The sequence below is a fragment of the Protopterus annectens genome, chromosome 5.part0, assembly GCF_019279795.1.
Source record: "Protopterus annectens isolate FY-2018-M chromosome 5.part0, PAN1.0, whole genome shotgun sequence".
Lineage (NCBI taxonomy): Eukaryota > Metazoa > Chordata > Ceratodontiformes > Protopteridae > Protopterus > Protopterus annectens.
The window spans coordinates 655,484,732-655,556,820 of NC_056735.1; positions in this window are offsets into that span (position 1 = coordinate 655,484,732).

The following is a 72,089-nucleotide window of genomic DNA, read 5'->3' on the forward strand; positions in this document are numbered from 1 at the left end:
CTGAGAGTAGTTCTGACATTCCCATTGGAAATGCTCCCTTAAAGTATGTAGGGTTTTCCCAAAGGAAAAGTTCTCAGGTGGAGAGGCTGAAGGGAAGGATTCTTCTGCATCAGAACTCTCATAAGCAGAGAGAGGTTGCATATCCTCATATTCAGATGCATCAGTCATCGGACTCTTGTTCAGATAAAACTGCTGGAGACAAGTCTCTTTTTCTTTTGGAAGGGGTAGCCTGGTTTCCTCTTATAAGCATTATATGGTCTTCTGCCATTTTAAGCATTTGAGATTAAGGCAAGGAAGCAGGTGCCTGAGCTTGGGTCGTCAGTTTTTTGGGTGTGGTTCGTACCCTGGACCTTAGAAACTCGAAAGAAGTCGTTGGTCTGTGTCAAGTATCGGTAGTGCGAAGTACTTCCTCAGAAGCCGATGCCTGCTCAGCGGCTATGGACCCATCCAAGGTAGAGACATCCGCAGGATCCTTAGTCGAATTAGAGTCTCGTGGCATACCAGACTCCGAAAGTGTCTCAGTAGCGGCCTGCGGATCCACAAAAGCAGGCATCAGGGGCTGCGAAAGCACCTCACTGAGGACCGGAGAACTGATAACTAGCTTATCGGAAGCATTGTCAGCAGTCTTGGACCTGTGCAGTCTGTCTCTGTCTTTATCCTTACATTTTTTTGGAAGATCAGTTGTCAGTTGGCTTACTGAAGCCATATCGGAATTCGAGGTCTGAGCAAAAATATCTAGCTACAATAAGGGCCTGATGAAGTATAGTTCTGGCATTGAACAAAGCACAAACATAGTGGTCTGGGCCTAAACAAGTGACGCAGTAAGAATGAAAGTCTCAATCTGGTATTTGCTTTCCACAGGTGAGACAATTGTTAACTTTTTCTGACATCGGTTAGAGCAAGAATACCCCAATGGGGTACTTAGCTTTAGAAGACTTCAACTTCAATTCGGAAATGAAAAACTCAGGTAGCAGCCGAACGGCACTCGTGTGAACTGCTTCTGCTTCAGACTCCTCGACAATATATATATATATATATATATATATATATATATATATATACACAAGTGGAACACATGAAGTCACAGCAAGTTGAATATTACAGAATACAGTCATACTGCCACTGACATAAATAAAGATGTATACCCATGGGAGTCAATCAAGCAAAAACTAAAGCTGTTGAAATTTACATCCTTACTACCCTGCTTATATTCTGTAAATCTCAAGCCTTTGCTGAAAGGAAATTGGTTAAAGCAAGAAAATTACGCTAGGACCCAGAACCAGTGGGACTGTTACATGCTCTAAGGAACTTGTTTGGAGTTTTTTCTAGTCTTATGATCCAGTGATAGTCTAAACAACATTACTGGAAAGAAAAGAAATTCAAGAAATAAGTTTTGCTCAAAGTTTAATGTTCAAAGCTGACATGACACCACCCTATATCCTGAGAAGGCAACAGCTTGAAAACACAAAAAACATATCTGTGAATGCAGGCTGCCTCCCTACCCTCCCACAAAATGAAAACAAACACTTTATGTATAGCCCTATGCTGTTACATGCTGAAAAAACAAATGAAGACACTCAGGTTTGATTGTGGAAAATGTCAAAGAAAATTACCACACCATTCTCAGCCCCCTTGTAAGCTAGTGTAAGTGATCTCATGTGCACATATATGAGTAGTGCTGGTTTCTGACTATGTTGGGTACTGGGCATTAGTTGGGGATGGAGTCCCTCTACTAAGCCTGTTTTAAGCTTTCACTGTAGAGAATAACTTACTGCCAAGCTCTATGCATATTTAAATAGTTCCATATACACATCTTTCCCAATCAGAAATAAATGCAAAATACAGTTGTGTACCTACCATAAATGTAGATGTTCGAGTGTATTCACTGTTGCAGTCATTACTTTTGGGTTATCCTGCTGGCAGGCTACCCTCAGTCGGCCAGAATTCCAAAGTCTAGGTCCGGCGTCGGTTGCTGTCGCCTCTTCCCTAACATCAGTGCGCCATGGGTATAAAAGATGCAGCCAACGCCATTTTCTTCAGTTTTTCTTGCCCCAGATGTCAGGTGCCCCCAAACTGGTAGGCTGAAAAATATGCCAATAAAAATGCATGCACAAAAATAACATTTCCTTCATCTACAAGCAAATACACCAAATAGGTTGTATAGGATAGAGAAGTGCAGATAAGTCCCAGCAAAGAACAGGGGGATGGTGGGTGGGTAACCTGGACTGCAACAGTGAATACACTTGAACATCTACATTTATGGTAGGTACACAACTGTACTATGTTCATCATGTTTCACTGTTGCAGTCATTACTCTTGGGTTGAATCCCAAAGCTGAGGAAGGGTGGCTGGGCTAAATAGGGTTAGGAGAGGCTATGAGGCCCTGCAGAACTGCAGTGGCAAAGCCTGCTCTGGACTTAGAGTAAAGAGGTAAGTGGTAGTGCTTTGTGAAGGTGTGCACTGAACTCCAAGTTGCAGCCTCTAAGATATCTTTGGTTAGTACTCCTCTGAGGAAGGCTGCTGAAGTGGCTGCTGCTCTGGTGGAATGAGGCCTAATGCCCTTTGGCACTGATTTGCCATGTTGAAAATAGCAGAAACGGATGCAATGGCCTATCCATTTAGAAATAGTCTGTTTTGAGATAGCCTTTCCTTGTGATCCTGCAGCATATGACACTAAAAGTTGCTCAGTCTTTCTGAAAGATTTAGTTCTGTCCAAGTAGAAGCGTAACTGCCTGTGTATGTCCAAAGAATGCAGAATTTTCTCACCCTTGTTCTGTGGATTAGGATAAAAGGTAGGCAAGTGAATGGTTTGGTTAAGGGCGACACTGGGCACCACCTTAGGCATAAATGTAGGGTTTGTCCTCAGAGAAACCCTGTCTGGATGAAAAATGATGAAAGGTTCCACAGCCATGAGTGCTTGTAACTCCGAGACTCGCCTTGCAGAGGTTATTGCTAGGAGCAGAGCTGTTTTCCAGGATAAGAATTTTATATCTGCTGTTGATGCTGGCTCGAAAGGAGGCAGTGGGAGTTTTTAAAAAACATAATTGAGGTCCCAGGCCAGAATTGGTGCTCTCCTTGGAGGTCTAATGTTTTTGGCCCCTCTGAGGTACTGCCTTATTAAAGGATGAGAAAAGATAGGTGGTTCCATATTGTAATGGGCTGAAATGGCAGAGGCATGAATCTTAATTGATGAGAAAGAAAGGCCTTTGTTCAGCATCTCAGTTAGGTATTGTAAAATCTGAGGGATATTTGGCACACACGTGTCACTTGTTCCTGGTTCCAAGCACAGAATCTCTTCCATTTTTCTGCATAAGATTTTCTGGTACTGGGCCTCCTGGCCTCCAAGATAACATCCATAACAGCTTTTGAAAGAGGAGTGTTCTGAATGGCTACATTATCCGCCATGCTGCCAGATTTAAGGTCCTGAGTTGGCTGTGCAGGATCTGATTGTTTTGTTGGGTCAGTAAGTGAGAAGTTTGAGGCAATATCCATGCTGGACCTTGAGACAAGCTCTTTAGGATTGGGTACCAGTGCTGGCGTGGCCAGTCTGGTGCAATCAGTATAATTTTTGGCTTCTCTTGTCTGACCTTTAGGAGTACCCTGGGAAGGAGAGGCAGTGGGGGAAAAGCATATACCATTAGATTTTTCCAGCTGAAGGATAGGGCGTCCACTTTCCATGCTTGCTTGTGTTAAATCCTTGTGCAAAATCTCTGCAATTGGCAGTTGTGAGGGGAGGCAAATAGATCTATGTCTGGGCATCCCCATTTCCTTATTATCATGCTGAAGACTTGTGGATCCAGTTTCCATTCGTGGGGATCCATGAGGTTTCTGCTTAGTTCGTCTGCAGAGTATTTGTTTTTCCTGGCAGGAATTGTGCTTGCAGGTGAACTTGAAAAGCCAGTGCTGTGTCCCATAAGGTCACTGCTTGTCTGCAGAGGGGGTAGGAATGTGTACCTCCCTGCTTGTTTATGTACCACATGAACATAGTGTTGTCTGTCTTTATCAGTAACTGTCCTGGATGAAGCAGGTCCTTGAAAGCTGTCAGGGCATTGTGAACAGCTAGCATCTCTTTTTGATTAATGTGAAGATGCATCTGGTTTGCAGGCCATGTGCCCTGAATACATTTTCCTGCCATATGGGCCCCCCCAGGCAAAATCTGATGCATCCATTGTCAGTGCCTGTCTGGCTGTGGGTAATCTGAATGGCAGACCCTTGTTGTGGTGACAGGCTTCTTCCCACCATAGAAACTCCTGTAGCAGGCAGGGAATGAGTGCAATTACTGTCTCCAGGCTGTGGCAATGCGGAGTCCAAACACTTTTTAGATACCATTGTAGTTTCCTCATATGCAGTCTGGCATATGGAATTACTAGAATGCAAGATGCCATGAAACTCAAGGCCTGCAGGATTTTCCTTGCAGATAAGTGGGTTTTTGTTGCCAATTTCTTGAAGTAAGTAGTCAGTTGCTTTTATTTGTCTGGCATGAGATAAGCCATCTGGGCAGTTGTATTTAAGCTTGCACCTAGGAATATTATCTCTTGAGAGGGCACTAGTTTTGATTTATTTTCGTTTACTGTGTACCCTAGGCCAATTAGTAATATTTTTAGAAACGCCAGATGCTTCAGAAGAATGTCTTTGTTCTCTGCTTGAATTAGGCAGTCGTCCAAGTAGGGATATATTTGAATTCCTTTTTGCCTGCAAAACGCAATTACTGGTGCCAGGCATTTTGTGAAGACCCTGGGCGCTGTAGATAAGCCAAAGGGCAGTGCAGAGAATTGGTAATGCATTGAGCCAGCTATGAATCTGAGGTATCTTCTGCAAGATTGTCTGATTGGGACATGCAATTATGCCTCTTTTAGGTCCAAAGTTACGAGCCAAGCCTTCTTGCCCAGCATGGGCAGTAGCTGCTGTAGAGTCAACATCTTGAATTTTGGAACTTCCAGAAACGTATTTAGTATAGACAGGTCCAGTATTGGTCTCTAGGTTCAGTATTGGTCTCCAGGTTTTGTCCTTTCTGGGTACTAGAAAGAGTCTGGAGTAAAATCCTTGCCCCTGCTCTTGTTGTGGTACTTGCTGAATGGCCCTCATGTCCATGAAGGCTGTAATTTGTTTTTGTGCCTCTGCCCATTGATTGTGTGGCAGGTCTGGCATACCTTTTGACCTTGGTAGGGTGTGAAAATGGAACCTGTAGCCTTGGGACACTATGTTCAGGACCCATTTGTCTTGGGTAACCATTTGCCAATGTGATGAAAAAAGTGCTAGTTTTGCCCCTAAGGGGGCTGCCAAAAGAAAAGTGCTTGGATCTGGTAGAGGAAAGTCATTGGGACTGTTTTCTGTAAGGTTGTGATTTGTCTTCTCCGCTTTTGGAGGTAGGAGCACCCCATTGTTTAGGCCTGTATGAGCCTTGGGGCTGAGATCTGCCTCTGGGATACCTGTATATGCCTCTTTGTGGTCTGTCTGACACTGGAACGGACCAATTTTTAGAGGGCCAGTTCCTGCTAAACCTGGGTGGCTGTACCTGTAAGAAATCCTTGACTGTCTGCATGGATTTTTCTTTATCCTCCATTTTTTTCAACACCTCTTCTGCTTTAGTACAAAACAAAGTATCATGCTGTAATGGTGCATCTAATAATTTTGCTTTAACATGATCAGGCAGATTCTGTTCCTTTAACCAAGCATGCCTCCTAATAACAGAACCTGTAACAGCGGCCCTGCAAGAGGCCTCCAGTGAATCATAACCACATTGCAAAGTATGCTTTCCCACTTGTTCAGCTGCATGCAATAAATCCTGCAATTCCTTGTTCTCTGAACATTCAGTATTTGTCAACATTTTCTGTTTAAGCAGTGACATTAAATATTGCTGATATTTAAGCATATGAAACTGACAATTTAAAGCCCTTACAGTCAGGGTAGCAGAAGTGTAGACTTTTTTCCTCCATCTCTGTAGAGCCCTAGAATCCCTATCAGAGGGGACAGGGTTTTTTGCAGTGGAAGCTTTAACCCCTTTGGGACCCTGAGATATAGTTTCTGGGTCAGCAGCGGGGTTTTTATATAGGAATTGATGAGAATCCGGGACCCTGTAGTATCTGTCTGGCTTAGCAGGTGCAGGGGGTAAAGAGTCAGGGGACAGGCCGGACTCTGAAAATACATCATCTACAATGTCCAGAACAGGTGCAATAGCAAGGGGTCTGTGCTGAGGAAGTAGCAGAAAGTCGCTGAGCCTTTTCTTAGATTCAGAATAATGTTGGCTCTCCCAGTGGAAATGCTCCCTCATGGTATGCAGGGTTTCCCCAAAAGAATAATCCTCAGGAGGAGAGGCTGAAGGAATGGATTCTTCAGCATCAGAATCCTCATAGGGAAGCATGGAGTAATCCTGTTCAGAAGAGGAATCAGAGGAAATAGAAACCTGATCAGAAAAATCATACTCTGTCTCTTGCCTAGGCCTCTTATCAGGAGGGGGATGGGAGCCCCTGATCAAACTAATTAGGTCTTCGGCCATTTTTGGCATCTGTTTTTTGGCATGGAAGTCTGAGAAGGAGAATGCTGTACTTGTTTCTTTGTCTTTAGAGCTGCTTTAGTCTTTGTCTTTGAAGCTGAAGATTGCTTAATATATAGTTGTGTAGGTCTGAAGACATCCTCAGAAGCCGATGCCTGCTCAGCGGCTCTGGACCCATCTGAGGGAATGATTTCCGAGTGTCCAATACCTTGAGTTTCCAGAGGCCCAGTAGGCTCCATGTGGGAGTCGGAAGCGGCCTGTGGCTCTGAGGTAGCGGGCACCAGGGGCTGCGAAAGCACCTCACTGAGAACCGGCGACTGGCCTAGCAGAGGCTTCGTCGTCGGTTTTGCACCTCGGATGCCTATCCTTTTCCTTGTTCTTGCATTTTTTGTAAACTCCGGTTGTCGGCTGGTCCAAAGGCATTATATAATTAAATCTTTGACCAAAGTAATCAAATGCAAAATCGAACCGACGCTTGATAGTGCGTTGGTTAAATCTAGCACAAAACCGACAGCTAGCAACGTTGTGATCAGGGCCTAGGCAAGGAATACAGTAAGAGTGAAAATCCTTATGAGGTATTTGCTTCCCACAAGAAATACAATTGTTAACTTTTTTCTGACATCAGTCTGGAGCAAGAAATAATTTTCCTCAATGGGGTACTTAGCTTTAATGAAGACTTTGGTTCTGAAATTCAGATTTGAAAATCTCAAGACTCAGCCGACCGGCACTTGCGAACTGCTTTTGCTTCAGGCACCGCGCGGCCAGAAAAACTGAAGAAAATGGCGTCGGCTGCATTTTTTATACCCCTGGCGTACTGACGTCAGGGAAGAGGTGACAGCAACCGACGTCGGACCTAGACTTTGGAATTATGGCCGACTGAGGGTAGCCTGCCAGCAGGATAACCCAAGAGTAATGACTGCAACAGTGAAACACAATGAACATCACCAAATTCAAAAATAAAGTCTTATGGGCAGCATAATCAAAGAAAAAATACTCACTGCATGTAAAAATAAATGCAACTCAGAAAGCTAAAAACACTCTCGCTAAACTAAAACTAGGAACTCGGGACTGTGATCAAATCAACCAAAGCCTGATATGAGGAAAAAATATAAACCCAGGTGAAAGATAAACCACAAAGTATTTTTTTTTTAACTGTGCTAGAAATCTCAAACAATGACTGGCACTACAGTGAGCTTATAACAAATGATATCACATACTTGGACCAGATGATATGGCCAATCCACTGGCCAACTAATTCAGATTGAACTTCATCCCACCAATCTTCCAATATTCTCACATCATATACCTGCATCTATAACCCCCTCAAATATCTCAACAATTTCTGAAGTTAGTACCCAAGGCCAAGAAGATAATGTCTATTGCGAATGGATAACATAGTAAACTGCCTACTTGTTAGTCTGAAACCTGACATGTCGAACCCTCTACAAAGGCTATTCAATACTAATCTCAAAACAGGTTTTGTGCTTGATGAATGAAAGACTGCAACAGACATGCCCTTGCATGAAGGTGGGACTTCAAAGGGCCCAACATACTCACTACTGTAGGGAAATCCTTTTTCATTGTACAGCTTATATCTAAAGATATATCATCCAGATCCAGGCATATAATTATTCCCCACTACTTGGCACTCACTAGGCCAATCACTGAGTGATTATAATGCCCCTTTTGGTATGTACCGTTCCAAACACTTGTCACAAATGAATGCCATCTAACCCTCAAACATTTAGGAGTTATTCCAAAGCAAACCTTGTACTAATGACTTAAACCATGCTAAAATTTCCATCCCCCAAAAAGATGTGAACTCTGCTACCACTATGCAAATTGTTTACAGAAACCCTATACCATCATGTAAGCAGCTGCAGTGAGGCAGCTGTACCCACAAGGAATAAGCAGAGAACCAACTCAAATAACAAGCCACCCTGGTGGAATCCCGATATCAACAAGTTGTATAACAAAAGGAGGAAAAACATGGCCAAAACTAGGAAGTGCAATACCCAGAAAGGTATGAGACCCCTCAACTAAATAAGCAACTTGGAAATCTTATCAAGCACATCAAAGCAAATTTGAGGCAGAAATATCCTCAAAGACAAAGGATAACCACAAGGCCTTCATCAGCTTTGTTCATAACCTCAAAGGTAACACGACGGTGTGCTGAACAAATTGTAAATGGAACCACTTAAAGAATCAGAGGATATAGCAAACCTATTGGCTGATGAATTTAATTCCAGTTTCACCCCCCTTTTCCCCTCAATACCTCTCAGGAGACACCTCCTACCATAACTCTTCTGACTATCACTAGCAAATAGGTCTTCAATGTATTGTCCAAGGCAAAGAATACCATCTCAGTGGGCCCTGATAATATCCTGGGATACCTCTTGGATAGCATGAAACATGAGCTATCAAGCACTCTAAAATCACCGTCCAACATTAGCCTACTAATTGGCTTCATCCTTAGTGAATGGAGGACTGCAGCAGTTAATCCTTATCACAAGGTTTGGCCTTCTACTGACCTGGATAACCACAGACCATAAGTCTGACTGGTCTTGTATGTAAAGCCATGGAAAGAATTATCATAGATATTTTAAATAAAAATGTAGGGAACGCATTTTCTTATTTACTTCTACAATGATTACAAATATTAAAATAAAATATCACTAACACTGATAGCCATTTGCTAAACAATACAGGCTCACAATGAAAACACTGCCCTTGAAACTCACATTCTCTGAAATGGCATGAAACCCACATTAAAAGAAAATGCATCTAACAGTGGAGGATCAAGTTTAGCTTTGAACTGTTTTTAAACGATAGGCTCCTTGCACACATTTATAGGGTCATGCGCACATGTATGTGTTCTTTGATTCACCCTCATTATAAATTATATTCCTTGTACAATACATCACAATTTGTTAGAATGGTGTTTTAAATTTGTACTTATTAATATTCTTCTAGAAAGCAATGAAACAATAATGATAAAACTACCCATTTCAGAAAATGTCAACCATAAAATGCCACTAAAACTTCCGTCATTACAATCCACCAATATTATTCAAAAAGCACAATCTTTGCAGAAGTAAAAGTTGTCTAGATAATTCTACATTAAAGAGATCCGTAACTAATGAAGATGTTGCTACTGGCAAACAACTTTGCATTTCAGGTGTTTCATCTACAAATTCAGTGCCTGCTACCTTTGAAAAATTAATTGCCTATGTTACATTAAAAAAATGGTAAGCTGGTAATATTGCAATAGGGAATGACTGACAAACCAACAAGAAGTTCATAGTTACTAGGCATCTTATACAAAGAAGGACACACTCAGGAGTGTAGAATCCCTATACCCCCTTAAAATGCACCAAATAATCCACAATTAAAATGGCACTGCAATACCAGCACTCCGTCCAAATAGTGTGGGAGAAGAATCCACAGCCTTCTGCACCAAATGCAATTATGCTACTAAAAATTCTGCAACACAAACAGTGACGGCCATTTGATAAACAAAACAGTTAGTGGCACACTGAAAACAGACTTAGCATGAGCAACAGTAAATTTATCTTCTCTTGAAGCTCACAATTCCATGAAAATGAAATGAAACTCAGTCCCTTGAAAATGCACTGAAACTCATAATGCCCTGAAAATGTACTGAAACTCAAACTCACAATTCCGTCGGCAGTCTGGTAGTCAGGCTCTTGTCTTCATTGGAGCTCACAGTTCCTTCAGCAGTCCGGTAGTTGGTATGGAGAATTCAGGCTCTGTCTCCAGTAACCAAATTACAGGGTCAAGCCTGATCAAGTTAAGTGACTAACCTGCCCTCCGCCTTAACTAGAGCATTATACACCATACCTTCATACCTCTCAACCTGTTAGCATAAGATATCTGGGCAAAGCCTAAAACAAGGACAGATTTTAAATATTGCTCTTACAGACTTAGAAGATTACTAGAACAACAGAATTTGTCTTAGCATGCATTTTCTAAAGGAAATGAAGTCCAGCTCAGCTGTATGACATTTATTTCAATTTTCAGTGATTTGCCAGAAAACCACAAATATTGAGGAACAGGCCAAAAATATGAGGCAAAAATCAGGGAATTCTGTAAAAATCTGAACAGTTGAGAGGTGCGCATATCTCTCACTCTCTTAGTGCAAGAAATCTGGACAAAGCCTGAAATAATGGAGATACAATGGCCCAAAATATGGATCATGCCTCTCAACCTGTTCAAGCAAGAAATCTGGACAAAGCCAGTAGTTATGGGGGGACAAAGGCCTAAAAATAGGAAAACTTTTTAAATATTGCCCTTACAGGCTTAGAAAGTTGATATAAATCCAGGTTTTACATTAGCATGAATTTTCTGTAGCATGTGGAGTTTGAAACTCAAATGCCTGCCATTATTTTCACACTTCAGTCCTCAATGGTTAGCCAGTAATTTGCAAGAAAAGCACCAATTGTAGGAGAAACGGAACAGAAATATGATGCAAAAATCTGGACATTCTGTGAAAATCTGGACAGTTGAGAGGTATGATAGGGATAGATTTTAAATATTGCTCTTTTTAACTAAGAAAGCTGCTAGAATAACAGGATTTGAGCTAGAATGTACTTTCGGAAGAATATACTAACTTCAGTCCTCTGTGATTTGCCAGAAACCCACAAATTTTAAGAGAAACAGATCAAAACTATGAGGCTAAATCTGGACAGTTAAGAGGTATGTTAAACACACACACATATGCACTTTCTCTCTCATTCACACAGAACGGCTAGTTCAAATTACACACACACACACACACACACAAACTTTCTCACTCTTACAAAAACAAATAGAACCTCCAGAATAAATAATATAATTGTACACACACACACACACACACACACACACACACACACACACACACACACACACACACACACACACACACACACCTACTCTCTCACACAGTAACTAACACACATGCACTTTATCTCTCATTTAAACAGAATGGCTAGTTCAGCTTACATGCATACACAGACACACACACACACGCACACACACGCACGCGCACACACACGCACGCGCACACACACGCACGCACACACACACACTTTCTCACTCACACAGAAATGAATGGAACCTCTAGAAATGAATAAATAACATAAGCGCACACAGACACACACACCCACCATTCATTTTACATACTTACCTTCTGTCTCAACGAAACGACTATTTTAAATTGCGCACGAGTGAAAAATAAGCTTAGAACAGCGTTAGTGTGCATACAATGCACACATGACCTTCCTTAAAGGAGAAGACGCTGTTTTAGCTTTTTTCCTAGATCCTAGTGCCTGCCTTGTGCTACCCCCTCCATGCAAACACTGTACTGAAATGCGTACAGTGAGTATGCCTCCTGATGTCCCTGCATGCCCCTAACCCTAACAACACAGCTTACTTACCTTAAAAAAAGCCCGTTCTATAATAATACCACTAAACCATACAGCTTGAACACTCACCATGCGCACACACACGCACACTCTCACACACACACACACACACACGCACACATTAAATCTACCCCTTTTCCTAAACCTTACCCTAACCCTAAAACACAGACACACAGACACACAGACACACAGACACACACACACACACACACACACACACACACACACACACACACACACACACACAGATACAAAGAAACTCTCAGCTCAACCACCTACCTTTGTCAACCAAGCATAAATAACTCAAAACAGAGATTGCACAAACAGCCCTTCTCACAAAACATTAAGCAGTTCACCATGGCACAAGTAAGTCTCAACCAAGTGAAGTACAACCATATATAGATATAAAACATATATACATATATATATATATATACAGACACACACATATGTATAGTATGTATATACACACACACACACACACACACACACACACACACACACACACATTTTCATATAAAAGAAGAAGAAGAAATACACATTTCATCATTACTTCTCGGAGGTCAGGGCTACTGTTAGGGGTTTATGGTTAACCAAATTTGCATATGACTGTAAACTTGGTGTCATTATAAACTCTCCAGAAGACACCAAGATCCTCCAAGGCAGTTTTTTGCAAACCAATAGCTGGTGTCAAAACCATGGACTAAAACTGAATGCAAAGAAATATGTAATAGTATCTTTTGACAAGCAATAAATCCCTTGCAACTATTACATTAACAATACACCCCTGAAAATTTATCAAGGAGTTAGACACCAGGGGAATTTATGTAGACAATGAAATGTCCTTATATCATCACATATCCACTATTGTAAGAAAGTACTTTTTCATTGCAGAGCTTATTACTAAGAGAATAGCATCCAGGGCCAGGGTTGTAATCATTATACTGTATTATGCACTCATCAGGCCAGTCATTAAGTACAATGCTTGTTTAAATATTTGACACAACCTGAAAGCACCCACTGTTTTCTTACTAAGAAAATCAAAGGCACAAATCAGAAAAACTATGCAGACCATCGCAAAGCTTTGTCCCTCTTCTCAGCGTCATACAGGCTACTGAGGGGCTATCTCTGCCTTGTGTATAAAGTCTCAACAGACCCGATCCTGTCAGACCTACTACACATTCGCAAGTCCAGTGGTAGAGTCAATACATGTTCAAGGGATTTCAATCTCTTTTGCAACAAAAATAGAACATGTTAGAGAGACTTTTTTTCAAGTGCATTAAACAGCAGACAGTTCTGAAGAGTTTAAAATGATATACATTTCGTAAAGGAACAGTTGAAGGGTTTCCTTTGAAATTGGAAATAACAGCATTCTTCAATAAGACTGATTTACATTTTTTGGAAATTTTAATCAAACTTAATAGCAAACAAACAAAATCACTGCACAAGGATCTGGAAGCATTAAGCAAGGAGATTCTTAATGATTTAGTGTTTTCAGTATACAAAGATAAATATGACTCCATTTTACTAAACTAAATGACTATGATGCCGCTATGAAAAGTCACAAGTTAAAAAAAAAAATCTAGTGAGTGATAAAGAGCAATATGCCAAAAGCTGTGCTTACCCAATTCAGATGACTGGTCATACTATATCATCTGCCATACCTTTTGTTATGGATGACAACAATAAAATAAGAAAAGAGCATATTAAGAGATGACAGCAAAAGGCATTGCTGGATACATTAGGTCAGTTTGGGAAGGAGATTATTTATGACACAACAAATAATGTTTTTTTTTTAGAACACGCCCCACCATCAGAGCAGATAGCCAGGTAGAAACAGAAGGGACAATATTCTTAACAGTTGTTGTTGTTGTCTTTCGGCTTTTCCCGGTTAAGGGTCGCCACAGCAGAACTCCGGTCCGCTAATGACTGTCTGTAGATTTTCACGGTGCCGAGTTGCCAGCTCAACGCCCAACCTTCAACGAAGACACACCTATTCACGCATGTCTTTCGGAACGCCACTCGATCCACGTGGAGGACATGCAGACTCCACACAGAAGGCACTCCCCACACACTAGCTGAGAATCGAACGGGAGAACCTCTTGCTGTGAGGCAACAACGCTACCGCTGCACCACCGCGGTATTCTTAACAGTCCTAATCAGAAAAGCACATGGAAGAGATGTTACCTATATCACTGACTTTGTGAGAGGTTGTGTTTCCACTCACACAAAGACTGTTTAAATATGTGCAGTCCCTCAAAGAATATTGATACACACAGTGAGATTTATAATTTTAGTGGTATAAAGATTACTGATGTTCATGATGAATTATTTTGTGAAGGTTTCACTTTTTTACAAGCTTCTAGAGCAAAAGGCTGTAGATATTTTGACTGAAATCAAAGTATTTACTAGGAAGTTGAATTTATGTTTGATGTTCACGGGAAAAAGAAACATTTATAATTTGAAGTATGTACAACCCTCCATCACTCTCTATGTTAAAATATTCAGTATGTTATGTAATGAAGAATTTTATGTCACTGTTTCTAGAAATTCAGTTTATTTAGCCTACAGGAATATTTACATTACTTTAAAAGACTTATTAATGGTTCAACAAACTAAAAATGATATATTTTCCTTTTTGCAAGTTCATTCACCTGTTATTCCATATATGTTTGGGATTCCAGAAATTCATAAAAATTCTCAGGATCTAATGAAGTCAGAACAAAGACTATAGCTGTAAGCCACCTACCCATACATGAATTGGTTGAGCAATATCCACATTTATGGGGACCTGATAAAATGAAGTATTTAGGAGTATGGGTTATGTGAGAAGAGACTAAAAAGATAATACAACAACTGAGAAACTGGAAGCTCCTGCTTATGGATATGGATAATAAGATATGAGCAGTGAAAATTTTTTTTTCGGGGGGTCCCTATAGTTTTTTTATACAGATCCAGTGTATTTTTCTCGACAAGAGAAGAAGTTGTGGACGGTAACTATAAAGAGTTGAAAGATTTTATTTGGTAGAGGAAGTAGGTGAGGGTCAAATGGGATAAGCTGACCCTTCCAATCGAACAAGGTGGTTTAGGATTACCTGATTTGAAGAGATATTTTAGAGCTACATAGTTAAAGCTCATATACAGTGGATATAAAAAGTGTACATACCCCTGTTAAAATGCCAGGTTTTTGTAATATAAAAAATGAGACCACAATAAACCATTTCAAAACTTTTCCTACCTTTAATGCGACCTATAACCTGTACAATCCAATCTAACAACAAACAAATCTGTTAGGGGAAAAATATAAAAAATACAAAACGTACAATAAGCTGGTTGCACAAGTGTGCACACCCTTAAACTAATACTTTGTTGAAGCACCTTTTGATTTAATTACAGTATTTAGTCTTCTCGGGTACACACCTGTCATCAATTAAAGAGACTCTGATTAACCCCAAATAAAGTTCAGCTGTCCTAGTAGGATTTTCCTGACATTTACTCAGTTGCCTGCTACAGCAAAGGCCATGATTCACAGAGAGCTTACAAAGCATCAAAGGACTCTCATTGTTGAAAGGCATCAGTCAAGAGAACGGTACAAAAATATTTCCACAGCATTGGATATACCATGGAACACAATGAAGACAGTCATCAAAAAGTGAAGAAAATATGGGACAACAGTGATGCTGCAAAGAACTGGACATCCCTCCAAAATTGATGAAAAGACAAGATGAAAACTGGTCAGGGAGGCTGCCAAGAGACCTACAGCAACACTGAAGGAGCTGCAGAAATTTCTGGCAAGTACTGGTTGTGTACTACATGTGACAACAATCTCCCATATTTCTCCATAAGTCTGGATTGTGGGGTAGGATTGCAAGATGGAAGCTTTTTCTTACACAGAAAAACATCCAGGGCCAGCTAAAATTTTCAAAACAATACATCAGATCTCCCAAAAACATGTGGGAAAAAGTGTTATGGTCTGATGAGACCAAGGTTGAACTTTCTGGCCACAATTCCAAAAGGTACGTTTGGCACAAAAACATTTTGCATCACCAAAAGAACACCATCCCCATGGTGAAGCATGGTGGTGGCAGTATCATGCTTTGGGGTTGCTTTTCTTCAGCTGGAACTGGGGCTTTAGTCAAGGTGGAGGGAATTATGAACAGTTTGCAAAACCAGTCACTTCAGGCCCAAAACCATCAGGCATCTGCTAGAAAGATGAAGAGGAATTTCACCTTTCAAAATGACAAATACCCCAAGCCATACATCCAAATTAACAAAAGAATAACTTCACCAGAAGAAAATTAAAGTTATGGAATGGCCCAGCCAGATTCCAGACCTAAATCCAATAGAAAATCTGTGGGGGGACCTGAAGAGGGCCATGCACAAGAGATGCCCTCACAATCTGACAAATATGGAGCACTTTTGCAAGGAAGAGTGGGCAAATATTGCCAAGTCATGATGTGTCATGCTGATAGACTCCTACCCAAGAAAACTTAATGTTGTAATTAAATCAAAAGGTGTTTCAACAAAGTATTAGTTTAAGGATGTGCACACACAACAAAGTATAAGTTTAAGGCTGTGCACACTTATGCAACCAGCGTATTGTACGTTTTTTTATTTTTTACATTTTTCCCCTAACAGATTTATTTGTTTTTCAATTGAATTGTACAGGTTATAGGTCACATTAAAGGTTGGAAAAGTTTTGAAATGATTTATTGTGGTCTCATTTTTTTATATCACAAAAACCTGGCATTTTAACAGGGGTGTGTACACTTTTTATATCCACTGTACATACCACAAGGAGAAAGCTATAATTCAAAGTGTAAAGGGATGATGATGAAGTAGGGGGAAATTCAAGAAATAATGAGAGAGTGGGATTTTAGATGCGTATGTAAGCCACGGTAGTGCAGCAGTAGCATTGTCGCCTCACAGCAAGAGGTTCTTCCATTCGATTCTCGGCTGGAGCACCTTCTGTGTGGAGTCTGCATGTCCTCCCCACGGTAGAGTGGCATTCGAAAGACATGCGTGAATGGGCGTGCCTTCATTGAAGGTTGGGCGTCGAGCTGGCACTTCGGCACCATAAAGATCTACTGCCACTCTTTAGAGACCGGAGTTCCGCTGTGGCGACCCCTAACTGAGAAAAGCCGAAAGAAGAAGAAGATCCTTAAGGAGAATAACAACAGCAATACACAATATTACACATATAAAGTAGCAGAAAGTATTCTAAGAACTCAGCCAAATCAAGAGTGGAGAAAGGAGATTCTGTCAATATGGATGATTGAAATTATGAGTACAAAGAATAGGCAAGAGGGGGCTAGAGTTTGCTGGAGGAAACTGGCAAAGGAACCAAGGTAATGGGATTAAATAACTAGAGAGAAAGGTAACAGAGTGGAAAGAGGCAAATAAGACATTTGGACTGTAGGCTACAGACTGCCTTCCCTATCAGGGATTGATATCAGAGTACAGGCAAAAAGAAAGGGATAGTGGAATCCTAAATGAAAGACCTACTCTGGTATGTTTTAGTTAAATCTAGAACAGAAGTTGTTGTTAAAAAAGAGATAAATAGTAGGGAATATAAAATATTTTGAATGATGACTTTAGGAATCGATCAGAGGAGATTAGAAAAGATTGAGAAGAGACAGACTGCATACACAATTCACAAATATGCACCAAAGTCTAGAAGAATCTGGATTTTTGCTTAGAAGTGTGCATACATATTTTTATACCCCAAGCAGACTCCAAAGAATTTTTCCTCAGGTAGATGGCAAATGTTGGGGGTGTGATGGGGAAGAAAGAGGTAACTGGGAATATATGTTTTAGGAGTGTAATGAGCTGGCAGACTTTAAAAATTCCTTACAGGATACTCTGTCAGAAATATTTGGTGAACAAATGGGTGTAACTAAGGAAATTATTTTGTGAGCTGGGATACAGAATCTGAATTCTCTAGACATAGAAAGGCCTTGTTAAGTTTAATTTTGGTGGCTGCCAAAAATGCAGTTACAAGAAAATCAAAATCAAAATCTAAACCAACTGTATTTGAAACATTGAATACTATAACAGACAAACTGGCAGTAGGAGCTTTAGAAAAGGGTAGGAGCAAACTGCATAGAAAAATGGAAACTCTGGAAGAATACATGCAGAATAATGTTTTGGATGAGGAGTGAGGTTTAAGGGAAGACAGGAAATGAGCAACTTATGTAATGCTGGAGTGAATGATATTTGTTATACAGAAAGATATATATATATATATATATATATATATATATATATATATATATATACATATATAGTACAATGTACACAAATGAAAAACATTTTTTTCTATTCAATTATGTGTGCCTAACTAATTTAATAAAGGTGTTTAAAAATTGTGTGTCCTCTTGCAGTCACAGAGTAAATCTACAGCAGTGTACCTTGAACTGGAGTTATTTTAGATTTTACAAAGAGTAAATAGGAAACTGGCAATAATGTGCTTTGCGAAGTTTGAAAAATGTCAGTGTCATGGCCTAGTAAACAATGAAAACCAAAAGTAATCCAAAATATGGTATTGACCAAGAATGAGGTGATAATGACCCGAGGTGCAGCTATGATCTGCGAGTGCAAAATATGCATTAAAGCAATTAAATCCATCTCCAGATGACCTCAGAATGCAGCTTGAAAAAAAAAAAACTAAAAAACACAGAGTTGGAAACTAGACACTCTGAAACAGCCAGAGATGACAACAAACTTATCTCTTGCCTATTTTTAGACCTCTCAAAAGCTTTTGATACAGTCTCTCACCATCTTCTACTGAACAAACTGACCAACCTTAACTTCTCCACTGCTACTGTTGCATGGTTTGACAGCTTCCTCACTGACTGACTTCAATCAGTGAGATGGCACTCTGCACTCTCCCCTCCTCTCCTGGTTAAAATGGGTGTTCCTCAGGGTTCTGTCCTTGGTCCATTACTTTTCAACATCTTTACTAATCTTCTCTATACTTCTTGTCCTCAGTCATCTCTGGTACAATACGTAGATGACTTTACAGTCATCACTATTGCTGACTCTCCCTCTGAATGCATCTCAGCTACACAGACATCCTTTAACTCAGTAGAAACCTGGCTCTCCGAAAACCAGCTTATCCTTAATCCCCCCCCCAAAAAAAAAAGGTATTACTTTTTCTTCCTAAAACATTAACCACATTAAATCCACCTTCTCAATACTGTCTCTTAATAACACTCCCATTGAGGTGGAATCCAGCACAAAACTCTTAGGCATTATCATCGATGACCAACTTAAGTTTGACTTACACATAAATAATTGTATCAGGAAAACTCATCAGACACTAGGGCTCTTTTACCAAAGCAAAAAGTTTTTCACCAGTGAAGCAAAAGTAACTCTCTGTCATGCTTCCCTCCTACCGAGTCTATTGTATAGCTCTCAAATTCTTACAAATCTCAACTCTTCAATCCTAGCCAAATTAGAATCCACCTACAACAAGATCGCAAGATTTGCTGCCCATCAAACGTATAAATCCCATCACTATCTCTCACTAAAACACCGAAACTGGCTTGAATTACTCCATCTGCTTCTCCTCTCTCAGCTCCACATTAGTCACTCCATCATTTACCAGCCTTCCTACTGTCCTACTCTTTCATCTCTCATCTCCCACTATTCACCTGCTAGACCTCTCTGGAGTTCTAACCAAGACCTGTTACTAATCTATAAACCTAAGACGAAATTTGGGTGCAACCTCTATAGTTATAATTCCACCACGACCTGAAACAGGCTCCGACTAGAAGTCAGGACCCTTAAGCAATGTAAACAATGCAAGGCAGCCAACAAAGAATACTTAAAAAGCCACTGGTCTTGCCACTGTACTCACCCTCTGTAAACATCCTTTCAACTCTAACAACAACCTACTATTTTCCTTCCACTTATTCACTACCTAAGATCTCTCTAGCATACTAGATCTAGTCACTCATCTGCCTTTTTAAATCTTAACTGTAAGCACCTTACTTAAATATTCTATTGAATGATGCATGTTTTTACTTCTTATGCCAAAACTACATTTTTATGATATTTTACTGCTTCCATTTAAATGTTTTGTATAAATTATGTACTTTTGCTGTTGACTGTTTCTTGTAAATGATAACCGTACTTGTGGAGCTTTTCTCCCTGGGCCTCCACTAAAAAAGAGCTGCTCAGCTCAGTTGGACAAACCCAGACAACAAATGTAAAATAAATAAATAAATAAAACATGAACGAGAATAATACCTGAGTGAAAGTGAGCAAAAACAGAGAGAACAACAGTGAAAACAGAGCAGCAGAGTCAAAGCCTCACAATAGGAAAACAAATACCACCATGAAAATCGGAATGACACAAGCAGTACAAAGCACTGACAGAGATACTGGCCCTTTATTAAAGACACATGAACAAAATGCATGCAATAAGATGACTGATACAACTTGCTGGGTTTACAGTAAAGTAAACAGAACATTTTTGTTCAAATGTTTTAAACTCCCTCCTGAATTTTATACAAAAGGTTTAAAGAATACATCAGAAAACCAGAAAAAAGATACCACTGAATGACTGTATCCACATTTTGAAAACCTTGAAAGAAAACTTGTGTAAAATCTTACCATACCCATAGATGTCCTTCTCTTCCATGTTGCAGTAGCCATTACATATGGGATTTCAGTCATTGTAGGGTGCGTGGGACATCTGACGTGGCTAGGAGAATGTGGGTCTTAAAAGTGACCTCTGCACGCACCAGCCCTCAGAACTGTAAGCCCCAGTCAAAACCAGTCCTATTAAGGGTAATGCCAGCCCTGTGCCATCCAGAAAGGGAAATGCTGTATAACAGGTGGGGTAGGTGGGAGGGAAGGAATACTGCAACATGGAAGACAGGGACATCTATGGTTATGGTAAGATTTTACAAAACTTTTCTGTGTCCTTCTATTCCAATGCTGCAGTATTCAAAACATATGGATGAGTGCCAAAGCTCACCGTGAAGAAGGGTGAGGTGGCCTAGTAGAGGTCTTCAGGAATCCATGGAGGATAGCCCTGGCAAACACCGCTCTAGCCCTAGAAATGTGGTCTAACTTGTAATATTTGGTGAAGGTATGCACCAAGGACCAAGTGGCTGCATCCAGTATGGAGGAGGTATCCAAATCCCTGAAGAAGGCCCCTGAGGAGGCCATTGCCTTAGTGGAGTGTGCTTTGACAGTACCTTACAAGGATTTCTCATGGTGCAAAATGTAATAGCTTTGGAAATCCAAGTTGAAATTGTTTGTTGCTCAGCTTGTCTGATGGACTTGGTTTTGTGCAGATAAAATCTGAGTTGTCTGCACACATCCAGGGAATGGAGTACTCTCTCACTGTCTCCCTGTGGGTTAGGAAAAAAGGATGGCAGGTGGATGGCCTGATTAAGAAAAAGGTGATTCACCATCGTGGGCATGAAGGAGGTGTTAGTTGTAAGAGTAACCCTATCAGTGTGTAATACTAGGAAGGGTAGGGTAACCATGAGGGCCTGCAACTCTGACACACTACTGGCTGAGGTCAAGGCCATGAGGAGGACAATTTTCCATGTACAATGTCTGAGGGAAGCTTTATCCACTGGCTCAAATGGGGGAAGCATGAGCTTCTCTAAAACATAATTGAGGTCCCATGGGGGTGGAGTGGGTTTCCTGGGTGGTCTGAGGTGAAGGAGCCCTTTAAGGAATAACTGAGCTTACAGTCTGGAAGCTAGAGGGAGATCTAGGGGAAGACATGCAGAAATGGCAGATAAGTGGGCTTTAATGGATGAGTAGGCCAACCATGTCTGCAGTAATTCATACAAGTAAGACAGTACTACACGGGTCTCGCTTTCCAGTGGGTTCAACTGCCTTTTGAGACACCAAACTGAAAATCTCTTCCACTTTGACAGGTAGAAGGATTTTCTTGTATTTGGTTTCCTGGCCTCCTGTAGGACAGTGAGCACGTCCTCAATGAAAATGTGTCTGAAAGGGATCAGAATCCTATCACCCACAGGGACAGGTGCATTGAAAGCCACTGTGGGTGTATCTGGGATCCCTTGTGCTGTGTGAGAAAGTCCACTCTGAGGGGAAACTTGTGGTGATTGCCCTTGGAAAGCTGTATGAGGAAGGGGAACCAACGCTGTCTTGGCCAATAGGGAGTCACCAGCAAGAGTTTTGGTCTGTCCTGCCGATCTTCAGCAGGACCTTCTGTACAAGGGGGAAAGGTGGAACACATACAGAAACATCCCTTCCAGGATATTGAGAAGGCATCTGTTGTCATAGCTTTAAGGTGAGGCAGTCTGGTGCAGAAGTAAGGAAGTTGCCTATTGGTGGAGGAGGCAAACAGGTCTATTTGAGGTGTACCCCATTGGTGGACCAGGCCCAGGAAGACATCCCTGTGAAGCATCCATTTGTGGTTGTTAATTATAGATCTGCTGAGGGAGTCTGCCTGAGAATTCTGTTGTGAAGGTATGTAAAATTCAAAACCAAAAAAGGCCAGCACTCCAGTGAGAGGTTATAACTGACTTTTATTAAGTCAAAAGGTAGCCCACAGACCGGTTTCTGCCCTAACCCTTTTTCAATGCATAACACAGGAACAAAAATGTATCACATGTATATAGAAAAAAGTCATAATCAGTAGGTACATACCATCCAATCAATTAACAGCATTATAAGTGTTCATCTAGCTCAGGTGAAAAAAGACCACCCCCCCCCAGTCTGACAATCCATGTTTTTTTCATTTTTATTCAAAATGTTGTGTCAACCAGCTTTGAAATTTTAAAAAGTAAAAAACAACTATCACTGAAATAAAAAACATTTTTTGTAAGAATGTGCTCAGCTAGACAAAGGAGAAAAGTATTAAAACCAGGGCTGTATAACAGGATCTTCTGCAACCAATATTCCAAATTGGTAAGACCTGCCCAATGAGGAATACTCATATACAGAGATGTAACATCTCCAGACTAGTAGGGAGGTAGAATCTTTACATAGAGCTGACTTATTAAAATATCAATCTAATAGAGGTGGAACAGACAACACCATTAGACTAACCACTAGTTATGGACGCAACACTTTTTGTTTTATGGACCTTGTGTAACAACATTGGGACATCTTATTAGATGATGAAGAGCTCAGTAATCTTTTGGGTGCCAGATGTCGTTTTTCCTTCAGGAGAGGCAAAACATTTGGGGGATGTTTTAATCATTACAAACACAAAACACCATCTGCAAACACCACTCAGGGTACTTTGGATGTTGGACTATTGGTGGGATGTTTTCCATGTGGTCATTGCTCATTTTGTAGGCATATGTGCCAAATGAAGGAATTTACTAGTAAAAATATGTCCCATACATTCAATATCAATATATTTGCCAAATGCAGTACAGACTGGGTGGTGTATTTAGCTGTATGTATGTATGTGTTCAGCATTTTATGTAGCTCAGACTTCAAGACCTATTAGATTACGTATTTCTGAACATTTTAGTAATATTAGAACTAAATGTTCTACTAATGCTTTATATACGCATACTATCAAACACCCTATTGCTCAATTTAAATTTATTGTTATTGGTAAGTTTTTTTTGGCAACAGGAATTTCAAAGCTGGTTGGCACAACATTTTGAATAAACTGGGGGGTCTTTTTTCCCTTGGGCTAAATGAACACTTACAATGCTGTTAATTGATTGGATGGTATCTACCTGCTGACTATGACTTTTTTCAATATAAATGTGATTTATTTTGAGTTCATGTGTTATGCATCGAAAAAACGTAGGGCCAAAACCGGTCTGTGGACTACCTTTTGACTTAATAAAAGTCAGTTATAACCTCTTACTGGAGTGCTGGCCTTTTTTGGTTTTGAGGTTTGTGTTGGATTAGGCCACTGCACTTGCCATATGTGCAGAAGCTGTGTTGCTGCTGTGAAAGTATGTAAACCACTTGTAGGGTAACTCCCTGTGTGGTGGACAGTTCCCACACCAGGAGAACTAGTCTGCACAGCAAATAAGATTTGGTCCCCCCCTGACTTTTGAGATACCACAGCACTGTCGTACTGTCTGTAAAGAATTTCAGTGGTCCCTGCTGCAGCTTGGATTGGAAGGCTCACAGGGCCAATACTACTGCCCTCATCTCTTGGATATTGATGTGTTCTTTCCTGTGTGGCCTTGACCAGAGCCCTTGCACTCTCAGGTGCCCCAGAGTTGCTCCCCAGCCCAAGTCTGAGGCATCTGTGTGCATGATCCGCTTGGGTTGAGGTGGTTGGAGAGGAAGATCTGGGTTGAGGTTCACCTGCTTCAACCACCAATGGATTTCTTGTTTGAGGCAGGGCAGGAGGGGTACCCTGTACTCTAGGGTGTGTAAGTGCTGGGTCCAAACTGACCTGATGTACCACTGCAATTTCCTCATATGGAGTCTTGCTAATGGTAACATGGGGATAGTGGATGCCATGTAGCCCAGGAGCCTGAGATACTGCCTTGCGGTTAGTTCTGCTGCCTGGAGAACCAGAAGTAGGTGTTCTGTCAAGCTTTCCACCTTTTTTTTGGGAGGCAGGCTTTCATGATGTCTGCAGGAATAGTGCACCCCAAGAAGACAATGTCTTGAGTAGCTTCCAGGTGGGATTTTGGGAAGTTGATCTGAAACCCCAGAGACTGTAGGAGGGTAATGGCAACTTGTAAGTGTTGCTAAAGGCCCTGTCTGCTGTCTGCCTGAATGAGCAAGTTGTCCAGGTAAGGGAATATCTAGATTCCGTTGGTCCTGCAGAAGGCAATGACTGGAGCCAGACATTTGGTGAAGACTCTGGATGGCGTGGAAAGTCCAAAGGGCAAGGCAGAGAACTGAGTCTTCAGGTATTTCCTGAAACTGGGGCTTACAGGGATGTGAAGGTAGGCATCCTTGATATCTAAGGTGGCCATGAACCCTTGTGGAAGTAGGAGTGGAAAAAGAGTTGGTAAGGTCAACATCCTGAAGGTTGGAATGAAGGAAGAAGTTGAGTAGAGAGAGGTCCAGAATTGGCCTCCAGAGGACATCTTTCCTTGGAACCAGGAAAATCCTGGAATAGAAACCTCTTCCTTTTGCAGACAGAGGGATTGTTTGAATGGGGCCTTGAGCCATCAGGTTGTTTAGCACTGGATGCAATAGGGGGGGGTGTTCTTTTGGAGGCTGTGGGACGCCCCTTCTTTTTGGAGGCACAAAATGGGTATTTTATGACCTGGATTATATTATTGAAAGGACCCACTTGTCTGAGGTGATAGGGGTCCACACTTGGAGACAGTGAGAGAGACGCACCGAGAGAGGGATAGAGGGAGAAAGTGGAGGTTTTGAGGTTGGCAGGTAGTCAGACACTACCTGCTCTGTCTTGAAAGGGCAGCCTCTGGCTAGAAGAAGTGGAAGATCTAGTAGGAGTGGGTTGCTTCCTGGATGTTTTCCTAGGCCTTGTGGGGGCAGCAGGATGAGAGTGCTTTCTAATAAACTGAGTTTTTGCTGGGTAATTCCTCAGGAACTTTGGAATAGCAAGTGTTTTAAATCCTGTATCTCTTTCATTTTTTTTGCAATGACTTAAATAAGTCAGCCACTTTAGTTCCAAATAGGGCTGAATTGTCTAAAGGAGCATCAACCAGCTTGGCTCAAGTCATCAGGTACAGAGGTAGCCAGGAGTATCTTCTCAAGGCAGATGCTGCTGACCTGACTGAGTCAGCAGCATAGTAGCTGCACTTTATAGAGTGCCTGGTGACCTGAGAAATGAGGGCCACTAGGGAGGACAGTGAAGCTTTGGCAGCAAAATCTTTTGAGTCAGACAATTCCTTAGAGATTTTCTCCAAAAGGGATAAGGTATATTTAGCCATGTGTGTCTGCTAATTAGTAGCTCTGAAAGCCAGAGTAGCAGAGGTACAGATTTTCTTACCCAGACATTCCATAGTTTTGCTATCAGCTGGGAGGATGGTGGTGGTAGGCAATAATTTTGAAGCCTTATCAGTGGAGATGGAAATTGTGGCAGGGTCTGCAGCAGGACACTTAATTAGAAACGTGGCAGTCTCAGGGACTTTATAAAATCTATCAGGTCTTTGTGGAGTAGGGGGTTGGGAGTCTGGGTTCAAGGATGCAGAAGAGAAAGCATCCAGAAAGGCAGGTAGAATGGGTGGAACAGCAGTAGGAGTTGGGGACTCCGTCTGAATGAGGCCATAATACCTTTTTTGGACCTCTGTCATTTCAGATGACTCCCACTTGAAATGCTCCTTCATTTTTGTAACAGTTTCCCCAAAAGTCAAATCCTCTGCTGGGGAGTCAGGGTCAATAGATTCTTCCTCTGGGAAGCCATATCCCAGGGGGAAGGCAGCTGAGAGGTATAAGATACAGATTCTTCTGAAAAATAACCAGAGAATTCCTCCTCTTCCCTCAAAGAGGGATCTGATGTCTGTGGCCTAGGGCTCAGTATACGAGGAGAGAATAGTGTATGTCCCTGAAGTGGTAGGCCGCAAGGCCATAAAAGCATTAAACACACTTTGGCTGAAAGCCTGCCAATCTGGGGTAGTTTCAGTAGGATATATGTGTTTTCTTTTTTCTTTCCTTTTGAGAGGCCTAGCAGGCATCTGAATGGAGGAAGGCCTAGAATCGGGCGACTGTAAGGGGAAGGGAGGGATCTGACAGCCCTACTGAAATTGCTGGTTCCCCCAGCATTGGAAATGGGCGTCGGAAAAGCCACTGTGGACGTGCTCTCTGCGCAGGATTGTGCGGCTTCCTTGAAGGTACCCGCTGTATCTGAAGCAGAGGAGCCCGAGTCTTTGGCCAGGTCAACATCAGCCACAGGCTGTGGGTTGGACATAAGAGGTGCAGTGGTAGTTGTAGGCCTAATGGTCTTGGCCTTCTTTTTTGGCGGTTTGGCAAGCAAGTCAGCAAAATCCTCCATACTCAAGGCTAGATGGTTGAGACGTTGATTTTCCAGGTATAGATTGAGAGCATGCAGACGAATGTGCAGAATTTTGGGTACAAACGCCTGGCAGATGGCACAAGCCTTGTAATCATGTGACTGACCTAAACAAAAAAGACACTAATCGTGGACGTCCTTGTGAGTTATCTGACGGCTGCACTTACACTTGCCCTTTCTGGATCACATGAACAAGCATTAGGGCACTTAACTGATTTCTTCAGAATCTGACAGCCAGGATGGCAGGAACACCTAACGTTTGACTGGCGGCTGAGAAGTTCTGGGGGCTGTTGCATGCAGATGCCACTTTTATGGCCCATGTTCTTCCAAGCCACATCAGACGTCCCACTCACCCTACAGTGACTGAAATCTTTTGTATACTGGCCGGACATTCATGGTGCAAGAGGAGTAAACCCATATGTGATGAATACTGCAACATTGGAATCGAAGGACAACATGGTTTCTGCACCTATGAAACCTGTCCCTGACAATCACCGGCTAGATAAAGTCTCAAATTCTGTATGTCCACTGAATAGCATTGGCAAAGCAGCATATCCAGGACTTTAAACATTTCAATATGGTCCTTACAGGGTAGCTACTTTAGCCCCCAAGGGACAGTCAGAATGCTAACATTCAGGATGCATATGTAAAATTAAAAAGTAGATCCTCTCTAAAATCACTAAAACCTCAGAAACTTGTATGAACTTTTAAATTATTTCAAACTATACTTTGAGGTTAAAACAAAGAGAAGTGAATGACATATCTCAAAATGCTAAATCTGCCAAAACTATTATAAAACAAGGCAGTGGCCTAGAGGACTATTTCAGAAGCTGAGGCTGGACTCTGAAAGAATGCTCAAACAGGCAAGGTCAAAAAGACCTGGGTCCTAGATGGCCTTCCAGCAGAGATTTACAAAACATTTTTGAAACTGTTCTTTCCTATACTGGGCCCAGAATTTGTGAAATCAGCAGCATCCTTTAGAAAGCAAAGTACAGTTGTGTAAATAAACTTACCACAATAGTAGATGTGTGAATTATCACTGCTGCAGTAGCTTTAGCTACATGAGTTCTATCTTGCCAAAGATATAATTGTCAGCCAGTTGGCTAGCTTCCAAAGCTTCAGGGCACCTTCCACACACCCAAACTGTCAGGCAGTTTGAGCTGAGCTAACTAAAAGACAAGTTTGGGTGCAAAGCTCTTCAGAGCTTTCCTGCCAGCAGAAAGAGGGAAGCTGAACCTTGAAAGGTCAAAGCTAGGAACAACAAAAAATAAATGTCAACATCCTGTCATAAAAAGCATACCAAAAACAAGGGGATGGATGGAGGGAGAGACTGCTGCAGCAGTGATCATTTGAACACCTACTGTTATGGCAAGTTTACTTATACAACTGTACTATGTTCATCATATTGATCACTGCTGCAATAGCATTAGCTACATGGGTGGATTACCTCACTGCTGCAATAGCATTAGCTACATGGGTGGATTACCCTAGCCTATCTAACTACATTTGGGAGATGGAAGAAGAGTCCAGAAGCCCCTGGAAAACTGTCCCAGTAAAGTCTGTTTTGGACCTACAAAAAGAATCAAGCTTATAGTGCTTTGTAAAAGTATATAGAGAGGACCAAGTAGCAGCTTTTAAAATCCAACCCTTTCCAAGAAGCCACAGATAAAGCCCAGGCTCTAGTAGTGTGATCCTCGACCCTGCTTGGAATAGTTTGTTGTGGTGATTGTAACAAAAGGTAATAGCTTTAGGCAACCACTTAGAAATAGTCTGTTTTGACACAGGTTTTCATTTCTTCTTACTGTAGCAAGAAATAAGCAATTGATCCAAAAATCTGAAAGATTTACTTCTGTCAAGATACTACCTGAGTTGTCTGTGGACATCCAAGGTATGGAGTATCCTTTCTCCCTTATTTTTAGGTTCAGGAAAGAAAATGGGGAGATGAATAATTTGGCTTAAAGTAAACTTGAATACCACTTTAGGCATAAAGAAGGATTACTTATTAAAGAACCCAGTCCCTATGGAAAATGAGATACAGTTGGCTCACCATAAGAGCTTACAACTCAGATATCCTTCCTGCCAAGGTCAGAGCAATCGGTAAAATTATTCTCCATGTTAAAAACCTCAAGTCAGCCAGGCTCACTGGTACAAATGGAGTAAAGGATAGCTTCTCTAACACAAAATTAAGATCACAAGGAGGGGCCACTAGTTCTCTTGCAAGCCTCTTAAGCAAACCCCTTTCAGAAACATTTTGACATGAGGGTGCAATAAAAGAGGAGGATCCATGGGCAGACATACTGTAATGGCTGATAAAATAACCTTGGCTGAGGAGTCAGAAAGGCCATAGGATAGTAACTTGTGCAAATACTGTAAAGCCAGAGAACAACCAGCCTTGAATGAGTGCTGGTTATATTGTTGGCACCAACTAGAAAACTTTTCCATTTGCTAGAAGCAGGCTTTCTTCCCTCCATCAGTACCTGCCACACGTCCTCAGTAAACATGTGCCTAAAAGGAATTAAGACCCTATCATCCAGGCAATCAACTGAGGTTGATTGATGCCAGGGTGTATCAAACACCCCTGTTCTTCTGTGAATAGATCCAGTCTATGAGGAAGCTTGTGGTAAGTGCACCTGGCCATTTCCAAAAAAGGGAGAGCTACAGTTGCCTGGGCCAGAAGGGAGTCACCACAATGATACTGGGGGTTCCTTCTGTATCTTCAAAAGTACCCAATATATTAGTGGAAAGGGTAGAAAAGCATACAAGAAAATTCTGGTCCAAGGAAAAGAAAAGGCATCTGTCTTCCCAGGCCTTTTGCATGGAGTATTGGAACAGAATCTTGCCAGCTGGTTGTTCAGACAGGAGGTAAAATAGTCTATTTGAAGAACTCTCCATAGATAGCTCAAATCTTAGAAGACCCCCAATCTAGTTTCCATTTTCAAGGGTATGCCCTGGTCTTCACAGCTTGTCTGCCACTCAATTTTGCTCTGACAGAATATACAATGACTGTAGAGTGACATTGTGCTGTGAAGCTTTATCCAAAGCTAACATGGCTATTCTGCATAGGGGTATGATCTGGTCCCTGCTTGCTTTTTGATGTACCACATGACTGTGGTAGTGATTGTAGTCATTTGAAGAGCAGCCACGGACCACAGATGGTTGAGAGAGTTGGCTGCCTTCATCAGGGCAAACATCACCTTGAAATGTATGTGCTTATGTCTGACCTTGGTGTCCCATACTCTCTGCACTTTTATAGCTCCTGAAACTGCTCCCAAAGCAACGTTTGAGGTGTCTTTGGTGACTGACCACTTTGTAGAAGGGTTCCTATTACCTAATCGTACTTCCAGAAGGTCGAACACCAGATGTTCGAACCTGGAAGTTCGAAAGGTGAAAATGTCGAAGCCGCGGAAGTCCAAATTCTTTCCCAGGGAAAGAATTTGGTTGGATGTTTCTGCGGTTTCGACATTTTCTCGACTGTGATGTGAAGGTTACGGAATGGGTTAAGGTAAGTGTGTGATTGTGACAGACGTTGGGGATAGGGTGCAGGTAAGGTAAGTGTGCGATAGGGACAGACTTTAGGGTTAGGGCGTGGGTACGGTAAGTGTTCGATAGTGACAGACTTTAGGGTTAGGGTGCAGGTAAGGTAAGTATGCGATAGTGACAGACTTTAGGGTTAGGACACGAGTAAGGTAAGTGTGTGATAGTGACAGACTTTAGGGTTAGGATGCGGGTAAGGTAAGTGTGCGATAGTGACGGACTTTAGGGTTAGGGCGAGGGTAAGTGTGTGATAGTGACGGACCTTAGGGTTAGGGTTTGGGCTAAGGTTAGTGCATAGGTATTTGTGTATGTAAGGTTTAGTGTAGGTTTATAAGGTTTTTGGTGTGCTTGTGTTGTGTGTGTTTTTCGGAACAGCTAATTTTTTCCCTGGGAAAAAATTTGCTGTTCTGATGTTTCGATGTTATTACATTTCGATCTTCCAAGTTCGAACATCTGGTGTTTGATCTACTGGAATTTCAATAATGTAATATGAACCCTTTATAGAAATGAGGGAAGGAGAAGGGGAGACCTGGATTTCAGGATACCTTCTGCCTCCACCAAATGATTTATTTTCTTACCAACCTCAGCACTGGGATTTGAAAAGATAAAGGGTGTTTGTGCTGGAGCCAAAGAAATTTTAGATGCCACTGTATCTTTCTCATGTAGAGTATTGCCATGGGCATCATGAGAATCATAGATGCCATGAGATCTAAAATCCTGAGGTATTCCCTTGAAGTGACCAAAGTCTGAATGAAATACCTTATAAACAGATCTAGACATAGATGTATTATTTCTTATGGATGAAAAGTCTTTGAACTGAGGTGTCTAGCTGACAATCGAGGAGCACAATCCTGTGGAAAGGAGTCAAGAAAAACTTTTGAATGTTTTTTTGGAATCCCAGCTTGTATAAGATATCTCTCATCCGAGAGAGAGAGAGAGATTCCTGACTCTTTGAAAAAGACTCTGCAAAGGTAAGCACATCATCTAAATATGGAAAAATGTGGATACCCTGTAGCCTGCAATGAGATGTAACTGAAGTTAGACACTTTGTGAACACTGGTGGTGCAGTGGATAGTTCAAAAGTGTAAGACAAATAACTGATAATGTGATCCACACACATAAAACCTTAAGAAACGTCAGAGGTCTGGATGAATTGGGATGTGATAATAATCATCTTTTAAGTCTAGTCTTACCAGAAAACTTGAAAGAGTAAGAAGAACAGAACTGATCTCCAAGCATTAGCTTTCTTTTTTTTATATTATGAACATCCTTGCATTAAAAACTCTTCTCCACCTGAGAAGGAGGAACTGCTTCTATCACTCCTTTGAGCAGCATGTGATGAAGAACCAGTGGAAACAAGAGAGTCTGATCTGGATGATGAGGAAGAAACCCCTGCAAAGAAGAAATTTCCTCCCATTGCCATCTGTAACCTTGATGAATGATTTTCAGACCTCATTTATCTGAAACTATCTGCTACCAAATAGCAAAATGGAGATTCAGACTCTCTGGAAGAAAAGAGGGGCCAGGGTTTGAGCGGGTCCCAAGATCTGTTGAACTGTCATTCAGACTTCTTGGACTGGTTTGGTTTTGGGAGGTTCAAGACTTTTTTTTTTTTTTGGAACACCCCCTGCCATTTATTCTTAAAAGTCTATTTGCCTATATTTTGTTGAGAATGTTTATTCTGCTTTTTGTCAAAATTGGATGAGAAGATAGAAAAATACATTGGAAAAGTTGGAAAAAGAGGGCTGAAAATTTTAAGAGATTCCCTGGATCAGCTTGCCTCTTTCATCACACTTTTTGATCACCACTGCAGCAGAGGGACTAAACACTAAATCTCTATTCAAGGGTGAATTTAGAATCTCATTTTTAACATCAATGAAGAGATTATGAGTATGCAGCCATGCAAACCTTTTCAAAACAGTACCAGTAGCCAAAGCCCTGGAAGAAGTATGAACAGAGTCATATACACACACTCAAACAATGAGTAGTGACCTGTGCAATAGAAGAAACTAAGTTATTTAAAGCAGATTTTTCCTCACAAGAAGAAACTGTAGCATTCCTCATACTTTCACAATTAGTATGAGCAAGTTTTAACATACGAGCCTAACAATTCAAAATTCTGAAAATCAAAGTTGCAAAGTATACACTTTTTCCTATACCTATCAATAATGTTCCTATCCTTAACAGAAAAAGTAGAATTGGAACCAAGTGCTTAGCAGCAGTAAGATCAACTAGAGCTATATCTTCTGTGTCAGGTTTGTAACTGGTGGTCAAAAATTTAAAATACTGAGGAACTTTACACATTCTGTGTGCTTTTTTTTTTTTTTTTAGGGACAGCTGCCTGACTATCAGGAAAACTGCAGACAATAATACATACATCCTCCTCTGCCTCCCCCTCTCATTCACCTGTCTCTGCATGAAAATACACAGCATAAGACACCTACTAGTACAGCCGAGTTAATCCCTGTATAACATAGACTGTTACTGATTGTTTTACTTTTAGCTTGCTTGGTCTGCAGCAGTGTCCTTGATCTGGTGCATGTGCCCCCTTTCGCCTTATCTAACTCTCGTGGGAATTTGAAAGTTTCTTAGTTTCAGTTTACTTCTCCCATGACCCTCTGTGCCATTTAAATACCCTTCCTGGCATCCCACACCATCTTTTTTCACTTCATTACACACACTCTGAACTCCCTTACCCTCTCCAGTGAAGTGCAAATGCCGTTTTACAGATATTTATGCATTTAAGTATTATTTTTTGTCATGCAAGCAGAATAAGGTCACATTTTGTAGCTTAGTTGCTCTTGCCGTCCTTTATAGGAGTTAATCTAAATGTTTCTGTAGATTTTGTACACAAAAAGTGGAAACTCAAAGTGTATTTGCAAAGTTGGATTAATCCTTATGCCTAGCTGTAGACTACCGTCGCACATGTGAATATTTTCTATAGGGTACTAGCACAAAATATATATGTTCTATGGTTGCTAACTACTAGCATTGTATATGTTTATGGTTGCTAAGCACACATTACCATCCTTACCTGTATTAATATTGTCGTAGTAGCTACTGACCGACGCTCTTAACTTACATACCCTTGTTTCATTTGATTAATAGCTATACTGTTACTTGTACTTGAAAACACATCATTTAATGCTTAACAGGACATGTTTTAAAATGTGAAGAATACAAATGTTTGCATATTACACTACCTATGCTATCTAAGTACTGCAGTCGCTAGCTGAAAGGAATGCCTGTAATTGTTTGCTAGAACGTGGAATAGCCAGTTAGATCCACAGAAGTAAACAGAACTACTTGCCTTGTATTTTAGTCTATGTATGGTGTAATGGCAGAAGGAAGAACTGAATGTTAATGTTTTCAGGCAGCAATGTATTAGGTGCAGCCTGTGGATTGTGTAGTCTGTCCATAAGAATTCTCTAATGAAGGTCTGATTAATACTGTACTTCTTGTACCATATACACTCTTTTATTGACCTGCTGCCACCTCTGTCTCGCAACCTTTCTGAACTTTAGTGATTAACCACTAACTCTCTCCTAACCTGCCCCTACTCCTGACTACCTAACTTACTTTCTTATTATATTATTTTTTTCTCATTTACTACCTGCCTCACTTTCTCCTTTTGTCTCCCCAGGTGGCTAAGCCCTAACTAGAGAAGTCTCACTCCAAGGCACCCGCTCTTACCAAACCAGAGTGAATCCTCTCTACACATTGTGCACAGACTGCTGAACCCGACATCCTGAGAACATATTTTTGTTTACTAATGTATGTCAAACCATGTTATACTTAAATGCATTTTATCTGATATAGGAAAGGTTAGTTTGCACATCACCAGAGACTTACCACCTTCCATTTCCAATACTCCTCATATTATTTCTATCACTTGCCAAATCAGTGACCTCTGTTTCAACCATAAGCCCCCTTTACTCCCCTGTTCATCTGACCAGTTAATACCCCAAAATCTAGTAACTTGGCTGCCAATTTCCACAATATTTAAACTTAAGTCTACAACGTCAGGCTCTGCCTCCCCCTCTCATTCACCTTTCTCTGCATGAAAATACACAGCATTAGACACCTACTAGTACAACCAAGATAATCCCTGTATAAGACAGACTGTTACTGATTGTTTTTCTTTTTGCTTACTTGGTCTGTAGCCACATCCTTGGTCTAGCCCATTCCGTTCGCCCTTCAGGCTCAGTCTGCTCCCCAACCGTACCCTCTTTCCCACCCACCACTGACTACCATACATTTAGCCCTTAAATGCCTCTTTAAGCCCTCTCCCCAACTCTAATCAACCAATAATAGCCTAACCCTACCCTAACTCCAATTAACCAGTAATAGCCCATCCCTTACCCTACCTCTAATCCCTCCATTTTCCTTGCAATACCTAATATGACGTACTCTACCCACTTGTACATTCCCTCCAACTACAATTACTTGCTTCTCCTCTGCCTATACTTGTCAACATTCAATTTCTCTTTTACTCTTACTTACTTATCCTTTCCTATCTACCTTAATACCTTACTACAATCTCCCTTCTGTTCATCACTGTAGTCTCTCATCTACCTGTTTCACTCTTATATCACCACGTTAGTGAACTTCCTCATACCCCCTTTTCTCCTCATCCTCTCATGCCTATCCTCTTATCACACTAATCTATTCATCACCATCTCCCACTCTCTTACAAGATACTCCATCGTACAATATTACCCTAATCTCTCCCTCACTCTACAACACCTCCTACACTCAGTTTTACAAAGTAAAACATTTCAACCATACTCTCTCTACCCCCAAATACAAGTTAAAAACCTCCAACCACTAATTATATTACACTAAACCTAATCTTCTTCATTCAACCCTCCTGCTAGATGCAGATATCTACCCCAATCCTGGCCCATCCCCTACCACTGCAACCAACTGACCTACTGTTAATCAACAACCCTCCTCTCTAACAAAACACATCTCTATCTACTCCATAAACCTACGTCATCTAACCAATAAAATAACTGAGTTACATGCTTGGATAGCTCATCGTTCTCCTCACATCTTGACACATTCCGAAACTTGGCTAAAACCTTATATCCCAAATTCTGAAATCCTACCCCTTGGCTATAATGACAGATTTTCCAAATTATCCAAAAAACAGGGAGGTGTTGAATCCTGTACTCAGAGTTACTTAACCTCTCTCCCCTCTCCTTCTCTCTCCCTGACTTTCATCCAGCCGAGCTTATCATTCTCAACTGTTACCTTAACCCTCACAAAAAATTTGCTATTGCTGTCATATATATTCCTCCTGGCAACAATATACTTATTCTAGAATCTATTCTATCCTGGATCTCCCAACATTTTCCCTCCGAGACAATCATACTAAGAGACGTCAACATTGATTGGAATAAATTGTCACTAAATTCTTCTACTCTTAGTATGAACCTCGATGGTTTCAGTCAGCTTATAACAACCTCCACCCATACTAACAAAAACACCTCCTCAACTCTAGACTGGATACTAACATCCAACTCTAATCACTACCATAATCCTACCACCTTACCTGATTCATTAAGTGGCCACCTCCCAACCTTTATTTAAAGGCTACCCTGTGACACCACCAAAACCCACCTCTACAGAGAATGCTGCAATCTGGCTAGCTTTAATGAGGAAACCTTTAACAACCAACTCTCTCTAGCTAATTAGTTACACCTCTATGACATTCCTTTAATTGATGCTGTTCTTGAGTTCAACAATACTTTCCTTAACATACTAAGCACCTTAGCTCCTGTTAGAAAAATTAGAGTCAAGACAAATTCCACTCCTTGGCTCCCCAAAAGCACCATCTACATAATGAAACATAGAGACAGTACTTGGAAGCAATGGTTAAAGTCAAAATCCTCCTCTTTCCTCCTTAAATTCAAAGAAATAAGAAACCTCACAAAAAAACACATTATTCAATACAAGAAAATTTTCAATCATGAAGACCAATCTACCCACCACTCAAACCCTAAATAATTTGGCACACCGTGAACAAGATTCTTCACCCAAGGAAGCCTACTACTCCTAACCCTTTCCCCAATAAGACACCACTTGAAACTGCCACTTCACTTAACACTTACTTCATTGAATCCGTCAACTAACTCCTCCTGACCAAAACCAAACACAATCCCTCACCAACCCCAGCACCTGCCTCCCCACTGCCTTTTCCCTAAAACCCATCTCCATTGCCTATATAAAATCGCTGTCATTGAAACTTAAACCATGTTCTACCTAATTTGACAACCTACCGCCTCAATTTCTCAAACTTGCAGCTAATGTTGTTGTTCCTTCGGCTTTTCCCGGTTAGGGGTCGTCACAGGGGAACTCTGGTCCGCTAATGATTGGCAGTAGATTTTCACAGTGCTGAGGTGCCAACTCGACACCCAACCTTCAACGACATGCATGTCTTTCGAACACCACTCGACCGCGGGGAGGACATGCAGACTCCTAATACTATTGCATATCCCATCTCTATCCTTATAAAACCCTATATGAAAGAATCCACTATCCACGACATCTAGAAATCCTTCTATACTATTTCCCATCACAAAGAAGGTAACTCCACAGCCCCTTCCAACTTTTAACTCACAGCCATCCTCTCCCCTCTCTCAAAAATCCTAGAGAAATACATTCCTAGACAACTTCTCAAATACCTACTACAGGAAAACCTTTTGATCCCCTCTCAACATGGCTTCAGGCCCCATCACAGCACCTCCACAGCCCTTCTATCCTTCACCCAGTTTGTTGCTGAGGCTGGAGACAGCAATAAACTGGTGTCATGTCTTTTCCTGGACCTTTCCAATGTATTTGACACCATCTTCCAATCTAAACTCTTACCTAAACTATCCGATCTCAATCTTTCCTCCTCCACTATTCTCCGGTTATCTAGCTATCTTAGCAACAGACTACAATCTCTTAGATGGCAACCTTCCTACTCTCCTTTTCTATCTGTCCAAACAGGAGTCCCTCAAGGATCCATCTTAAGACCTCTACTTTTTAATATCTTCACAATCTACGCTCCACCTGCTGCACATCTTCAATGATTCACTATGTGGATGATTTTACTCTTGTTACCTGCTCTAATAACCTCTCCAGCCTCAACACCCTCACTCAGCGTTCTTTCAATACTACTGAACACTGGTTGAGTAACAAATAACTCATCCTTAACCCTAAAAAAATAAATTAATTTTCCTTCCAAAAATCATGTCCAAACTTAGTGCCTCCTTCCATATCTCTTATCTGGAGAACACTATCATTCATGCCGACTCCCATACCAAACTCCTAGGTATTACAATAGACAACCAACTAAAATTTGACCTTCTCATCCAACATTGCATAAAAAAAAAAAAAAAATTCAGAAACTTGGTCTATTGCATAGGAACAAAAAATATCTATCCACTACCTCAAGGACTTCTCTTGCCCAAACCTACCTCTACCCCTGCCTACTGTACTTATCCCCTATATCTATCCACCTCCAAGCCAACCTTATAGCCAAACTTGGACAAACCTACAACTAAATTGCTAGACTTGCCTGTAACCTCCCTTAGAAATCTCATCACTGCCTCACTCACAATTACACTGGCTTGAACTCCAAGGGGTTGGGAGGGTGGCCTAATGGTTAAGGTGTTTGCCTTACAAACACAAGGTGCCGGGTTTGAGTCTCACAAGGGATAATTGGCTAGGCTTAAAATGGCCTGCAAGGGCAGTTAGTCTAGTACTAATCTATAAACCTATGAACCTCAGCTACTTCAACTATCTCAGCTACAAATGGCCCATTCACTAATTAACAAACCTTCAGACTGTCCATCTCTGTCTACTTTTATACCCCTCTCTACACCTACACGTCCTCTCCATACCTCAGAACAATTTCTACTCAACACCTACAAAACAAACAAATCAATAGGCAGATTGCTTTACAAATGCTCAATATCTCATACTTGGAACAAACTTCCCAGTAATATATGTTCTATCAAATCTACTTTGCTCTTCAAAAAAGAACTAAAAACTACCTTGCTAATTCACCTTCCTGCTCTTGCCACCACCCCGCCTAACTCATATTCCCTTTAAATGTCCTTAACATGCTCCCCTTTCCTTAAGGAAATATTACAAATAATGTACTACCACTCTCAGTCTTTTTCCTACAAAATAAATTAACTTCTTACTTCTCTCTCACCTCTTCTCATTTCCTTATACTTAAGACTCATTTATGCATATATACCTCCCAATTTCTACCACACTATCAATACGTTTTTTAACCTTTCCTGCCTGTTCAATTACTACATTTTTTAAACAAGTATATTTTCTGGTTTATTTAATATGTTAATAAAAAAACAACAATTATTTTTTGATCTTCTGTATATATTTTTGTACTCTATATTATCTTCTGTATTTTATTCATTTTGTATTTCTTTATTTGTATAGTGCATGTAGGTCTGTTAATATATCTTGTTAATATTTCTTGTATAATTCATAATTGTTTTGTGTGGAGCTTTTCTCCTCAGGTGTCCACTGAAAATGGGTCATTGGCCCAGTTGGACTAACCTGGTCGACAAATTAATACATAAATAAAGCAGACAGAACAGGAGGAATGGATGTGGGGTCTGGAAAATCCTCTAACAACTCAAGGGTATTTTCTGAGGGCCTGAGAAATGTCAGTCTTGTCCCACTGAAATCACTGTCACATTCAGCAACAGACTCAGAGAAAGAGAAACACCCACAGGTAGAATCAGAAATTGAGCGCTCTCTGAGTCTGAATCAGAAAACTGAGGAAAAAGCCCTGAATCCGTGCTCTGCTTCTTCCTGTTCAGGTTAAGAATCTTGAATCTCTTCAGGAAAAGAGGTATCCCTCTTTCTTTTACCAGAAACTACTTGACAAAAAAGATAAGTAGTAAGTCAGTCCCCGTAAGATACTCCTATCCAAAGAAAATTGAGGAGGAGTACATGCATGCTTGTTTTTCTTTTTGACATGAAAAATTGGGCTAACTGTGTTACTAATGACAGCAGAAGCTTCTCCAGGAATGAGTACAGCATTCTGATACAACAAGGAAACCTTCATTGTTCCCTCTCCCAGAGGAGTGGCTCTCCCTTGCCCTCTGAGGGGACCCAAACAGATGAAGAAAATGTGGCTAACCCTCAGTGCACAGTGGGTGCAGGTGCTACACCAGAAAGATCTGGGGTAAAAGATGAGTGGTCTGAGGTACAACAAATGGCCACAGCAGAGCCATCCACCTGTGGCTGAAGCAAACTGCTAGCCGGCTATGGTGGGAAAGGCTGTGGCTGGAAGAAGGACTGACTGTGGGACCAGATATCTGTCGATGAAGCCAAAAATGGTGGCTCTTCCCAGGGGAAGACGAGCAGCAAATCCCAGCAAAAACTATCACTCTACAAAAGTTACTTATTTTGACAGAAAAACACAGTCACAAAAATAAAATAAATACAATTTCTCAGCAGGAAAAAACTGTTTGCAATTACTTTACACCACTTTTAAACTGACAAGAAAACTGAACCCTCTGTTTAAAAGTATGTTACAGTCTTAAGACAGTTCCTTAAAGCACAACACTCCTAGCTTTAAAAAATGTTCCTAAAGAGGAAAGTGATCAAACAGCAGACCAAATAAGAAATGGAAGGTTTGACCCCAAAGGGAACTAAATTATCACTTGAGATACATGTATGTATACATTAACAGAAAAGAAAACAAACTATAATAATATTTTGATACATTATACGTCGTATATAGATTTTCTTTCTTTATAACAACTGTCGTACACTCCATCACTGCATACATTGCTCAATTTCTCAGTTTCTTAAACCTCACTCCTCCTCCTGAACATTACTGTGAATGTATTATTCCCACAGCTTCCATTTATTTCTATGCAATTTGTTCCTTCCCTTTCCTAAATATCTCACTTCCAGTTCTTTCATTTCTTTAAAAATATTCGATACTTTAATTACAGTTGGTTTGCATTCTGATTTCCATTTTCTAGTAATTACTATTTTAGTGGCCAGTATCATTAAACTTAATAAGGCCTTACTATGTCTAGACAATTTAAACTTTGTGACCCATCTCAATGGAATAATTATCTTAGTTATTGCAATTTGCTTCCCAGTATTTCTGACAGAGTACTCTGTAGTATAGTTTTAAAAATCTTCAGACTCATCACAGTCACAAAGAACACGTGCCCAGTTACCTCTGTCTTTCCCATCACATCACTATCTACTTGAAGAAAAACTCTTTGAAGTCTACTCAGGGTATAAAATATGTATGAAAATACTTTCAAGCAAAAATTCTAAAGCTTCTGGACATTGTTATATACTTGGGAGCCATACATATGTCCTTCCATTTTCCTTAATAAATTGCTATTCCAGTCTCTCTCTCCCAATATTTTCTAACCTCTTCGGATTGATTCTGACAGTTATCATGCAATATTTCATATGCTTTATTAATTATTCCTTTTTAACAGTAGGTCCTGTTCTAGAGTCAACCAAAAGCTTTACTAGAGCTAGCCTTCACTTAGAACTCCCCTATCCCTTTCTTTTTGCCTATACTCTGATATCAATTCCTGGTAGGGAAGGCAATTTGTAACATGCAGTGCAAACTTATGCTTGGTCTCATTCCACTCTATTACCTTCCCCCCTCTAGTTACTTGCTTCCAATATCTTGGTTCCTTTGTCATTTTTTCCAGTAAATTCCAGCCCCATACTGCCTATTTTCTGGACCCCTACTTGCATTCATTCCTATTGGTAAAATCTACTTTCTCCATTCCTGTATCGACTTAGTTGTTAGAATGCTTTCTGCAACCTTATGAATATAATACTCTGGATGGTTATTATTTTCTTTAAGGACCTGCATCTAAAATCCTACTCCCTCCTTATAACTCCTACTCTGTTTCAGTGCCATCCCTTTCCACTTTGATCTGTAACCTTCTGCTTGTGTTATGTATATGAGCCTTAACTGTGTAGCTCTAACAAATCCATAAAAATCAGGTATTCCTACGCTACCTTGTTCTATGGAGAGGATCAATTTATCTGACATAACTATCGTCCTTTTTCTCACCCAAATAAATTCCTTCATGTTTTCATTAAGTACTGTCTGCAATTTATCCACTGGTTGGTAAAATATGCCTGTCCAATATATAAAACTAAAGGAAGTAAAATGTTTTCACTCATTGTATCTTATTATCCATATCCATGAACAACAGCTTCCAGTTCTCAGTTTTTACATTATCTTCTGTTAAGTCTTTTCCAACATATCCTTAGCTGCCATAACAGAATCCTTTTAATTCCATGCACCTAAATACTTCATTGTATCATGTCCCCATAAATATGAGTATTGCTGAACTAATTCATGTGTGGGTACATAATTTACTGTTTTATATTCATTAACTTTTATATCGCAAAAAGACTGTCTCAAAATATTCCACAAAAGAGAAATTTCCTTTTTCTGGATTTATCACATACAAAATAATATCACAGAAAGTTACTAGGCTAATGGGCTTAAGACTCTCACAAGCCTAGCCAAGTTCTTCTCTTATGTCCATGATCAGCACCTGTCCAAGAGGGACACAGATGGAACCCCCGGGTGAATATACGGTTATCCATCCAATCGTCCAGATTGCATTTGAAGAGGACCAATGAGGTACTCTGTTTGACATGAAGTGGGAGTCTGTTCCAAAGGTGTGGTAACCTCTGGAAGACAAATCTGTCCATCCAGCAGGTTCTATTAATGTCACATACGAGGTTAAGGTCTTTAGAGTGTGAGTAACCCATGTACCATTTGAGTTGCGGAGCATTTCCAATAAAGCAAGGTCAGAGACTGCCTTATATGCAAGGCAGAGATTGCCTCTGAGTAGTCTGTGTGGAACAGAATAAAGTGACAGTGATTTCAGATAATCCACATAGGACATATGCTGAAGACCTTGAATTTCCCTTGTGAGGAACCACTGTGGTCTCTCCACTTGCTGCAGGTGCTTGGAAAGATACATACCAAAAGCAGCATTGTACTCAATTATTGACGTGATGAGGGAAGAGTACAGGGAGGTTATAACTTCTTCTTTTCTGGAGTCAATGCCCTTACTTATGAGATGAGCAATACATAATTCCCTTCTTACCACTGTGGAGACATGGTGATCAAAGGTAACGTTGCTGTCAACCTGTGCACCCAGGTCTCTCACCACTGAGTGCATACTTAGGGTGTTGCCACTGATGTGGTAGTTAGCAGGAGCATCGCTCTTAACAAAAGGGATGAGAACACATGTTTTTGCATTAAGTTTAAACCAATGACTTTGGCACCAATCATTTGTTTGTGTAAGACCCTCTTGTAGGATTTTGAACTTGTTTGGAGATTCTATGACTGCTCCCAGTTTGCAATCATCAGCAAACTTTGTCAGCCACAGACCTTTAGTTTTTGCTTGTATGTCATAGAAACAGATTCCAGAGAGTAGAGGTTCCAGGACTGACCCTTGTGGAACACCACTGATTACAGGTCTGTTGCTGGAGGTGGATTCCCCTACTTTGACTATATGGGTCCCATCAGTGAACCAGTTAGTGACCCATCTAATGATATAAGGGTTGATACCTAGTTGGGTAAGTTCGTCAATGATGTCTGAGTGGGGAATAATGTCAAAAGTCTTGGTTGAGTTTAGGGAGGCTGTATGCACAGATTTCCCCTCATTCAGGGCCTTGGTGACTGCCTCGAAGAAGTCCACCAGGTTTAACAGGCATGATCTCCCTTTGACAAATCCAAACTGAGTAGGGTCAAGTGTTTGGAGATTACCTATATCTTTGTTAAGGTCCATGATGATTCGCTCCATGGCCTTGCAGATAAGGCTAGTCAGGCTAATAGGTCTATAGTTCCCAGGGTCAGTGGAAGCACCACTTTTGTGCAAGGGAATAATGGTGGCCATTTTCCTTTCAGCTGGGACATAGCCGGTGCTTAGTAAAGCCAACTTTTCTTGATCAGCATACCAACTATATCCTTGAATTTCAGACTCCTTTATTTTCTTTGTCAATGGCTCTAAACATATACAGAAAATAACAAAAGGGAAAGATGACACCTCTGGCTCCTCTTGTTGCTTGTCTGGTCAGGATAAAACAGACGAACATTCATGGGTTCTGTTCAAGCAGCTTTATTACACACAAACATAACAAATGAGCCTCTGTAACAAACTTAAATAAAGTTAAAAACAGACTGACTGCCACAATCATATTATGTTAGCACTCTGGCTGTTTTCTCTCAAAATGGCAATGCTGCCTGCACGTGCTCAGTATTTATATGCACGTGCTACATCTGGAAATGCTTCTTAAAGGTAAATACACACGGTCTGATCTACAGCCTCCCTCTTTGAGAAATAGTCCTTATATGAAATTACAGTATTCAATGACATCCTTTATCTGACATGCAATCATACAAAATCAGACACATATAAAACAATTATGTCCAAGTTGCTGTGTATTTTACACTAGGTTTACAAATACGACCTGATCATGTAACATAAAAGTCAGAATTTAATCCAGCAGCAGGGACTGTCTTCAAGGAATATTCAACTTTGGGGACATCTGGGACATCATCAGGAATGGGAATGGATACTGCGACATGTTCTTTGGTATGAACATTGTCAGGATTGCTCTGGGATCTAGAGTCTGTATCACAGGTAGGATGATGCTATACCATTTCTGATACTGGAAGAAGATGTCTGAGGTTTCTCCTGTATTCTATACCCTCAGATTCCACTACGTAGGATCTCAGCTCGGTACATATATGTCTCACTTGACCAATTCGATCAAAGCCTTTTGCCATTTACATCCTCAATGTCTCTCCTTCCTTTAACGGACAAAGAAATCTGCTCATTTTATCATAGCTGGACTTTTGAGAAGAATGCTTCTTAAAAAGTTGGGCTTTGATTGCTCTGTTGTTTTTAGCATTAGGCACCAACAAACTTGAACTGATGAGCAAGGTTGTTCTGGTTTGCCTGGTTAGAAGTCTCTGAGCAGGCGAGCCTAGATGGTTGTTAATAACAGCACTGGATGTTAGGTTAGTAGCAAATCAATCTCAAACCTGTTTGAATAAGAGTCTACCAACACTAAATAATGTTGACTGCTCCACTCAAATGTGTCAGTTGCTACTGTTCAGGAAATTGGCTTAGCTGAAGTGGCTCCTTTTGCAAATGTGGCTTAGTACTGTTGCACACTGAACAAGAGGAAAGCACTTTATCAATGTCTTTTGCCATAAAAGGCCAAAATACTAGTCCTCTCACCCTTCTTTTGTTAGAATTGGAACATGGGTGGCCATGATGCAAAATCTGAATATATTAATGCTATAAGGAAGCAGAAACAACTTTTGGACCTTTGAAAATGATACCATCTTCCATCAGCATCTCATCTCTGTATGGAAAGTAAGGTTGTATGTCTGGTGGTACACAGGACTGCTTTGACGGCCATCCTACATTGATGAAGTGGTTGAGCTTTTGCAAAATTGGTTCAGTCTTTGTATGATCTCTTAGCTCATCTAGTCTTGTGGTAGAAAAATTACGCACTTTCATGACATCAAAGTCCGTGGTATTTCTGGGCGATCTGGATAAGATATCAGCCATATAAAGCAGTTTACCCCTTGTATAGACCATTTTGAAACTGTACTTTTGGAATTTGAGCATCATTCTTTGTAATCTTGCTGGAGCGGAATGCATTGGTTTCTTTAAAATAGTAACTAGAGGTTGATAGTTTCTATTTGGATATCTCGGCCATAAATAAAATCATGGAACTTCGAACATGAGAACACAATTGCCAAAAGTTCCTTCTCAGTTTGAGCATACTGCATCTCAGTTTGGGTAAGAGTTCTAGATGCACAGGTAACTGGTCTGTCCTTTTGAAGAATAACTGCACCAAGACCGAACTTTGAAGCATCACAGGAAAGAACTACTGGTTTGTGGACATCATATTATCTTAATGTAGATGGGTTAGAAATCTGCTGTTTGAGGTCATCAAATGCTCTCTGGTGTTGTTCTAACCATGACCATGCAACCTTTTTGCGTGTCAGCTCTGTTAAAGGTGCTGACAACTCACTAAAGTCAGGGATAAATTTGCCCAAATAGTTAACCATACCAAGAAAACGCTGTAAGGTTTGGACGTTGTCTGGAGCTGGAATATCAGGAATGGCTGCTTGTTTAGAAAGATCTGGTTGTAAGCCTGTACTGGAAAATAAATGACCTACATAAATAACTTCTGGTAGTCTGAATTTACACTTGAGGACTGAGCTTTAAATTCACTTCATGTGCTCTGTCCAGAACTTTCCTGAGGTTTCTGTCATGCTCTGCTTCATCATTACCTCCAACTAGTAAATCATCAACTATTATTGCACACGGGTAGCTTGAAAAAAATTGATCCATTGCAAGCTGAAAGACTTCACTGGCAGAATTTATTCCAAAAGGCATCCTGAGGAATCTGTATCTACCAAATGGGGTACTGACTTGTGATCAAGCATCACTTGCCAAAATTAACTCTTTGTATGTAAGACATAAAAAAATGGTGGCATTTGGCATGAGGGTTGCAATCTCCTCGACTGTATGCATAGGATAATGAGGTCTATTTAACCCTTTGTTCAAATCTCTTTGGGCAATGCATATTCTGATTTCATATGAATTTTTCTTATGAGCAGCTACCATGGAAGATATCCACTCAATTGGTTCTGTGACTGGACAAATCACACCTTGCTGCCCCATTTTGTCTAACTGGCCCTTGACTTTGTCCTGCATGGCTATTGCAAGTCTTCTTGCAAGTCTGACCTCTGGGTCTACTTTCATGGAGTACACAACTAGAAGTTTGCCTAGTTTGTCATCGAACACATCAGCATACTAAATAGCATTGCTGAAGCTAACTGGGACATGTGCTTAACATGATGTTCTACTTTGGTAAAAGAAAGCAGTTTCATTCTTAAACTGTCTCTGAGACCTAATAATGACTGCACAGGTCTTTGGACTACATAAAATTGCAAGCTGTAACTTTTCCCAGCCAAACAACATGAAAGCACTACTTAACCTTTGGTTTGTATCTCTTCACCTCCATAAGCAACACGCTTCGCACAATTGTCCAAATTAAGTTGCTCATGAGCTCTCACATTATCAAATGTTTCTGCTGACATTACATTACACTTTGATCCAGTGTCTACTTTGAGCTCTGTGGGTTTACCACTGATCAGGACACTACAAAATACTTTGTTCTTTATCAACAAATCTACTGCATTAACCTTTTCACTGACCACTGATACACCATCTACATAGAAAGTAGGGTTGCAGCTCTGTATATGATCAACTTGCTTTTTTGAGTGACCTTTCTTAATAACTGAATGAGACTTGCTTGATTTACAAAACATTTGAAAATTATTCAATTTTTTTACACTTGTGGCATTGTTGACCAAATGCTTAACATTTCTCTCTTTTAGACTCATGACTGGCACCACAATTACGACAGTTAACAATGAGACCTGACTTGGGTTTTGCTGACTCACTCTTATACTGTACTGAGCATGCCCTTTTTACTGAGCTAGTCCTGGAACTTGCTAGAACACTCTGGGTTCTCCCTGCCACACCTACAGGGATTGCAGCTGCCATGTGCTTAGGCGTGTTTCTGCTTGCCACGTGTTGCATGCTGTCGACGTTTGCTCTAGAGGCTGTTGAAACTATGATTTTATCACTTGTAAGCATGCTTTGTGTGCCTTTCTGTGAGCTCATGGATTTGACAAATCTTGTGAAGCAAAATCCCTCTCACTACAGCACTATTAACACCAAACACAAGTCTGTCCCTTATTTAATCATCTTTCAAGTCACAAAATCTGCATGTCTTAGCTTTATTTCTCAAGTCAGTGATATAGGCTGCAGAGGTTTCACCTGGCTTTTGGTTACTTGAATAAAATAAGTGCCTCTCTAATATAACATTTGTCTGGGGGTTGCACATTTCTCTAAATTTACCTTTAAGCACTCAGGGTCTTCCCTTGATTCAGCCAGTACCACAATATGACAGTTTGTCCCTTCTCCTGCATATATTTCTAGTGCATACACAAATGAATGCTCTCTTTCAATGGCTTCTGACCCATCTAAGTTAAGCAAAATGAATGCCCTTGTATGTGCATCTTTGTAAGAAAAAGCAGCTTGTATGAAAATATCATATTCCTGCTCAAATACTCTCCAATTTTCTGCTATATTATGATCAACCACAAGTTGATCTGGTCTGCGAAATGTCTCTGCCTATCAACACACATTAGTGAAGGTGCTTGAAATTATGTACGAACATACACATACAATATATATATATATATATATATATATATATATATGCCAGAACTTGATGCCAGTACTTGCAATTATGCCCAATAACACAACAAACTCTTTGAAATAACTGCACTTTGCCAAACAAGTCTCTGCAGCACAAGACAATACACTCTGAAATCACCATACTTTGCTTTGAAATCGCTGTAATTTATGAAACCACTCCTTATCAGTGTAAGAAATACTTCAAAATGACCGTACTTTGTGAATAAACTGTACACAACACAAGAACCTTTCACAATGGCTGCACTTTTGCAAAATAACTCTATAGTAAGAAACAGTCTGAAATTGTGGCTTTCTGTGAATAAATGCATACAGCACAAGAAACATTTCGAAATGACAGTACTTTGACTGCACTTTGCAATACAACTGTACTTTGCACACAGCAAACTCTCTGAAATAATTGCACTATAATACAGCACACACTCTGTAAACACGTTGCACACTCTGAGATACTTTGAACAACTCTAGTTATGCTTTGAATGACTTTGGTCAATGCGAAATAGGAGTTTGTGCCCAAACACAGTCTTTTGCTAAAAAACATGCAGTTGCATTGCTGGTTAAGCTTGATTTGCCCTTTTTATCGTACTTGTTATGCTTTTTTAATCTCTTATCATGCTCATTATACTTTTCTTGTGCCTGTTTTACTCTAAACATGCTTGTTATGCAAACCAAAGATAAGTCCAAGCCTCATTTGAATAGTTTTGCTAGTTTTATCAACTATTGTGTTTTTGAACATTTAATTTAATTAATAATGTGGTTTGTGCCTTTTGTTTGCTTAATAATACATTTTGTGCTACTCGTTTGATTAATGCATCCTCTGCCTTATAAATGCGCCTTTTCATTTTCTTTGCCAAATAAACCATTTGTGCAGTTTTCTTGACCTTTAGCTCATTTCTGGCCTTTTTTCATTTGTCTGTGCTCCGTTTCACTTAACCTGCTTAGTCTGCCTTCATCTTCAATTTTGCACCTCATGGCTCAAAGAAGTAGCTCTTCTAATCCCAGTTCTGACACCATGTCATTTGTCTGGTCGGGATAAAACAGAAGAACATTTGTGGGTCCTGTTCAAGCAGCTTTATTACACACAAACACATCAGAAACAAGGCCTTGTAACTTAAACTTAAACTTATAAACAGACTGACTACCACACTGACATATAACACTCTGGCTGTTCTCTCAAAATAGCACTGCTGCCTGCACATGCTCAGCATTTATATGTATGTGCTACATCTGGAAATGTTTCTTAAAGGTACATGCATATGCTCTGATCTACACCTCTGTTCAACACAACTTATCAGAGAGCAACCTCTCACCTTAATTCTTGCCTCTGATCCTTCATCTGTCCTCCTAATTAACCCTATTTCTGTAGCAGAGAATACAAATACTTCCATTATGCTACTCATAAAATCCCAACTTACTCAGTCAAATGCTTTCTTTGCATCAAAGCCGACCAATAACAGCAGTACTTTCTTACATTCAGCTTCCCTCTTGATCATCATTGCTTTATAAATGTCAACGGTTTGCCTCTTCTCCACAAAACCACATGGATTCATATCGTATCAATTTTGGCAAAACCTTTGTCATTCCCTTAGCTAGTATACACTTGAACACTTTGTAATCGTGGTTAAAACTGAAATGGTTCTATATGAAACTGGGTCTGATAAAATACTATTAAATAAAACTTTCTGTATCTTTATCACTTTCTTGCCATCTAGCTTCCAGACTGGTGACTGAGTCACTGTCTAATAATTAAAAATGATAGCCAAAAATTCAAGAACCTTAGGTACTGGCACTGAAAAGGGGTCAATGTCTTCCTGTTGAACCCATACAACAAATCTTTTCCATCTAGTTTTGTAAATCTTCCTACTGTAAGCTTTGTGGGAAGACAATAGGATGTGATGGTCAGGGAAGGAGAGCCTGGGTTGGCTAGCTATGAATGGAATTGGAGAAACTATGCAGTCAACTTTAGGCCCAAAATGTCTGGATGAATCATGTATGTTGGATGAGACAGAAGATCTAGAATTGGATCCAGGATCCACGGAGGATGAATTAGATGAGGCCAAATCTGACAAGGCCAATAAGGGGCAATGAGGATGACTGACTTTCAATTGAGAAGCTTTCTGAAGAAATTTGGGGATTAGAGGAGTTGGGGGGTAAGCATAAAGGCGATCGGGACAGTCGTGAAGAAGAGCATCTTTCGGTGACTTCACTGGTGGGGGGATCAGGGCAAATAACCTGCTGCACTTGCTGTTCAGGAGAGATGCAAAAAGGTTGCAGCACAGTTGGCCCCATTGGTGAAATAACTTTTCCTCAACTTCCCTGTTCAGAGACCATTCATGAGATAACAGAATGGACCTGCTCAACTTATCTGCTATCACACTGGATTTCCCCAGAATGTGCGTTGCCATCAGAAATCCATTGGATTAGATCACCCACTGCCACACTGTCAAGAGCTTCTTGACATAAGGGGTAAGATCTGGTTCTTTCTTGTTTGTTGATGTACAAGACTACTGTGTTTAAATCACAATAGTCCTGAAGGGAGGCAGTCTTGAAAGGAATGCAATGCTAAGAGAACTGCTTTCATTTCTAGGGCATCAATATGAATGTTGGCCTCTTCTGGGGACCAGGTGCCTTAAACTGTCTTTCCCAACAAGTGCCCTCCCACCCAAATTGGAATGTGTCTGTGACCACTATTGCCTTGGGCTGAGGTAGTAAGAAAGGGCAGCCTTGTGAACATTGACCTGAGCAAATTCACCACCTGAGATATCTTCTGCATGCCTGAGTGATTTTGATCTAGGTGGACAAAGGCTGGTAAAGAATGGACCACTGAGTTCCCATGGTCCACTGAAGAATTCTCAAATGGTATCTTTCCAATGGAACTAGAATTATAGCAGCAGACATTGACCCTAACACATGTAGCATCAGTCGGTCTGACAATGAAGAGTTTTGAATTATCTTTTTGACTTGAAATTTTATAGTTTGTATCCTTGTTGTGGGAAGGGAGGCTGTCATTGAGACAGTGTTGAACATGGCTCATATGAATTCTAGCACCTGAATTGGTTCTAGTTAAGACTGACTGCCTAGGTGAGAGCACAATTGGAGTACACAATCTCTCGCTTTGATCAGTAGATGCCTGGTCGGAGCAGTAATGAGCCAATGATCCAGGTAAGGAAACACTCAGACTCTGTGTAGTCTCAATTCAGCTATTACTACTGCCATGCATTTGGTGAACACCATGGGGGCTGTGGTGAGGCCAAAGGGGAGTGTTTAGAACTGGTAATGACTGGCACCTAGCCAGAAGTGTAGGTATCTCCTTGATCGTCCGTTCACTTTTATGTGACAGTATGTATCCTGTAGGTCTATTGAGCACATCAAGTCGTCCTTGTGCAGGAAAGGCAAAATGAATTGAACCATGACTATCCAAAACTTTGTGTACTGAACTGATTTGGTCTCCAATCCCATTTTCTTTGGCACTAAAAAGAATCTTGGGTAAGTTCCAGATTCTTTCTGGTCTGGGGTGACCTCTTGGATGACTCTTTTTCCTAGCAGCTCTTTTATTTCTAGCGCTGCCATTTTCCTCTGAGTTGGTGGGACATCAGGAATTCTGATTACTGCTAAACAGGGATGAAGGCAAAAGAGAATTATATAACCTCTGGAAATAATCCTCTGTACCCATGTATCTTCTGTAATGTCTAGCCAGGATCTCTGGTGCAGGGATAGCCAACCCCTGATTGCCTCCAGAGGTGAATAATTGGGTCTCCTTTACTGATAGGGTCTGTCAGAGAAGGAATCTCTGGATCTTTGGTTCTACAGGCCTCCTCTGCTACTTGGAAGCATCTTCTGTTAGAGTCCTCCCTCTGCCCCTGGGGGGTACTACCTCCACATGGATCATGAACAGGTCCAGAGATTTTTTTGAACCACATTTTCTGACCACATTGTTGATTCCTAGAAAAGGTTCTCTGAGGAGTTGAAAAACATACGCGCACTGCAGACAGGGTCTTAACCATCTTGCTCACTCCTGGAGAGTGTGTCCTTCACTTTGGGACCAACCATCACGCTTCTGTCAAAAGGAGCATTGATGAAGGAGAACTTGAAGGGCTCCACAAAATCACACAGGTGCATCCAGGCATGCCTCCTAATAGAAATTCCTGAACCCACTGCCCTCGAGGTACCTTCAACTGCATGTGAAGTTAACCTTATAGACAAATTAGTAATGGGCTGTAAGGTAGCCAACTGTGATGCAACGGATGTCTGTGCCTCAGCAGTTACTGCTCCGGAGAGGAATTTGGAGAACTCTTCAATCAAATCCCTCTGTAGTTTTGTAAAGTGCGCCAAATAGTTCAGCGATCTAACAGCAAAAGACGGTGAAGAGTAAACATGCTTCCCAAATCTGTCTGCCACCCCAGACTCCTTTTTAGGGGGATGAACAGATGAACTCTGCTCCATGAGTTTGTTCTTTCTTTGTAGCTGCCACTATGACCATGGCATCTACTGGTACTCCCTTGCTCCAAAATTCTTTCCCCTTGAGTGGTGCCAGGATCCTATCTGGTCTCTTGGGGATCAGCTCAACAGAATCGGGTTCCTTTCATGGCCACCGAGAGATCAAGTCAATGAGCTTGTTGGTGGGTGGAGTCACCCAGGAAGTAGATGGGCCAGACCCAAATGCCTCTTTGCTTAAGGCTCTCCAACATGTCTCCAAAGGTGACGTCATCAGGTGGTAATCTTGGGGACTCTTCCCCATCATCAAAATTAGTATCTTCTGTGACTGACTCCTGAGGGGACTCTAAGTGTCTACTCTTTAATTTTCTCTTCCTAGGGACTTCCTCTGTGGGTTGCTCTATAGAGGTATCAGAAGAAATATGAATACCCTGTTGGGTGTCTGTCCATGTGTTTTAAAGTGATGAGGCTCCCGGTGCAAAGACATCTGGCAACCAGATCAATCATCCGAGGGTGGAGGAACTGCCTGAATTCTAGAAAATAATACTCTCTCTGTTACCTCAAAGGCAGAATGCCCCGGGGCCTGCCATGGAGGGATGAGCTCCAGCCAGTGATTCAGAAAAACTAGTGGAAGAAGTCCCTTTAAAATAAACATGTTTTTCCTATCCACTAAAGCCTTACGATTAAATGACTTACAAATCTCACAAGGGACTTCCAAATGGGCAGGGCCCAGACAATACAAGCAAGAGACATGGGCATCAAACAAGGGAATCATGGGCCCACACTCCTTATACTTTTTGAATCTGGAGGTTTTTTCAGCCATATTTGGTAAGATTGTATAGAACTAAGTTTTTTTTTGTTTGTTTGTTAAGAAGAAAGGGAAAAACTACCAACAATGGTAGGGAAAATTCCCAAAAATGGTAAAAAGGGACAGAAAGGAAAAATTTACTACCAAAAATGATATTTAGATACACTAGAGAAATGTGTAGGGATAAGAGAGGTTATAAAAAGATATAAGAAAAAGATATTAAGAGTGGAAAAACTTTTGCAACTCACCACAGTACTTGAGAACTGACAACCACATCTGTATGCGAAGGCAGCAAATGAGATTTGAGGTACAAAGGGTGACTAGAGCATTATGAGTAAGAGAAGCACGTGCGTTTGCAGTAGGCCATGAGCTGTAAAAAGTGGCCCAGTCAGATCCAAGCCCACATGTTGAGGAATGAATGAAAATTGACATCAGATGCATTAATACTGTAAAAGAATTTTTAAACAGGGTCTCTTCTAACCTCCCACAAAAAATAAATAAATAAATCCTTGGTGATGTAACAATCAACTGGTTCAATGTCTCTTTAAACAGCCCTACCAACTTTACAAACAGACTCCCTGTTAAAATATCGAACTCGAAATATTCACTGCCAATAAGCCGGAAAAAAACTTAAAACCCAGGAAAACAGTATCTATCAACCTTAAAAAACACAAATGTCACCATTTTTACCCCCAAACAAATAAATATCGACAAAATTGCTTTCTCCATTTCTTTGAACAATACAGCAATCGAGTGTGTCCCTTACACCAAGCTAATACATCCTTGCTGGACAGGGACATCGGGTGCTGACTTGTCTAAACATAGGCTAAACTCTTGGATAAGTTTATAATGGCTTCAGGTCCAAAAGCCTAGTAACCTCCTATGATCCTATGAATAAGCGTTCACATTCAAATTCAATTTCAACATTCAGCATGCCATAAAAAAAAACATATAAAAAGTTAGACTCTCCCTACAGAGCTAAACATTTCTTAACGTACTCTGTTGGAAAACACATCACCTCTTCCCTCATCTTGTCCCCATTACTCTACTCTGCACCCATCTTCATCAACTTACAAACTACCCTACTAAACAAAGGGAATGCTAAAACATAATTGCTAAATTTGCTACAAATCTTCCATACAGGGCTCATCACTGTACATCTCTTAAACAGCCACAGCAGCTTGAACTTCCACACCCTCTCACTTACTCACAGCTGCTCATAACCTGATCCAGTAACCAAATGTCCATCTCTTGACAACCTCATTAAACCTTACACTACATGTAGAACACAAAGATCCACTGATAAACTTCTTTGATAGATAAACAAATCTAACACTCTCTCAACATATGCCTCTAAAATTTGGAATGACATTCCTCTCACTCTGAGACAAGAGCTGCCTGTGGACACCTTCAAAACACAACCAAAAACTTACCTAACTAATAAATGGCTATGACAGTGTCCCACCCCAGGGCAGCCTATCAATTACTATAGTAAAAAAACAGCAGAATGAATCAATAAACTCTTTTCTCTATTACCTACCCTCCATATAATGCTAACATTCTTACGTATCTGTGCTATTACTTCAACTTCTCTAATACTAAAATCTTTCTCTTGCCCCTTTACCTGAACATTTGTATTTTAAAGCTATAACAATTTTAAATTGGATGTATAACTTAGAATTTGTTCCTAGATGTTGGAATTCTCTATAATTTTGTAATGGTTCTATAATTGTATTTAATGTTATATAAAAATATTGTGCAAATAATTTTGTGTTTTAATGACCGACTCATTGTATTGCATTTTTATATTATCTAGTATACAACTCAGTAATCTGTATGCTAGAGCTTTTCTCCTCGGGTGTCCACTGAAAACGGGCCATAGGGGTCAGCTGGACTAACCCAGTTAACAAATGTCAAATACATAAATAAATAAATATTGTATTATGTTTTCTCTGTTTTGCTGAGCCTCCACTGAAAACAGACTATTTTGATGCAGTCGGACTCTTCTGGTACACAAAGGCAATAAACAGATAAAATAAATAAATAGAATAATACATTATGTGCTGATTGAAGGGTTACCAACTGTAGGAGATATTCAAGTTTGGGAATAACCAAATGACTTTGTTTGACTAGGTTTGACAGTTTGGGAATAAACAAACTTTTGACTATGGCCATCCCTACTGCTGGGGTGACATCTGAGTCTACAGTACAGTTTTAGTTGTTCCAGGGCTTTGGTTGCAACAATGACTGTGCAATTATTAAAGTTTAATAAGGAGTCCAGTAATACATCAAGGTATTTTGCAGTATAACATTTGGTAAGTGGTTTCCTTTAAGTATTTTGAACATAATATAGCTAGAGATGGCAATTTTCTTGTTGTACAGAAAAGCATGATACTTAATATGGTACTGTTAATTTGAAGTTTACTTGCACAGATCTGTAAACTCAGATTGTGTTAATATCAAAATACCAAAGCCAAGCAAAAGCCTCGGTTACCCTTACCATATAAAGCTCTATGACATATCAATTCTCATTCAAAATTAAATGATTTATGGTAACATGAAATAAACCAGACTCTTCAACTCTTAGAATATTTCATACATCCAGACCATTGAGATTTTGTTCCAACTGATCAAGTGTAATTAAACATGTATTTAAACTATACATTTGACAGGCTATGTTGCCCGTTCGATTCTCAGTCAGAGCGTCTTCTGTGTGGCGACATGTGTGAACGGGCGTTCCTTCGTTGAAGGTTGTGCATTAGGCCCGGCAAGCCAGCACGTAAAACTCTACTGCCAATCATTAGCGGACCGGAGTTCCGCTGTGGCGACCCCTAATCGGGAAAAGCCGAAAGACACAAACAAACAAAACCCTGGATAATTTACTGGCTTTTATTTATTATCTCTCTTACAGCTCCCAAACAGATGTTTGCATTGTCTAGGGGAATCATACATTGTGCTCTCAGTCTCCTTCATCAACAAGTGGCTCACATGTAGAACCTTCAGCACAAACAATAAAGAAAGCATTTTTTGCTGAGTATCCACGCCTCAATTTGGGAGAGTAAGCCTTCTCTATGTGATGGCAATGTATCTTTCAAAGTCAGAAAAACAAACTTACCTCATATATTTTCCTTTACTGGTAAAGCTCTAAGAGTTGACAAGCTGCAAGTTCCACCTAGATAAAAACAGTATTTTAAAAACAAAAGTCAGTCAATCAGAAAGTAATCTATTGTCTCTTATAGCTGAATAACATAAACCACCTATTAAATATCTAGGGGGATCTTTCTTTCACCACCCATATCATTTTCATAAACCCTAGTGCTTATTCTGCAGTAGTGTTCTTAGCTACTAAAGTCATGATAAGTTACTGAATTAACATACATGAAATACATTCAATAATGATGAGATTATTGCCCATGCTACTATATGTTTCCCAGACCATTACAATAATCTGACCCCAAGCATTTTTAAGGACTCAAACAAATTGCCTTTTACATGGGACAGCAAATCTGCATGGATTGGGTTTGACTCATTTTGAAACTGTTGTTTATAGTAACACAACTTAGTACAATAGCTTTTTTGATTACCACAGATGATATTTCACAACAAAAATGAATAGAAATACACATTCAAGTTAAAAAAGCAAACTTACCCCACATTTTTTCTCATTGGCACAGCTCAGAAAGCTGTAAGGCTATAAGGTCAAACCCAGATTAAAATTTTATTTTAAAAACAAATTTCAACCCATCAGAAATCAGTCATCTTTTAAAACTGATTGGGAATAACCCAACTATTATGTATCCAGGAGTTAACATTTCTCATGTGTTTGTTGCAGTCCTTAAAATGGCTGGGGTCACCTTATCAGGATTGCCTGGGCTACATATAGAAGAATGCCATCTTTATTAAATGTATTTTATGACTAATAATTAATCCAAGAACTGAACCCAACCTTAGTAGCTTACATGTACTCAAACAAATGTACTGCTTCTGACTAAAGTAATATCACCAATTTGCACACGCCAGGCATAAAGTTGTAAAGGCCTTTCTAATATTGTTGATGTTGACAAATTCAGTCATATGGTCTGAGATCAAGTATCAGAAACCTGGTTACACAGCAATCTAGTTTGTTGGAAATAATTCTTAATCACAGACTGGTTGGGCAAATTGCTTTTCAAGTCCAAAAAGCTGCATGGCAAATTTTCTTACATCTCTTATTATATAAACATGTTAAGTTCTTGAATACATCCATTTCTAGTTTAATCGCTAAGAGTGTTCCTTTGACAAACATTGCTTAAATATGTAAAACAAGCTTAGATCTTTAAAAGAACTTCTTTCCCAAACCTATAAATATTTATGAGGTTAAATCAAATACTTAGTAGCCAACCTCTATGGAATTCAGGACAAACTAAGTTGAGTAATCCTTTACAAGATCTTCAGATAATTTAAAAATATTCATGTGTCACACACTTACCTCTATGACAAGTTCTTGAGTCAACATTGTTTCCAATAGTATTTTCTGAAGCCAAAAGTTTTTTTTAACATCTTTATTAAATTATCACTTAAGATATAGTCAAACATACATTAATATAAAAGTAAACAAACCGCATTAACAAGTTTCCAGTTACTAACATTATACATCATGTGTTATTTTTTTATAATTATCATCAGTCAAACATTAAATAAATTGCTCAGATCCTGTCTTCCCTTAAACCTCACTCCTCCTCCATAACATTAACTTGCATATAATATTCCCACAATCTCCATTTATTTTTATGAAATTGGCTCCCTCCCTTTTCAAAAGGTCCCACTTACAGTTCTTTTCGCTCTGTTACAATATTCAATACTTCAAATACAATTGGTTTAGACTTTGATTTTCACTTTCTATTAATTGCTTTTTTGGCAGCCAACAGAATTTAAATTAATAAGGCCTTAGCATGTCTAGGCAATTCATATCTTGTGTCCCAGCTCAAAAGAATAATTTCCTTAGTTAAACCCATTTCCTCACCCAATATTTCTGACAGCGTACTCTGTAAGGAATTTTTAAAATCTAAGTTACCTCTTACTTCCCCATCAGACCTTCCACATGTGCCACCTACCTGAGGAAAAATTCTTTGAGATCTACTTGGGGGTACAAAAACACTTATGCAAACACTTCTAAGCAAAAATCCTAAACCTTCTAGACTTTGTTACATACCTAGGAGCAAGGGAGACCGCAGGATTTTTTGCAGGGGGGGGGGGTGCAAACTCAAGCCCCGCCCATGCAGCCCCACCTCCTCTGCTGCCCCTGCCCACACAGCCCCACCCCACCCCCGTCCACGCAGCCATTCCAGTGTCCCATTACTATTTCTCCCTATTTGTCATAGACACTGTTTAAGTCTCTCAGTGTGCATACTGCTTTATGCTTTACTTCTACAATGATTACAGATATTTGGATTTCATTTACAACTTTTATTTCAAATTTTATAGCACAAACACTGATATTAAAACTTTCTACCTTTGAAAAACCACATTGACTCCTGAATTAACTGAAAAAACTGTGATTCAAAGAAAAATGCACAAGGCCATCGGCAGGGAAAGTTTACCTTTGGGCTTTTTTCAAATCATTTTAGAACCAACAAAACTTATTTACCTTTCAAAAGTTATTTTTATTAATTCCTTGACTGTATTAATATTACTATATAATAATTGAATTATATAGCACTTTGTTCATTGTAGCACCACTGTTTAGTAGTGTTTTAAATTATCCTTTCTGAACATTTTCCTTTTATTTGAAATTGAAAATCATATGAACCCATAATGACAACCTGCAACATTCAGAACATTTCAAAACTAAAGGGGGCATCAAACTTTTTTCACACAATCCACCAATATATCAATCAATATGCAGAAAAAGTGCAGAAAAGAAAGTCATATTAATAACATCCATATTAAAGAGAAAGGAAACTAATGCAAAGGTTGTTGCTAGAAAACTTTATATTTCTCATCTTCATCTACAAATTCAGATGATCTAAATCTTAAAGATCTTGTTGCATTAAAAAATTTGTAAAATGGTAAGCAGAGTACTGCAATAGGGGCAAGGTAAAAACTGGTTCATGGTTCATAGTTATTTCTCATTTCCTCCAAAGGAGGACATTTCAGGGACCAGCATCCCCCATCCTTTAAAATACAAATCTATATGCTGTGGGAGTAGAACCTATATTAGACTACATCAAGATGCAAGCATAAGCTACAACACTAACTACTAACACTAAGTTCATATCTCTATACCACAACAGATAAAATTACAAAAATGATTTTAAGTTTAACAGTTTAAAGCAGTAAAATTTAGCAGCCCTAAAAGCTATCTTCCCTTGAAGCTCATCTTGAAAATAAAAAACACTTTGAAAATAAATTCCACCTGCTAACTCTACAACACAACATTTCACACACACTCACACACACAACCCTATCACCTTAGTAAGAAATCTTGACAAAGCCTAAAATAAACAGGACATTGCCTCAAATATTGCCCTCATGAACTAAAAAAAATGAAAAAGTTTAGAAAGATTTTGTAGTATTTTCTTTTCTAAAGGATGCTATGTTCAAAACACAAACATTATTTATTAACTTAGCAAATCCCCAAGAATATGGGAGGAATATGGAGCAGAAATCAAACATTCTGAGCTGAGGGGTATGCTACCTCACTGCTATTATACTTACATACACACACACACACACACACACACACACACACACACACACACACACACACACACACACACACACACCATAATCTCTTCTTAGCACAAACCTGAAATCTGGACAAAGCCTGTTATAATGTTGGGGACCAGGGCCCAAAACTAGGGACCCATTTAGAAAGTTGCTATAATAACAAGATTTGTGTTAGAATGCATCTTCTAAAGGATGAAGTCTGAAGCTCAAGTACATGTCATTATTTAGTAACTTTAATCCTTAGCTCATCCCAGTGATTTATCAGGAAAAAAATATTTTTTATGAGGAACAGACCAAAAATTTAAAGCAAAAATCTGGACATTCTGTGAAAATCTTTACAGTTCCAAGTTATGACACACACATACATTCCCATACCTCCTTAGAAAGTGGATAGAACAACAAGTTTTGTATTAGTATGCATTTTCTGAGGATATGAAGCCTAAAACTCAAATGTCTGCCAATATTTTCTGACTTCAATCCTCAGTGATTTGCAAGAAAAAACACAATTTTATGAGAAACAAACCGAAACTATGAGGCAAAAATCTGGATAATTGTGAGGTATGACCCCTCCTTACTTACACACACACAGACCTACCTCTCTCTTACACACACACACACACACACACACACACACACACACACACACACACACACACACTTCCCTCCCTCTTACAAACACACACACCTCCCTCCTACAAACACACACACACCTCCCTCCCTCCTTCTTACAAACACACACACACATCTCCCTCCCTCTTACAAACACACAGCCATACCTTTCCCTACCTATTTCTCACACACACACACACACACATATCTTTCCCTATCTATTTCTTACAGACACACACCCATACCTTTCCCTACCTATTTCGTACACACACACACACACACACACACACACACACACACACACACACACACACACACACACACACACACACACACACACACACCTATACCTTTCCCTACCTATTTCTTACACACACACACCCATACCTTTCCCTACCTATTTCTTACACACACACACACACACACACCCATACCTTTCCCTACCTATTTCTTACACACACACACACACACACACACACACACGTCTTTCCCTATTTCTTACACACACACACACACACACACACACACGTCTTTCCCTATTTCTTACACACACACACACACACACACACACACACACACACCTTTCCCTACCTATTTCTTACACACACACACCCATACCTTTCCCTACCTATTTCTTACACACACACACACACACACACACACACACACACACACACACACACACACACACACACACACACACACATCTTTTCCTACCTATTTCTTACACAGACACACACACACACACACCTTTCCCTACCTATTTCTTACACAGACACACACACCTTTCCCTACCTATTTCTTACACACACACACCCATACCTTTCCCTACCTATCTCTCACACACACACACACACACACACACACACACACACACACACACACACACACACACACACACACACACACCTTTCCCTACCTATTTCTTACACACACACACCTTTCCCTACCTATTTCTTACACACACAAACACACACCCATACCTTTCCCTACCTATTTCTTACACACACACGCGCACACAGACACACACACCCATACCTTTCCCTACCTCTTTCTTACACACACACACACACACCCATACCTTTCCCTACCTATTTCTTACACACACACACACACACACACACACACACACACACACACACACACACACACACACACACACACACACACACACACCCATACCTTTCCCTACCTCTTTCTTACACACACACACACACACACACACACACACACACACACACACACACACACACACACACCCATACATTTCCCTACCTATTTCTTACACACACATGCACCTTTCTATTTCTTACACACACACACACACACACACACCTTTCCCTACCTATTTCTTAAACACACACACACCTATACCTTTCCCCACCTATTTCTTACACACACACACACCCATACCTTCCCCTACCTATTTCTTACACACACACAGTCAAGTGAATGACCTGGCAGCAAAAGCAGCATTACACTTGAATGAATGGACCTGGCAGCACAAGCAGCACTGAATTCACACACACAAGCAGCATTGAATAACCTGGCAACACTGAATGAACGACCTGGCAGCAAAAGCGACTTTGAATGCACACACGCAGCAGCACTGAATGAACGCCCTGGCAGTAAAAGCAGCATTGAATGAAGCGAAAACTAACACTCGATTGAATTTGAATGATCAAAGCAGAACTCACAAACTTGTTCTCCCGCAAAGCATTTCAAATTGCGAGTGGACAACAATGCATCTTATTCTCCCAGGGCGCGAAGCATTTCAAATTGCGAGCGGACGACAACGCATGCATGGATGTGATGCATTATGGGACTGGCCCCGTATCCTTTCTTAAAGAAGAATGCCAAAGTATTTTTTTTTTTTATTAAAAGAAAATTAATCTCCTGGCCAGCCGGTTCCAGGGGGGTGCAAGTGCACCCCCTTGCACCTGCCTGTGGGCGCCCTTGCCTAGGAGCCATATATACATCTTCCCATTGTTTCTTTGTAAACTGCTTATCCGATCTCTCTTCCCAATCTTTCCTAACATCCTCTGGTTGATTTGTATAGTTATGAAATATTTTATATTCCCTACTAATTATATTTTAACAGCAGCTTTGGTTTTAGATTCAATTAAAAAGTCAACCAGTGCAAATCTTTCATTTAGGATTCCTATATCTCTTTCTCTATACTCTGATATCAATCCCTGGTAGGGAAGGCAGTCTCTAGCCTACAGTCCAAATGTTTTCTTGGCCTCATCCCATTCTATTACCTTTCTTCTTTTGGCTTTTCCCAGTTAGGGATCGCCACAGCAGATCACCTGCCCGCTCATGATTGGCAGTGGAGTTTTACTGTGTTGAGTTGCCAGCCCGGTACCCAACCTTCCACAGAAAGCACACACATGCACGCATGCACTCACATCTAGGGCCAATGTAGAGTGTCCAATCCATCTACAGCATGTCTTTGGGATGTGGGAGGAAACTGGAGCACTCTGAGCAAACCCACGCGACCACAGGCAGGACATGCAGACTCTGCACAGAAGGCACCCCAGCCAAGGATCGAACCGGACAACCTCTTGCTGTGAGGTGGCAACGCTAACCACTGCACCACCATTACCTTTCACTCTCTAGTTATTTGCTCCCAACACACTGGTTCCTTTGCCAGTATTCTCCAGTAAATTCTGGCCCCTCTTGCCTATTCTCTGTACCATTACTTGCTATCATCCCTACCAGCAAAATCTCCTTTCTCCATTCTTATGTTGGCTTAATTCTTAGAATACTTTCTGCTACTTTTACCAATATAAAAATATAGCATAATCTGTATAGCTGTTATTCTCCTTAAAAATCTGTATCCAAAATACCGTTCTCTCTTTATTTCTTGACCCCCTCCCCCAAGCTTCATCATCATACATTTCTGTTATGTATATGAACCTTAATTTATCTAACTCTAAAATATCCCTTTAAATAAGGTAACCCTAAACCACCTTATTCTATTGGAAGAATCAGCTTAACCTTTGCCCTCTTCCCCTCCCAGATACTTTCCTTCAACTCTTTATTATTGTCCACAACTTTTCCTCTGGTTGATAACAATATTCTTGCTCTCTATCTAAAACTAAAGGGACTAAAATTATTTACATTGCTTGTATCTTACTATCCATACAAGAGTTTCCAGTTTCTCAGTTTTGTATTATATTTTTAGTCTTTTCACACATAGGTTCATAGGTAAGTACTAGGCTATCTGCCCATGGGCATTTATAAGCCTAGCCACAGAGTGATGGCTTTTACCTCCCCATTAGATTAGTAACCTAATCATATCCTTAGCTGCTATAACAGACACCTTTATATTCCATAATCCTAAATACTTCACTGTATTGTGTGCCCATAAATATGGGTATTGCTGAACCAGTTCATGTGTGGCTACATCATTTATGGCTATAGTCTTTGTTTTATCTTCATTAATTTTATATCCCCAAAAGACTTGGAACTCTCTCAAAATGTTACACAACACTGAGATGTCCTTTTCTGCATTTACCAGGTACAAGATTATAGTGTCTGCAAATGAAGCCAACATTTCTTGATTACCATACTAATTATGTCCTTGACTTTCTGAGTCTCTTATTTTCTTTGCCAATGACTCTAAATATAAAGCAAATAACAAAGGGGAGAGGATAACCCCGCCTGGTTCCTCTGTTCAGAAACAACTTATCAGAAAAGAACCCACACACTTTAATTCTGTCTTCTTGTCAATTGATATGAGCTTTGGACCTTACAGTGCAGGACTTGCATAATTGTTAAATCTGAGATTTAATCTTGCTTAGCTATAGTTACCATATTGTTTCTATCATACAAAGAGACTGCACTCATTTAAACTCTTGATCTTTCATTTCATTAGAGACAGGCATCTGGAGTGCAGCGTACATCACAGGGATGGCTTCTGGTGATAATGCAGTAATATAACTGTCTCCCAAGCATCCTAGATCCTAAAATAAATAAAAATATCATGCTAGGACATCTGTCTTTGCTTCTGCAATTTGCACTGAATGTTTCCACACTTGTAATGAAGCAAAGACATTTCTTCTGCATTTACATCTTTTGGTATTATTTGATTTGGGGGGGGGGGGGCTCTGTCCAAGATTATAATCAAAAGGTGAATGGCGCTTCTTCCTCATCTCCTTGTGAACAGCTAGCTTACCAGCAGACCAGGACTATCAACCTCAGGCATAATAGTCAGAGGAAAGAAAAGAAGATAAAGACTTCCTGACCCTGTGTCACCTGCTCCTGACTGCACAGATATTTTGTATACCTTAAATTGCCACTAGGGGAGAAATCTGCCACAATGTAAATGTGTCCATGAGCAATCCTGCCCATGATGTGTTGACTTTTGTCCTCCCATCTGTGTGTACAAGTGCTTGCAAAACAGTACTGCTGTGCTCCAGTCACTGCTAGCGATCAGCATTAGGCAACAAAATCCCACATCCTCTACTTACGACAAATGAGCAGGCAACCAGCTACTAAAGCTTACACCCCGGCCAACCCTCAAACTTCCCAGGGCACTAGTTGGCTTTGGATAGCCACAGTCACAGACAAATGCCCTGTCCCTGTGCCAATGGGCTGGTTAATGACTACAATTTTTGCAACATTTTGAAAATGCTGCCTTTTGTTAAGTTCGGCTGCTATAAGGCTACATATAGTATCTGACATAGCTTTGCATTAGTTCTCCAATTTTAAAAAATACATCCTTTTCAAATGTCTGCCTCTCTGACTATGCAAACGGTTCTTTCATGCAATTTCACTAAACTATATCATACAAAATTTCTGTTGCTCCTTTACCTGATAGATTGCATTTTTTCTTAATCATACTCACAGAGACATCTCACTGCTAAACAGATCAAGTTACTTTAAGTGAAACTGCAGATCTATGACCTGAAACAGCTGCTTATTTATACTTTACTCCTGTACGCACAGCTTAACTACACTGGACCCCTTGGTATTGTATTGTACCCATAATATGAAAACAACTTAATGCCAATCAGCATGAAGTTTAAAGACAAAATTCTGAATACAGACTTAAACACTGCTACACTCCATTCCACTACCTAGTTAAACATAACAACTTGATCATTTATCAATTTCTCTGAGTAGACTTCCTGAGAACTCTTTCGGCACACACACAGTACTTTACTGTGAACCATTTTATCATACAACTCATTTTCATGCTCCACCTCTATAGTCAGCTCAACAAACTGCATTTCTACTTTGGATAGAGTGTTTTCTTCCACAACATTAAAATTCCACTGTAGCAACTTTTTTACAGTTAAGACACAGTCTTGTACAATTATCAAGCCCTTCACTTCTTTTACAGAACTGTTTTTTAGCTTTACACTGCTTTTTAGCACTCAACTCATTTTCATTCTCTGCCTCTAGAGCCAGCTCAACAAACTGCAATTCTATTTTGGACAGTGTTTTCTTCCACAAAATTAAAATTCCACTGTAGCAACTTTTTCCAGTTAAGGCACATTCTTGTTAAGTCATTCACATCTTTTACAAAATGATTTTTAGCTTTACACTCCTTCTTAGCACTCCAGCAGACTATATGGATTACAACCAATGTGGTTTCATGCTGCTCATTTGTTACCAGGTACCACCTTGAACATTCAGCTGCAAGACTGAAAAAACATTACATTCGTATCACCAGTTTTCCTTTTATCTATCTTTACAGTTGCACACATTCTGCATCATTATGTTCATTACTTTCTTATACTTTAAAATATTTTCTTTAGTCTCAGATCAGTGCTGTTGCTGTAAAATATGAGCTGCAGTGGAAGCATGTCTCATTAGTCCAAGCAATCCCCATCTGAATAGTAATCTTATGCAAGCTGGGTTGTAACCCTGGCAGTCAGGGTCATCAGGCTCCTGCCTGTCTGGTCAAGTGAATGCCATGGGAAGCAAGAGAACCAAATAATCATCATGTTCACATACAGCTTAGGTGGAATCTCTACTTTACATCGAGTCCTTACTTCTCCCTAAACGCTGATGTATGCTTTGACTGGCTACTGCATGCCATGAGATGGGGTAATCTTATTCACATGCCTATTATGGCTGCCTTGCTTTTCAACTGCAAGAATTGGTCTCTCCACATCAATACACCATTCCTTGGCTCTCCCCTGAAAATGCATGAGCAGGCTAAACCTTATAATTTCTTTCTTACCTTGCACTCTTACAAGACTAAAAACATTAACCAAACTTGGGTCACCATGAAACAGTCACGGCTTTCTCTTATGCATGATATATTCTTCTTATTTGGCTCATAAAATACAGCTAACATTTACTTTTTTGTACTGTTATTTTGTTGTTTGCCTCTTCTTGCAGGGAAGATGTAATAAATATCTTGACTGGTTCCTCACCTAGGCTAAGAACAAACCTGGTACACCGGACATTCTCTAGTTTGACTATCAGGCCACTAGTGTGACAGAGCTCAGCTCTTTTTTTTCCTTGTAGCTTCTGAGTTGTGACTGGTTTAATGGTTATGATGTTGAGACAAAAACTGAAGGAACCCCCACCCCCAAAAAAAGATGGGTAGAGGTGCCTAACTCATGAAAAATATAGATCATTGAACACTGGCTGTTCTATGCAGTAAACAGGTGCTGTGAATTTTCAGACGTCTGAATTAATAAATGTACACAGCCCACTCTCACTTAGATAATCTGTGAAAAATACATGCCACGTGAACTACTACAGGCAGAAGGATTTTTTTGCAGCTTTTCTATAAGCAACAGGAAAACATACAGAAAAATACTTCTGCCAATTTCTCAAACGTTCTGCAAATTCTGATAACATCTTTTCATTTCTAACACCATCTGTGTTCTGAAATTGGTGAAAGTTAGTTAAGGTGTGTGAATGCCTCAAGCACAGAAATGGACATATTAAAGAACAAGAGACACGTACGATGCAGTTTCATCATTAACTCTATTCACAAGTCTTAGAACCAGTGGCTGTCATGGGACTCGTTTCCCAAACACCTAACTTTAAAAGGTATTTTGCACATTAACTCTGCAATATAACATCTGACTTACCTGGTACCCTGACAATACATACTATAGCTTGCAACCCAATATCTTTAAAATGTGGAACAAATGAGCATAATGTTAATAATAATCATAATAATACTAACCACTAGATCTCTCAATAATCTGCATTTTGCCTCATATTTTTAGTCTGCTCTTCCTAAAACTTAATTCTTGGCAAATCATCGAGAACTAAAGTCAATAAACAATGGCAGACATTTCAGTTTCAGACTTTATATCTTTCAAAAAACATATGTTGAATCAAAACATGTTTTTATTACAAATTTCTAAGTTTATATGAGCAATATTTAAAATCTGTACATGATTTTGGATCTTTACACCCCCCATCCCCAACATTTTTTCTTTGTCCAGAATTCTTCTGCTAAGATGTTGAGAGGTATGTGAATAACTTCAGTGAGGAAGTTCATAGCATTGTTAAAATGGATTACTTTATACTTATAAAAATTCCCTTTACTTAATATGGTTCTGCATTATTTATATTCAGACCTCTCAATGTCCCTCTTCCCTTGTTTTGGGGGCATGCTCCTACTTGCAAGCCTTACTTAGAATGTCCCTGTTTTCAGACTTCACACAATTTTTGAATCCCCAGTTACATGTGTGTTTTTGAAGTGGTCTACAAAACAAAAAAGTACAGTTTTGTACCTACCATAAATGTAGATGTTCGAGGATCTCCATTGCTGCAGTCCTGACATAAGGGTATTCCGCTGCCCACCATCGGCCCGAATACCAAAGGGCTTGAACCGGCGTCGGTCATCGGCGCTCGAGACTGACATCAGTACGTGCCAGTACAAATGCGCATGACCGACGCCATAACCTCAGTCTTTCTTGCCTCAGACGTCAGAATGCAAAAAAAAAACACCACCCAAACCTCAACCTAAAAAGAAAAGGGGAAGGAGGGAGGAAAATGGACTGCAGCAATGGAGAACCTGGAACATGTACATATATGGTAGGTACAAAACTGTACTATGTTCTTCATCTCCCGTTGCTGCAGTCCTGACATAAGGGTAGAATCCCAGAGCAACAGAAAAAAGGGAGGCTGGTCAACTAAATAGCAGTAGGAGCTGCTGACATGCCCTGTAAGATTGCAGTGGCAAACCCAGCCCTAGACCTAGAATAAAGAGGTAAATGATAATGCTTTGTAAAGGTATGTACAGAACTCCAAGTAGCTGCTTCTAGAATGTCTTTAGTAGCTACCCCTCTCAAAAAAGCAGTAGAAGTGGCCGTAGCCCTAGTAGAATGAGGCCTGATCCCAGCTGGAACATCCTCACCATGATGAGAGTAACAAAAAGCAATACAATGGCTAATCCACTTGGAAATAGTTTGTTTCGAGACAGCTTTCCCTCGTGAAGTCAAAGCAAAAGAAACAAATAATTGTTGAGAACTCCTGAACTCTTTGGTTCTGCTCAAATAATACCTCAACTGCCTATGTACATCCAAAGAATGCAAAAATTTTTCCCTGTCATTTTGGGGGTTAGCATAAAAAGTAGGCAAATGTATAGACTGGTTCAATGCCACATTAGAAATCACTTTAGGCAGAAAAGTAGGATTAGTACGTAAGGAAACCCTGTCATTGTGAAAAATCAGAAAAGGTTCCACTGCCATGAGGGCCTGTAATTCAGATACCCTTCTAGCAGAAGTAATAGCCAACAAAAAAGCAGTCTTCCAAGACAAGAACTGCAATTCAGCTGTAGCTGCAGGTTCAAAAGGAGGCAGAGTCAGCTTTTCCAAAACAAAATTAAGATCCCAGGTAGGAGTAGGAGCTCTCCGTGGGGGTCTGATATTCTTTGCCCCTCTAAGAAACTGTTTAACCAATGGATGTGAAAATAAAGGAGGGTCACAATCATAGTGAGCAGAAATAGCTGCAGCATGCACTTTTACAGAAGAGAAGGACAAACCCTTGTCCAATAAAACAGTCAAATATTGCAAAGTACAACAATTCGACATCAAAGCCTTTAGCTGAACTCCAAAGAAAAAATCTCTTCCATTTACCAGCATAAACTTTTCGAGTACTAGGACGCCTGGCTTCCAAAATAACATCCAAAACTTGTTGAGGGAGCTGAAGGTCCTCCTCCTCTAAAACAGAATGCGCCAGGCTGTCAGGCGCAGGGAGTGCACCCTGACATTGAGAAAATGATTGTTCTCCTGAGACAATAAATGAGGAATCTGTGGCAATGGCCAAGGTGGTACATGAATCAAGTTCCTCAACAGAGGGTACCAATGCTGACGAGGCCAATCTGGTGCTATAAGGATCATGCAAGGCTTGTCCCTCCTGACTTTCAACAGCACCTGTGGAAGAAGAGGCAAAGGAGGAAAAGCATACACGTGAAGGTTGCTCCAACTGAAGGATAGTGCATCTATTTTCCAGGCTTTCGGATGAAATAGCCTTGTGCAAAACAGTGGCAGTTGGAAAATCAGAGGAGAAGCAAACAGATCTATGTCCGGAGTTCCCCAAGCCATTGTCAACTGAAGAAATACCTGAGGGTCCAATTTCCATTCGTGAGGATCCACAATCTGTCTGCTCAGAACATCTGCTAAAGAATTTTGTGCTCCTGGCAGAAACTGTGCTCGAAGAGTGATGTGCAGATTCAAAGCAGTTTCCCACAACAGCATTGTTTGTCTGCAAAGAGGGTAAGAATGAGTTCCCCCTTGCTTGTTGATGTACCACATGACCGTCGTGTTGTCTGTTCGAATCAACACCAGTCCTGGTTGAAGTAGGCTTTTGAATCCCTCCAAAGCAAATTGAACTGCCAGCATCTCTTTCATGTTGATATGCAAGTGAAGTAGCTCTGGGGCCCAAAGGTCTTGAATCCATTTTCCTCTGAAATGAGCTCCCCAGGCTGACTCCGAGGCGTCTGTCATTAATATCTGACTTGCCTCTGGTTGGGTCACAGAGAGCCCCTTGTTTAGGTGACATTCCTCAGCCCACCACAGAAATTCTCTCTGAATGCAAGGTAGGATCCAAATGACAGTGTCCAAATCGTGGCAGTGTTGAGTCCAAACGTTCTTGAGATACCATTGTAGCTTCCTCATATGCAGTTTGGCATTGGGAAGTACTAGAATGCAAGATGCCATGAACCCCAAGGCTTGAAGGACTGTCCTTGCAGTCAGCCTGGACATTACTGATAGCTGTTGGAAGTATAGGTGAAGATTCCTTTGTTTGTCCGGGGTAAGAAATGCCATCTGAGCAGCTGTATTCAGTTTCACACCCAGAAAACACATCTCTTGTGAGGGTACTAGACTGGACTTTATTTCGTTCACAGAATACCCTAGGCATCTGAAAACTGTCATTACATACTGCAGATGTTGAAGAAGTTCGTGCTTGCCTTGAGCCAGAATCAAACAGTCGTCCAGATAAGGATAAATTTGAATTCCTGCTAGCCTGAGAAAAGCTATTACTGGAGCCAGGACTTTCGTGAATACCCTGGGCGCAGTAGACAAGCCAAAGGGCAATGCAGAGAACTGATAATGCAAATTCCCATTCCAAAACCTCAGGAATTTCCTGCAACTGGGCCTGATAGGAATGTGAAGATAGGCCTCTTTGAGATCCAGAGTCACCATCCAGTGATCTTTGCCCAGCATAGGTAACAGCTGTTGCAGCGTTAACATCTTGAATTTTGGAATTTCCAGAAAGGTATTTAGAATGGACAAGTCCAGAATTGGTCTCCAAGTATTTCCTTTCTTTGGCACTAAGAAAAGACGGGAATAAAACCCCGTGCCTCTTTCTGCAGAAGGTACTTTCTGTATTGCTTCCAACTGAAGCAGAGAAGAAATTTGAGTCTGCCCTTCCAGTTTTTGCTGACGAGGCACATCCGGCATACCTTTGAAAGGAGGGAATGTGTGAAAATAAAATTTGTAGCCTCGATTTATTATGTCCAATACCCATTTGTCTTGGGTAACCAAATGCCAATTCCTTTTGAAAAATCTCAGTTTTCCTCCCAGAGGGGCTGCCAGCAAGGCAGAGTCCGGCAGCTGAAGACACGGGTCATTGGGTCTGTTTCCAAAAGGACTGACCCCTGCCCTCCCCAGCAGAAGGGGTAGAAGAACTCAAAGACCTAGAAGTAACAGGGCCCTGAGAGGAAGCCCTACCCCTACCTCGCCTCGACCTGCCCCTAGACTGATAATCCAAGAGGGGAAAGACCAACCCTTAGCAGGCCAATTCCTACTGAACTTAGGGGCTGAACCTGTAAAAATCCTTAACTGTCTGCATAGACTTAGCTTTTTCCTCCATTTTTCAAAACTGACTCTACTGGAGGGCCAAAAGAACATCAGATTGTAGAGGAGCATCCATAATTCGAGCCTTAACATGCTCTGACAAGGTCTGATCTTTAAGCCAAGCATGCCTACGAATGACTGAACTAGTAGCAGCCACCCTGGAAGAAGCCTGTAAAGCATCAAAACCACACTGCAAAGAATGCTTACCAACTTGGTCTGAAGCATGCACTAAATCCTGAAGCTCCTTACATTCAATACCCTCAGCTAAAGCATCTACTTTACATTTCAATTGGCCCAGCAAATAATTTTGATACGAAGCATATGAAACTGACAATTTAAAGCTCTCATAGCCAAAGTAGAAGAGTTATACAGTTTTACCCCACCTATCCAGGGCCCTAGCATCCTTGTCCAGAGGAACTGGATTCTTAACCACAGAAGCCCTAACCCTTTGGGGCCTTGAGTAATAGTTTCTGGATCAGCCCTAGGACTCTTATATAAGTACTTGTGAGCTTCCGAACCCTGTAGTA